Source organism: Panicum virgatum, chromosome 8N, assembly GCF_016808335.1.
Source record: "Panicum virgatum strain AP13 chromosome 8N, P.virgatum_v5, whole genome shotgun sequence".
NCBI classification, from domain to species: domain Eukaryota; kingdom Viridiplantae; phylum Streptophyta; class Magnoliopsida; order Poales; family Poaceae; genus Panicum; species Panicum virgatum.
In genome coordinates, this window is record NC_053152.1 from 3,523,184 (window position 1) to 3,595,272 (window position 72,089).

At 44.4% G+C, this 72,089-nt stretch overlaps 2 protein-coding genes, 1 long non-coding RNA gene and 2 pseudogenes across 4 annotated transcripts; 2 read left to right on the forward strand and 3 right to left on the reverse strand.

Moving 5' to 3' along the window:
* Window positions 1-27,348: 27,348 nt before the first annotated feature.
* On the reverse strand, window positions 27,349-30,569 carry LOC120686190. Of its 2 annotated transcripts, XM_039968366.1 has the most exons (6): window positions 30,362-30,569; window positions 30,076-30,283; window positions 29,568-29,987; window positions 28,928-29,122; window positions 28,216-28,419; window positions 27,349-27,945 (listed from the first exon to the last, which is right to left on the reverse strand). In XM_039968366.1, the coding sequence occupies exons 2-6, from the start codon at window positions 30,253-30,255 to the stop codon at window positions 27,613-27,615; spliced, it is 1,332 nt and encodes a 443-aa protein (XP_039824300.1). In that variant the 5' UTR covers window positions 30,256-30,283; window positions 30,362-30,569; the 3' UTR covers window positions 27,349-27,612. The 2 variants fall into 2 exon arrangements, with proteins under 2 accessions (XP_039824300.1, XP_039824301.1); XM_039968367.1 differs by lacking the exon at window positions 28,216-28,419.
* Window positions 30,570-31,936: 1,367 nt separating this feature from the next.
* On the reverse strand, window positions 31,937-38,553 carry LOC120686191 (annotated as a pseudogene).
* Window positions 38,554-39,488: 935 nt separating this feature from the next.
* On the forward strand, window positions 39,489-41,220 carry LOC120686067. Its single transcript, XR_005679948.1, has 2 exons — window positions 39,489-39,930; window positions 40,562-41,220. It is a non-coding gene; the product is annotated as an uncharacterized LOC120686067 (long non-coding RNA).
* A 24,297-nt stretch (window positions 41,221-65,517) lies between these two features.
* LOC120686610 (B3 domain-containing protein Os06g0112300-like) lies at window positions 65,518-66,658 on the reverse strand. The gene is made up of 3 exons (XM_039968818.1): window positions 66,440-66,658; window positions 65,912-66,001; window positions 65,518-65,847 (listed from the first exon to the last, which is right to left on the reverse strand). The coding sequence occupies exons 1-3, from the start codon at window positions 66,656-66,658 to the stop codon at window positions 65,518-65,520; spliced, it is 639 nt and encodes a 212-aa protein (XP_039824752.1).
* A 2,129-nt stretch (window positions 66,659-68,787) lies between these two features.
* On the forward strand, window positions 68,788-71,607 carry LOC120686612 (annotated as a pseudogene).
* The last annotated feature ends 482 nt before the right edge of the window (window positions 71,608-72,089 follow it).

The following is a 72,089-nucleotide window of genomic DNA, read 5'->3' on the forward strand; positions in this document are numbered from 1 at the left end:
GTGCAGCTGCAAAGATAGTATCCGAACAGGAGCGAAGCTTGGCTAGCGAGGGCACATATGAAAGGATTCAATATTTGGTTGAGAGACCGAATACAAAAGTCAGACACATGCACGGGAGATGCTCTTAGAAGTTTGGTGGTCGGTCCTCTGTTCACAATAACTAGCTACCAGGCTTATGATATAAATGGTTACACATTCTATACCACCGCCCAAGACAAGAAAAGCACATACCAAAATAGCAGTGTGCGTATAGAGGCTGTTGACAACGAGGAAGAGAAGACATCATACTATGGACAGATAGAGGATATATGGGAGCTTAATTATTTGGCCTTTAAAGTGTCAGTTTTTAGGTGCCGTTGGGTTAAGGGTGAAAAGGGTGTCATGAAAGACCTGTATGGTTTCACAACTGTCGACCTGGAGAATGTTCGGTACAAGGAAGAACCATTTGTTCTTGCGGGTCAAGTTTCCCAAGTCTTTTATGTGCCCGACACGAGAAACAAGAAACGACATGTGGTGCTCCCGGGAAAAAGACGGGTAGTGGGTGTCGAAAATGTTGTAGATGAGGAGGATTACAATCAATTTGATGAAGTACCTCCATTTGGTTCTTGCAACCTCCTTGTGATCCTGGAAAGCAAGACAACTCCTTACTTGCGAAGCGGACACAATGTTAAAGGGGTCACCAAGGCAAAAGGATGCAAAACAAGGCGAAAACGTCAAAGCTGAAAGAGGATGATGCATGTATTTGTGAAATTTGTAAGATATGTGTAGGTATGATATTTGTAAGATATGTGTGGGTCTGGAATTTGTAAGATATGTGTAGGTCGATCTGAGATTTGTAAGATAATTTATGAATAAATTATATGTAAGACAATTTATGTATAAACAATATGATGCATGTGTGAATTATGTCTCAATTCTTTGTGGAATATATGTTATAGTGATTTGAAGATCACATAAGATGCACAGATTAGGTTCAGAGTAAATTCTGTAATTCAGACATAGGAGATGCGGTTTTGTTGACCCGCGTCTCCTAAGTTTCAAAGGAGACGCGGTTTTGTTGACCCGCATCTCCTAAGGGGTTCAGATAACATTCAGACATAACTTATTCAGATACATTCAAATATAACACATGTGAATAACATTCAGATAAAACCAAGGTGGCAGATCCATAGGTTCAGATAAAACCAAGGTGATAGATACATAGGTTCAGATAAAACCAAGGTGACATATACATAAGTTCACTGATTACATAACACATATATATATATACATAAGTTCATAAATGAGCACACAAACATGGACAAAATTTGTGTGCCCTGTCAGCTGTCAACCTCCTTCCCCACAAACCAAAAGCTTCAAGTGCACTCCCTAAATTCTTGGTGCTGCCCTCTCGGCTGCACGCTCGAGTGCAAGCTTAAGTGCCATCCGCTTTTTAGTCTCTTTGGACAGCGCTTCTTCAAGTTCCTCCTCTCCCTTCTATGATGCTGCCAGATTGTTGTGCAGTTCCCAGAAGCTCATTCTGTCAATTGGGACCTGCAAGTTTAAAAAAAGCAACTTAAATATCAGCTACTAGAAGGTACTGTGAAAACTCCAGCTTTTAACAGCAAGGCATCTAAGCATGAAAATTTATGTATGCATAACACAGGGCATCTAAAATTGACAAAGTTAACATGCCTTTACCAAAATTAATTTGTACAGACAGTTCTGCAAAATTTTTGAACCTCAAATTTTTAGCAGAGACTAGATCTACCAGCATGTACCTACTCCTATGATTGTTTTCTGAACAACACAATGGAGATATCTGAACAACACAATGTAAGTCAAGCATGTTATTTTGTCACTGCATCAATAAAATATCAAATTATCTGAAATTATAGAGACTGGCTAATCCAAGTGCTCTACTGGCTAATATCTGAAAAAATATCAAATTACTAAGTAGAGACTGCATAATCCAGAGGCTACTAACAGTACTAGGAACCATCAATACTGAGTAAATCCAGCAATATAATTCACTCCAGCAATATAATTCACTACTGCCTAAATGCAGCAATAAATCCAAGTGCTCTAGAATATACTCCAGCAATATAATACAGAGTAAGCATTCAAGTGCTCTACTGAAGAATTATACTCTATTCATACTGAGTAAATCACTACTGCCTAATCCAAGTGCCCTACTGAAGCATTATAATCTATTCACTACTGCCTAATCCAAGTGCTCTATTGGCTAAATCACTATTGCCTAATTGAAGTGCTCTAGTCATACTGAGTAAGCAAGCATGCACGATTTACCTCCTTCTCCTTGTTCGCCCTCCTCTCCTTCTTGTTCACGGGCTGAAGGCAGGTCACGTAGGGCATCGTCTCCACCTCCTCCTGCTCAGGGGCTGCTGGCAGGTCGATGATGGTGAAGTGCGGTGGTAGGGGAGAAGAGGGCGCCGCTTGGCTACTTGGCGCAATAGGGCCGCAACCTCGAACCCTGGCAAGTAGGGGAGAAGGGAAGCACCGCCGGCTGTCGAGGAGGGGGAAGCGCCGCCGGCCTTCTTCTTGAACCGCTTGGCGCCGGCATCGCCGCTCGTGGAGGAGGGGGAAGCGCTGCCGGCCTTCTTCTTGGCGAGGAGGGGCGCCGTCCCCACCGCCGTCTTCTTGGCGGCGTCGCCGCCACTTGTTGGGGAGGATGAGAGTGCGGCGAGGCGGGCGCTGCGGCACAGTGTTGGAGTAGCGCCGCTGCGGCCTGTTGGGGACGAGGGTGGAGCGCGGTGGGCGTTTGGACGCCACGATGCTCCGCCCATGACACTAGTAGAAATCTGCTTATCTATGACGATTACCTCGTGATGTTCACATATTTTGTCAGGAAACATAGTCTATCAATGTCGAAATTTTAGAGTTTTTCATAAATCATTGGTGACGGAGCTCAGGCACTAAAAAATTATGATGAAAGGCAATGCATCATCACAAAACAACGAATTCATTCGTCATAGATCATACGAGCCATTTAGCTTGTGAACAAAAGCATGAGTACGTGGACCCTAACATCACAACAACTGATCTTTTTTTATTGCAGTACAGCATCATCATAGTGACGCATATCAGTCAGACACGTCTCTGATGATGATTTAGAAAACAAAAAAAAAGAGAAACAGGTCATGTAACACCACTGCTCTACTCAAGATGACATGAATTTCTTCTTCTGATCAAATTACATAGTGACAGACACTTAATCCGGTAAACCAATCTGGAAAGACAAAAAAAATAGAGAAATGTAAAGAACACAGATATTCATTGCAGAGATCCATGTGGAAGCGGTTCAGTGACCACTAACTCCAGGTAGCAGCAAGCGGATGCTCACTCCTTTTGCCGTCAGGGAGATCAAAAGCAGCTTGCTTCATTTCATTTCCCCATCCTTCCCTTCTTACATTTGTTCATGTCAATGTGTGTCTGCAAGCTGTAAAAGTTGATTTTGTAATTTATCTTTGTATCCAATCAAAGTCAGATAAAAGATTACTTTGTCTTTGTTTTGCATCTTAATTTTTTTAATATTCTGCCTTCTTGAACTTGCTACCTAGAGTAGCCTGAACAAGTAGCTCCTTGCTAGCTAGAAATATTCATAAACAAAATGGTTCTTCTGGCAGGGTAATATTCTTAAACAACTACTGTATTTCAGGATAATCCCTTGCCATTAATTACAGAAACCAAGCTGAACTTATGCTCTGCAATTCAGTTCTGTTTCAACTTAAACAAAATCTTACTGCAGCAAGATCTTTCTTAAATGGCAGAAGATAGTTAGTAGTACAGTTTGAGATCTCTCCTGCAGCGCAGTCATTAACTGAGAAGAAAATGAGGAAACTATGTGTATTGTGCATACAACATATGGACAATGGGATGAAATTCATCAATATTAATCTAACAGCAAGAATGATTCTGAACAATTTAGAAGCCATTCGCCATTATACCTCAGGGCACCAGTTGCAGAGGTCCTTTTTTGTTGTGAATGAGCGATCTGCCATGATCAACTTGACTGTCTCCCAATGAGCTGGACATCCAGCAACATACAATCTGACGATAGCCAACAAAGAAAATGATCAACCTGCAATCTTTTTTCTTTCTAATACACGGGCTGCAACAAATCAATTTGCAGCATCACACTCCAATCCACGGCAGCATGAACAGAGGGCTGCATGGCTACGTGTCTGGAGTGCGGAGACGGCAAACTTAAAGTCGTCCTGGCCCGAGGGAGGTGGCGGCGAGGCACGGCGTGGACGTGCACTCTAAGATCGCCTCTGCCTAGCCTAGACCGTCGCCCATGGACGGGGTGGCCCGTTGGACGGAGGAGGTGGATGACCTGGCCGACACCGGCAACATTGACGGCGCCATCTCCCTGGCGTTGAAGGAGGGCAGGTACGGCATGCGGCGTCGTGGGAGGGTCCGGCCAGGCCGGACCTAGGCGACGGCGGGGGGCGAGGGCCAGGCCTGGCTGGATCGAGGCAGCACCAGTGGGGAACATGCCGGATCTGGAGAGGCCGAGGTCGGCGCCTGCGGAGCAGTCCCCGGCTGGTGCGTGGCGTCCGTGGAGCTGTGTCCTGAAGCGGCGGAGCGGGGAGGAGGCGGGGGTGGAGCCATCCACGGCGATCTCGACAGCGACCTCGAGGAACAACTTGCAACCTTGAAGAAGAAGACTGAGGTTACCGAGGAAAATCTTGCCAAGCCCCAAAGGCAATTGGATGAAACCACAAAGACAGCAGAAGAGACCCAAAAGTATTTGGAGCAAACCGAAAAGACAGCACAAGAGAACAATATCATCCTCGGCCGTTTCTTGAGCTTCAATGGCAACTCATCCTAGACTTATGAGCTATTCCCTTGTCCCAATCTAATGTTAGTCAAGTTCTGTGTTGAACTTGTGTCAGTCCATGGTGTGTTGAACTTATGCCAGTCCAGTGATCATGGTGTGTTGAACTTGTGTCAGTCCATGGTGTGTTGAATTTATGTCAGTCCAGTGATCGTGTGGTGAACTTATGTCAGTCCAGTGGTCTGTGTTGAACTTATGTTGGTCTGTGTTGAACTTATGCCAGTTCAGAGATAATGTGGTGAACTTGTTGAATTTATGTGTGGTGAACTAAGATGTAAGTTCTATGACCTGCTATGTGATCTGAGCTGTGTGTGATCTGAGCTATTGTACTTCTGTGATGAAAGAAGACAAAATACAGTGACATTTTTTGGTGCCTTTTGTGATGATAAGGATGTTTTCCATGATGAAAATGGACATGTTTTGTGACAAAAAAACATTTCAGTGGCAGACACATGGCGCGATTTGAAATGATCCACGTGGTAGGGCCAGTGAAGGACACGTGGCAGACGCCACATCATCGGCCAGTGTGGCAGATGCCACGTCATCCACTACGTGGCAAAAGCCACATCATCTGCCAGAGTGGCCGACGACACTTCACCTGCCACCTGGCACACGCCATGTCACCTGCCACGTCATCTGCCAGCGTGTCACCCCAAGCCACGTCAGCCGCCGGCATGGTCCACGCCACGTGGCATTTCCTTTAGTGACGAATTTGGCGATGTCCTGTGACGTATATACTTTTGTCACTGAAGATTGTCTGTTCCATGACAAAGGCCGTTTCGTCATTGAAAAGTTCACTTCTATGACGAATTTGTTGATTTCGTCACGGTGGGATAAATGTGACGGCATATGCATGACGAATGAGTTTTCGTCACTAATTCGTCACAAAACATCTTCAGTGACATTTTGATGGCCTACTGTGACAAAAATGAATCGTCATCTTTGTGAGATTCCCTACTAGTGTGGAGACGAACCTCCCGTCCTTGCTGCGCGTCTGCAGCCGCGTGTAGGTCTGGTGCAGGGACACCATCGCCATCGAGGAATGTGGGAAGGGGCGGGTCTGTCGTCAGCGAAGGGGTGGGAAGGGGTGGGAATGGCCAGGCCGGAGTTTCTTTATGTAGATGGGGAAGGGGAAGGGGTGGACCTGGCGAGGGGAAGGGGACACGGTTTCTTTAAGTAAATAGAAAGATCCATCCAAATCGAACTTTCTTAACTGATGCAATGGTATGGGCTCTGCGCTTTCGATATAGCGGCCGCAGTTCGAGTCCTGGGGGCTGTTGGTGTTGCCCTATTTTTGGTTTTTTTGCCCCACCCAAAACATATATTCTGATAATATGTACAGAAAAATATGGCTTCATCACTGAAATTCTAGAGTAGTGCAATGGTAAGGGCGCCTGTTGGCCAGAGCGAGGTCGCGAGTTCGACTCTGGCTCGCGCAAGTTTTTTGCGTTTTCCTTGGGCGGGTGTTTTTTTTTGGGCTGGTGAGAGATCAGGCCCAAAAGGCCCACCAATCCCCGCCGCTCCCTATTCCTCCATTCCCTTAGGGTTCGATGCGCTCCTCCCCTGCCACTCCCCGCCCCCCTAGGGTTCGCGGCGCTCCTCCCCCCGCCGCTCCCCAACGGCGACCCTTGCTCGTCCGCTCCTCCTCCAGCGAAGGCGACGGCCCGGCCTGTGAAGGGCCTGGTCCCGCCGACACCCAGTTTCCTCAGCCACGCCGAGGAGGAGCCCCCAAGCGGCTCCTGGCATGACGACGGTGACCCGGCGACCCCGAAGAAGACGGTGACCCAGCCTCCCTCGCGCCTTCCAGCCCCGCGTCCAGGTCCTGGTGACCCCGTCCCCCTGTCTTGCTCGTCCACGCCGAGTTGGAGTAGCCTCGCTCGTCCACATGCCATACGAGTCAGTTCCCTTCATCCCCCCTGTCTCGTAGTGCTTTGATTAGTTGCTACAATTTATATTTACTGATTTGAATTAGTTGGTACAATTCATATAGTAGTCATGGTTTAGATGCTTGTAGTGTATCTGTATCCGGATATAGATATCTTCCCTTTAGATGCAGTAACTTCCAGTTGTGTTTAGATGCTTGTAGTATTTAATTGGCATAAGAAAGTTGTGTTTCTTCTTGTTCTTGACCTGTAACTGTTTTGCCATTTACATACTAGACAATTTATTTGACGATTGAGTAGATAGTTGTGTTTCTTCATGTTCTTCCCTTTAGATGCAGTAACTACCACAATTTTGCTATTTAATTGTTGATGATTGAACCTAAGTTAGCTAGACATATGTGGTGGGTGCTAGGTTGCGTAGGTCTTTAATTGGAGCCGACAAAAAACCAACAGAGCAGCTTGTGGTATTGTGATGTATACCCTGTAATTCCCGGTGTGGTGGGCCCCCTCGATGCACACAAGCTTAGCACCTACCATTTTATATTTTCTGCTGTCATAATCTTTATTCTGCTATCAGTTTGCATGATTGTCAAAGTGAAACTAGAGCATAATTGGTATACTATTATTCAGTTATCATGATATCAATTTTATACTACTATTTGGGTAAGCAACATTTGGTCTACTCATTGATTGGGCAGGTATGTCAACAATCACTATTGAACCTACTTTGGTTAGCTAAGCATAGTTGTTCTTCTTTACATATGTGGTGGGTGCTAGGCTGCATAAGTCTTTATTTGGGGCCGACAAAAAACCAACGGAGTGGCTTGTGGTATTGTGGTGTATACCTTGTAATTCCCAGTGTGGTGGCCCCCTCGATGCATGCAAGCTTAGCACCTACCATTTTTTATTACCTTTTCTAAGGTTTAGTTTTTGTGATTGATAGTACCTTTTCTAGGTAATTTGTACTTATCTGCTCATTTCTGGTGCTTGAGCTTCAAAGATTCGAACAGCTTTTGCATTGACGGCCAAACCTGTCAAAATGGTAAGATCACATAGCAATATTACTGGAGTTTCTTATGTTGCTGGTCTGCTCATTTCCATAATGTTAATTATCAAGCCTCATCCGATGAATGGACACATTCTGGTGAAGACGGTTCTGAATCAGAGGAAGAAGCTGGTGATGACTGCTCCAATGAAGAAGAGTTCCTGCAGGATGGCGGGACTGAGGCCCGACAGAAGACACCTAGGACATCAACAAAATGGCCAAAGGACATGATTATAGTAACTGAGATTGATCGAGGGGGGCTACCCACAGAAAGGAGGCAGAAGTTGAGGTTACGGGCACTAGCTGGTCTCATTGCAAGACAAAAGCTATCTCTAGTTATGCCAGGATGCAAATCCCTAAGTGTCCAACAAAAGTGGTCATTGTTCGATACATATGTGCAGCCTTTCTTGGAGTTCCCGCCAGAGATGAAGCCATTTGGGTTTAGGCAGGTCATGAAGACAACAGCCAAGGCATGGAGAACTCACAAAAGCAAACTTAAGACAAATTATATCAAGAAAGGACTGACTCCATTTGGGAAGCACCCCTATATCGAACGAAAGATTGGAAAGAGTTTGTACAGATGTGTGAATCTGAAGAAGCCGTAATAGAGAGTGAAAGATACAAGCTGCTTCGAGAACAGTACAAGCATGAGCACTGCATGGGTCCATCCGGTTATGAAGGGATTCAAGCACAATGGGATGAAGAGGACAGGAAGTTGGCTTCTCTAGTGATTGCCAATCCATATGAAGAATTCCCTGAAGGCCGGACAAGGAGTTGGCTGCAAGCAAGGATTAAGCTGGTGATATCAGAAGGTGCTGCTCATATTAAGTGGAAGACAGAGGACCTTGAGAGGTTGTCCAAAGAAATCCAAGAAAAGCAAGCACATGTTGAATCTTCCGGTGTCACTTGGACCAGGGAGAATGATGTGCTAACTCAATGCATGGGCCCCGAGCAACCCGGCCGCATGCGGGGTGTCTCCAGCTACAATGGCTGGAAGGAAGCATGGCTTGGGCACTTGGGTAATTACATGAAGAGGAGAAAAATCAGCTCAGCAGACTTGCAGACAATAAAGGATGAACAAGAGCTGAGGTGACCCAGGACATCTTATCAATGCTTGCAAAACAGGGATTGCAGATTGTGCCACTTTCTAGGAACACAAGCCCTGCACCTGGTCGGAGGAGCAGTTGTGCGTCCGTCTCTGAGGCAGCTAAAGGGTAAAATGATGGTCCCTTAGTAAACAGTGAAGATGAAGATCTAGATCCAAAGCGGATGGGTCCGGATGAGAATCATGATACTATAAGTGGCTTGAGTGAGCCCACACCATGTGCCCTCATTCACAGTGTCGGTGGTCACCGAGCAGAGGTTGCATGGGGTACAATTTATCCAAGACAATTTGAGCTACATACAGTTCCCATTCAACCAGAATGTGTAGTGGTCAAAGTGGAGCTTGTAGCTGAGTGGCCTGATATTGTGCTTCCATTCCCTCCGAATGATGAGATCTCAAAACTTGGAGAGGCTGTCTTGCAAAGGATACAGTGGCCGAGGCTTGATATTGTTGTTAGGTCAAAGCAAGTTTCTTCACAACCTGTGGCCAAGGCAATCACAAAAAATGCATCAGATGCATCCAAGCTCCCTACAAAGGAATCTGAATCTGCTGGTGCTCCCAAGAGTGCTACCAAGAGTGCCCAAATCACCGTTGCAGCCAAGAGTGCCCAAATCACCGCTGCAGCCAAGAGTGTTACAAACACCGCTGCTGCACCCAATGATTCTCCCATCACTGTTGCACCCAAGAGTGGACCCAAGAGTGTTGAAAAAGTTGTAGCTAGCGCAGACAAGATTGGAGCTGCCAACAGTGGGACACAAAAGGGTTCAAAGAAGTAGGAGGCCATGAAAAGGTATAAGGAGGCTGCCGGTAGGAAGCAGCCTATGAAGAAAGGCGCTGCATCAACATGGACTCAGGAGAACCCAAAATACATATATGGACGACCATTGTTGACAGCTACTGAACTTGAGAATGCTGGACCTGCAACCACTTCACTCCATAATTACTACATACAATGTTGTGCAGAAAAAATAAAATATATAGTGGCCTCATACAAGCATGTGCATTTTCTGCGAAAAGCTAAAGAGGAGTGTTACCTTTTGTGTTTCAATGACTTATATGACCTCTTCAATCTTGATGCGCTGGATGTGTCTTTTACTCCGCAGCTTCACACTGTAAGTTCCTCTAATCATCTCCTCACTAATCATTTGTTGGATATAGCTTCATAAATGTGCTTTATTTAGTTCATTTGTTGTCTTGATGCTATTTTAATTCTTAACTAAGGTGCATGATCAAGGAAACAAAGGCAAAGTCTGTGCCCGTGGGCTTCCTTGATCCAGAGATGATGTCCTTGAGTACCATGAATCAAGATAGATCTTATGTGATGGATTATATGTCAAAGGCTATGCAAAAAATGGCTAGGAAGAAACTTATCATGTTTGCTCACAGCACAGTTGGCCACTGGATTTTAGTGGTTATCATTCCAAAGTGGAGAAAGGCACTGTACTTTGATTCTCTAAGGTCCAAGGCCCTTGATGAGTGAGTTCTTTCATGACCTTCTACTAATTCTCAAAATATTTTATATTTCATGAACTAGCTAAAGATGGTCCATGGTTGTGTGACTGTATTGATGTAGGGCTTTTCTTTCATACTGCAAAATGAAGAAGATGGGCACCAGCACGAGCTTGCAACATGTCACAAAGTTCCCGGTATGGTACATTCCTGTGAAAGATGGCCATGACGCATAATATCAGTTTTCACCTAGATCCATGTTAATTAGCTTGAAGCTTGTCATTTCAATTCCTATGGCCTGCAGCATGCCGTTCTTATGTTCTATCATGAATTTGTGTGTAGTTTCTTTCCTTTTACTATTTTTGTTCTTTTTTTTGCAGTGCCACCAGCAACCTGCTGGCCATGCATGTGGGTTCTATGTCTGCCAACACATGGTGAAAGCAATGGAATTACTAAGTATGCAAACTGATCCAGAGGTATAACTCCCAATTTATGACACATGTGATGTCACTTTCTTGCATGCCTTGCAACTGAATTTTAGTTTTGGGATTTCTCCTTGCTAAATTTTTTGGTTCTTCCAAATCAGGAGTTCGAAGTGATGACCAATGCCCTCAGCATCGATGATCTACAAGCCATTCGAGAGAAGCTCTGATCCTTCATCTTGGATCAGGTGATCTCGCCAAAGGGAGAGTTCCACTGCAGGAACCCAGGGCCTAATCTGATTTAGATGTACTTCCTGTCATTTCTGTTCTTGAGGAACAATGTTAAACTGGATGCATGTTATGTGATGTTGAATGTTGAACTAGATGCAGTTGTGAACTGGATGTTATTTGTGATGTATAAATTGATGTATATATTGACTGTTGAAGATCTTCTGCCTGTGTCGTGTGATGTATCGGCTTTAATTTCTGTGCTGTGTGGCAAAAGTCATAGGAGACGCGGAAGGGTAGCAATAAGCGTCTCCTATGGCAACAATCAAAGGAGACGCGTGCTCACAAACGAGTCTCCTTTCAGAACCAATATGGGAGACACGTGTTTAAAAAACGCGTCTCCTACAACTATAAACATGGGAGACGCGTGTTCAAAACAGGCGTCTCCTATAACAACCAACAATGGAGACGTGCGTTTAAAAAACGCATCTCCTATAATAATCTACATATGAGATGCGTGTTTAGAAAACGCGTCTCCTATAGTAATCAACATAGGAGACGCGTCTCCTATGACTTGCACAATACGAGACGCAGGTTATTTTCAGCATCTCTGGTACCAATCTCTAGAGACATTTTCTAGACAACATAGGAGACGCGGTTACACGCGTCTCCTATGTAGTGTATAAGAGACTCCTGTTAACCCGTTTTGGAGACGCGGTCTACACACGTCTCTTATCTTCTTTGTTATAGGAGACGCGGATGAAACGCGTCTCCTATGACCTCACATCGGACACGCAAATTCTGAGACGAAAAAAACCGCGTCCCCTATGTATGTCTACCCGTGTCTCCTATAAGCTTTTCTTACATAGTGACAACTCCCTCCCTGGGCGAAAGACTTGTGGCCTCCTATTAGAGCATTGAAACAGAGAAATCATGTAACGTGGAGCATGCGCATGTGGAGATCACGGTGGATTGAGGTGGATTGTAGAGAGGTTGGATGGGGCCCTGCCGTTCCATGAAATTACATCAAAGACTCAATCACGGTGGAGATCCAATAAAGAACACACAATTCATTTGAATTTAAATTTGGAGAAATTTAAATTCAACTGAACTCAAACATTAAAACAATGCAATGCAGCATGTATGCAACACAAATAGAATAAAGCCATTTAATTTAGAAGACAATCAATAAATATTTATATATTTAATTTCCTGTAAAGAGAATAAATGTTGAATTTTTTTTAAAATTATGATAAAATTGTTGTTTTATTTTTATTTTTAATCACATCCTAAAATTCAAAAACTTCAGGGTGTGACACATGGTGTCATGTGCTTAACGCCATGACCTAGAGGTTGAAAAAAAAAAGAATATTTTCTCTACAAATAAACTTGGATAGTGTGCCAGAAATTTGTACAAATATGTATGATCTCGTGTTTATAATAACAAAGCGCACATTAAATCGTAGTTGGCATGTATGCACGGATGCGCCTCATCAGTTCCAGCTGTCTTGCAGTAATATTTGCATGTCAGAGACGTGATTTATTACCATCTTTAACCAACTTACCAGTGTGTACTTTTTCTCTCACAGTTGTAAGAATTTTCCATACTAACTGGGTAGAAGTAACAGCTTTCTATGGATGCAACTGCAGCTGTAGCTGCACAGCTCCTGCTCTGCAATCAAAAATAGAGAGCGCTTGACTGCTGCAGCTGCAGCTGCAGCTGAAGCCACAGCCAGCACTTCCTAACACTGCTGATCATTTTTCTGGCGGACCCACAAGCAGATGAACTTTCTTTTTTGAGAAATGATTAAAGCCAAAACATAGGCAAGCATCCAAATATTACAGCACTTTTTCTTCATCATAGTGACATAACAAGCAAAGAACTAAGATAAAAAACATAGATGTCATGTAAAACAGAGCTTTCCAGAACCCATAATTTCAAAGCATTTGTTGCACTATATACCAAATCACACGTATATAGACAAATTCATATCAAGACCTGACCCAAGACTTGAACATCATCTTGATGACCTAATTAAGTCTAAAAAACCTTGAGTGACAAAGGGGTCACCAAAGTTCTAGTGGCATCACCTACTACCAATTGATGTGATTATGCCTGGCCCCATTCAAGTCATGGGAGTACAACGAACACCGATGGAAAAAAACAGGGTTTGGCATTTGTGTCTGGGTAAGACCCAGCAAAGACCTATCGTGATGTATTACCCTGAGCTCCCCTCTTCGACCGATCAAAAGTTTGACTTTATTGAAACCGAAGTCAGTATTGCACCAGCTTGGTAGATTGCTGTCAGGGTCAAAACGCGCTTCTATTCTCATTTCCATCACTGCATTTCATAGTTTTCCCCATCTATGCATCAACTCCCACCCTGCAACTTACAGCGGACTGTGTGTGTGCTCAGCTGGCTTCTGACCACCATGGAGTACCGACTGAAACCTTCATGCTTCGCATGCAGAAGGTTACAATGGCCCTCGCACAAGCTTTCTTCATAGAATTATCCACAACATGTACACCTTGCTTCTCAGCCTTTCTGTCTTCTTGGTGAGTAGCGAAGGTATAGAACATGTTATTTTGAGCATGATAACTTTGTGAGTCCACACCACATCCGACAATGCGTCCAGACAGCAACCTGATGCAAAATTGCAATGTTCAGGGACGGGTAAGCTCCTTCCTTCTGTTGCGTACTTTCCCATTGCCTCTTATTCCTATTGCATCTTGACCAGTAGCTCCTATCTCTTTAATCTTCCTATCTTCTTCCTCTGTTTCTCCTCTGTTGTCTATACACTATATACTTTACTAGTACTAGCACTCTTTTGTGTTTCGCTGCGGGTTAGTGGAGTTTATAAAGTAGGTGCATTATATTGATGTGCATTCACTTCTGTAAGTGATCATATCTTTCATGGAAGATCAGATCAGCAGCACTGGAAATACATCTGGTAGAAGGTGGTTGATCCCAAAAGGTAATGACTGATAATTAATATATGTCGTGCTGACATGTGCTTGAGATATGTTGAGAAAAGGAGAATAACTCTCTAGGAATATACTTGCATCGTTTGGCAGAAATTTGTACAAATTTGAATCAGCTCGTGTTGCTAATAACAAAGTGCACATTCAATCTGGGTTGACATGTCTGTGCCTAAGTTCAAGCTAAGTGTTAATCTTCGTCAGAGATGTGGACATGTGGTATGTGACCATCTTTAAACATGTGTCTAGGTTTTTTTTCACACTTGTACATGATTTTCTTACTAGCGGGTAAAAGATGACAGCATCATAACAGCAATGAGGGCATTGGTTTCTATCTTTGCTCCTGTTTCTATCACCACTGGAACATACAACCGGGTGGCAAGCTCCTTTGCAAATAGAGAATATAATAATCGCCTCTGCCTTCACTTATTCTTGCTTATAAAAATAAATAAATTAGTGAATAGTTAATAAAGCGCTCGTAGCAGATTTCTGTTAGGTTATTAGTTTTAGTTCTGAATAATGGCCTATCATGGCTTTTCTGGATGACATGATATGGCTTGGAGTTCACCAAATTCAGCTAACTATCATATCATGATGGGGACTACACGAGAATTTTTTTTAACAAGAATACATTTGAGACATGCAGGGAAGTGAATTTAGCCCCCGTCATGGATAGAAGGTTCACATTCATGGAGTTATTCAGTTGAGCGAATTATTGAGAACAACACCGTATTTTGGAGCATATTGTCACACTCACCTCTTTTAAGAACTTTTAGCCTATCACCAGGATTTAGCCTAAGAATTGCATCCTTCCAATTTCCATCATCTGTTAGCAATGGATAACATGGGTTGACATTGGTCAACATGCATCTAGAATGCCGGAAGATCTAATGAGGTCATGAGTTCAAGCAAAGCAAACTGCAGTTCCTCTAGGACTCTCTAGCTGAAAATGCTTGATGTATTATGTGTACTTTCCAACTGCCTCCTATTCCTGTTGCATCTCGGCCAGCAGCTCCTTCCCGACTCTTTAATCCTTTTAGCTTCTTCCTCTGTTTCTCCTCTGTTCTCTAAACTATATGCATCTTGCACCCTATAGTGTTTCCCAGTGGGTAGTGAAATTTATAAACAAGAAGCATTATATTGCTGTGCATTCACTTCTTTAAATGGTCATATGTTTCATGGTAGAAGGTTGTTGATCCCAAAAGGTAATGACTGATAAGTGCATGCAACAAGAACATATTTGACACTATCTCCAAGAACCAGTACAAAACTTACTCGAAATAATTGTATTTTGGGTTTAACCTTTCTTGGAGTGGTACGATTTTTGCATAATTATTAATAAGTATATGGGTAGTTTGGTATAATTATTTTATAATGGAAGCAGTGTAATTACTAAGATTAATATAAACTAGCCATTCGCAATAATAATGGCTCTCTATCCTCCTGATGGTGTGGCTTTATTCTCCAAATTATACTTACCAATCTATGGTGAAGGGGACGCCATGAACACTTGTAAAGAAGAATTATTTGAGACATGGCAAGTGTAATCTAGCTTATGCTATGGAAAATAACAAGTTCATACTGGCAATCTTAAGTAGGGATATCATCATAAGCAGTCCAGGAGCTTTGCACTATAGACTGGCAACGCATTTCATCAAATACAGGGTGACTACTGCACAGCACCCCTGACCATGTGTCCAGAGAGCAACCTAACGCAAAATTGGGATCTTGACCCACCCCATGCTTCAATCGGCCTGATGTGATATTTCCCGTTGCCTCCTATTCCAACTCTTTGATCATCACCATATCTTCTTCCTCTGTTTCTTTCCCAGATTTCTATACACTATGCTATTGTGATTTGCCATAGAGAAACCATGATATAGGAGGCCAGCAGGTAGTGAAGTTAATCTGGTAGTGTTAGGTGCATATTTTTAATGCTTTCACTAGTGATAATAGCTTGCACACAGCAGCATTACAAAACCATGTACCTCAGTACCTGCTATAAGGTGGTAGATCCCAAAAACTAATGACTGATAAGTGCATGCAACTTGTGGCACTTACAACAAGTCTCGATAATTTATTACAATGTATCAGGGCATGCTCGATCATTATGTGAAGTTATTGGAAGTGTGATGTGTGAACAAGTTGTTTGAGTTCTATCTACCTTTAATGGGATAAGATAGAGATGCTTTTCGGTGTCAAAATAGCGTACTTGCGCTCCTAAAACTGAACATGTGTCACGTTACTGGGTCAACATGAGAATTAAAAGAGAATAACTTATGTTAGAGACATTAGACTCTTAGTTTATAATTTGTTTCCACTCTACCACCAGCTAGTGCATATAACAATACTCTCTCTCTCTCTCTCTCTCTCTCTCTCTCTCTCTCTCTCTCTCTCTCTCTCTCTCTCTCTCTATCTATCTATCTATCTATCTATCTATCTATCTACACACACTGGTTGGAGATCGGATCATCCTTCACCCTTTACTGACGTAATTTTACAGAGTATATAACCTTCATCACTGTAAATTGTTGTTCTAGTCCTTTGATATACCATCACCTCCATATGGAACTACGGTGATGTCCGAGCTTCTATTGCCATCCCAAAAGAAGACTATTGGACCACAAGTGGCTGGTGTATTCTTCCCTTCTGCCTCCTATTTCTATCACACGTATCCCATGGAAAGGTTTCCAACTCTCCAGACATTCTTTGTCACTTTCCTCTATACTACTCCACTTTACTAGTGATTTTTGTGCTATTATATTGCGAAAGGAGCCAGTATATATACAAGAAACAAGAAATTACTGCTTGTGCACAAGAGGATCTGTCTGTTCTTGGGTGATCTTGCCATGGACATGTACGGATAACCTAGACAATTGCAATGATTTGGGAGATTGAAAGTGATCGGATCGTGTGCTCTAGCCTAAGAGGGGGAAGGGGTGAATTAGGCAACTTAAAATCTTAACCTATGGCTCCAACTAATTTGCACAAAACATAAACTAAAACATGCTATCTAAATGTGCAACTACGGTTCTTCTAGTGTGAAACTCTCATCCCAAAAGAGTTTAGCAACATATAGCCAATCCTATCAAGAAACTACTCTATGAAAGTAAAGGCACACAAAGATTGCAATACGTAAATGCGGAAGCTTAAAGCAGGGATGAGAGGAAACAAATTCTTTGACACGAGGATTTATCCCGTAGTTCGATTAGCCACAAAGGCACACCTATATCCACGTTGTTAAAGCACTCACAAAGAGTATTGCTTCTCGGCAATCAAGTCTCTCCCGGGGACACCGAGTCACCACGGTCACCTTGATCCCGATTTCCACTAAGGAGCTTCACTAAGAAGGGTGGGAGTCTCCACGTCCCCCGCACAAGGATGTCAACGCCGCTCCACACCAAGTCGGAGGGTCGTTAATGTGCCGGCGAGCCACCAATTCTCCAAGGGGCCGGTGCACCGAGATACAATGTTGGTTCACTCAAGAACCAGCCGCAAGGCACAACACCTTGCTTGCTCACTCACTCAACAGTTAATCTAGCACTTACACTCTTAAAGCTAGTGCTAAACCTAAGGATTTGATCAATATGCACTTGGGTTGGCTTGGAGGGTTTCCTGGGTGTGTATGAGGCTTGTAGCAACTCCAGCAACCTTGAAATGCCCGGAGGATGGCATATATATAGCACACCAAGTCCATAGAGCCATTTGTAGCCGTTGGGGCTTTTCTGCGCAGGGCACCGGTTAGACCGGTGGTAGTTCACCGGTGTATCCGGTCACGCAAAGCTCTGCACTATCCGTTGGCCTTCTGACAGCTGACGTGGCTGTCACCGGTTAGACCGGTCCATTGCATCGGTGTTCACCGGTTCAACCGGTCCTGAAGGAATCTCCAGCCTCAGACGGAAATTACACCGGTGCCTTGCACTGGTGCAGTACCGGTTCATCCGGTGCTGAAGAAATTTCTTCTCGGCTACTTGACATGCTCTCTGAAGGATAGCATGGTGCTTGCACCGGTGCCACAATCTTGTCATCACCAGTGTATCCGGTGCCACTTGATTTCTCCACATGGCCTGGGCATTGCATGTCCCATTGCACCAGTGATATGGCACCGGTGTATCCGGAGCCTACCGGTTAGACCGGTGCATGGTCACCGGTTCATCCGGTGCTACTGTCCGTTGCATTCTTTGTCCAACTCGTCGCTGCGGTCATTTGGACACTCCAAATATATTCGATCTCTGCTTTTTCACTGCGACTTGATATCTCTATGGTGGGTTGAACACCTCGTCTCGACGGGGCATTGGACATCTCGTCTCGACGTTGCATTAGACATCTTGTCTCGACGGTGCATTTGACGTCTCGGATATTGCTTAGACTCTATCCAAGGGACCTAAAGAATCCTATAAATAAGATCTTGCAAACTTGTTAGTCCCATTGATTATGTTGTCGCACAATCACTAAAATCACAAACAAATGGCCCCATTGGCCATGTTCCTTATAGAGATGCATGAGATGCCTGCCCACCTTAGCGTTAGAAAGAAAAAGGCTTGGTCACCTCAGTGGCGTGGCAGTCTGGCAGAAGGACAAGTTGGAAGGACGCACAAAAGTCTCCAGAGCTTACCTGTGTTACATGTAACTTTTTATTTTTAAAGCTTTGACCAATATTATTTTCTCAAATATTCAGCTAAGTGAAGATAAAAATATTGTTAGATTTTTTTTCAGGTAAATAGTTTATGCATGCCGTTTATTTATGGCTAGTTATGGAAAGGACAAACATTCAAACATTGGAACTGTAAGCTCAAAAGTGACAAGTATTTTTAGTACGAAATCACTCACCGTCCGTGGCATAACTAAGGTAGACACATCCATCAAAATTTTAAAATAGTTATTAATGATCATCAGTCCGACTAGTTATCTCCACCATATATACCCCATACATGGTAGAAAGTTGTAGTGACCTCTTGATGACCACAAATGTTTTCACTTTCTAATAAAAAGACAAACTGTTGAAAACTCTTATCTTAGACGGTATTTGAATCTTGAGAGATTCTATATTAGAGATTTAGCATCTCCTTTCAGATGCCTTCATTTCTATCCGGATGACATGACCATATCTAATGGCCAGACCAAAATTTATATCCCCACAACTGCTCAAGTTTGCTCAAGACCACGCTAGAGTCTCCATGTACTGGAAGTGTGTTGTCATACATATATCCACAAAGCCACATATATGATGCATCTAAACACACTAACTGAACTCCAGCTCAAATTTGCTGCTTGGCATCACAAAGATCGATTCCTATAATCTATAAGGAATTGTCCTCCTCCAATAACAAACATGTTCACGCATGTTGATGTTTGTGAATAATCAGCTCACATATAGGTTCTCCAACTGGTACAACCAAGGATGTTCTATCTGAATATGGGTCCTCGTAAGAATTGATAGAATCTATTTACACATATAGGAGTAGATCGAGTGGGAGAGACCTTTATGGAGAGGGAAATCTTGCCGACTTGCTCTGTCGTGGAGGTCCGAGTTCGCCGGAGTAGTGGAAGCAGTGGCGGCGGCGATGGTTGGTGTAGTGATGGCCGCAGGACGCTGGAGTCATCGAGGGTGACGGCGGTGTGACGCAGGGGCGCCGGCATCGTGGTACAGTGGCGGCGACGGCGGTGGGGCTTCTCATCGCTAACAGCCTCCCTCAGTAGATCGGATTAGGGTTTTGAGGTGGGGAACAGTGGCGGCGGTGAACCTCGTGTCTTGAGCTGCCAGTCCCCACCTCCTCTTTATAGGGCTGTGCAACGGGGGCCCACCAGCCTCATCTTGGGCTGGGCCCCCGATCAGGGCGTGAGGTCAAGGGATTAGTTGGCCGTTGGGCCAACTGATGGAGATCAATTCTAACATTCTCCCCCTTGATCTCATCTTATACTTTCAACTTTATTTCTTTTCATATTTCATCACAGATAATGCATAGAGCAGCTTCATCGTCACGGTCAGTTGCCGATAGATTCAACAGCTACAATATATGTCTCTGTTCTGAAATAGATCCTTCAACTTTGGGCCCTTTAATGTCCGGAACGTATAGGCTATACCATAGACCCATGTCAACTGTGTATTCTCTGTACACACTGGGCAGTAAGCCTTTAATAAGTGGATCCGCAAACATTTGTCTACCATTCATATTGACAATGCATTTCAATTATGATTCCGGACTTTCTCCTTTACAATGTATAACTTTGTGTCAATGTGTTTGGCACCACACTCGACTCGTCATAATAGCGAATTACTTAAATAGTGATTGTTGTTGTCAACCATTATCAACTCCGGGTATAGTTTCCCTTAACCATTTTGTCTATCCCTCGGCCTCGTATCATGCTATACTATATCTTTGCATCACATTGATCATAATTGCTTTATTTTGGAGCTTTTCCACACAAAACCTCCAAATGTGAAAGTTAGCGACAATTGTGGATTTCACTACATATTTCACAAGTTCTACTTTTGTACTCACAACCTTTTGAGAGTACTTGACCTTTACAACTTAGCATGAGGCCAACATTCTCAATTTCAATTCCAGTGATCTATCTCTGTATTTTACTTTTGCCAAAATAACCTGGATACACAAACTATGTCAGGGTAAGTTCTTTACTTGCGCACTTATAAAGCTTCCAACAGCTGAAGCATATGGGACTATTTCTGTTTCACATTGGTTCCTGGAACACTAAGGTTCCCAAAACTATTACCCTTGACGATAGGAACAGGCATATGTTTACTCATTCGCATACTTCATTTCTTTAGAAGCTTTTCTGAGTATGCCTTTGCAGTAACCATAATACCCCTTTCTTTTATCTCGATGAGTCTCAATTCGTAGAATGAAAAACTCATCACCGAGATCAAAACTTGAGGACAAGAATTCTTTATCTATCAGTATATCAACACCACCACTAGAAAGTAGGATGTTATCTTCATTTAAAAAGTGGAAATCAGATTTTTCCCATTTTTTTACTTTGCTTAAAAGCTATTGTCCTCCTCGATCCTTTTTAAACCCCCAAAATTTCATACTGTTTCATTTAAACTTTAGATACCAGCATCTCATGGCTTACTTCAATCCATAAATGGATTTACTATTGTGGTATCCCACATGTTCTTTCTTCTCTTTGACCAAAAACTTTTGTCACAAATTTTGCTTTATACCTTTCAACATCCCCTCTGGAGTCACATTTCGCTTTATAGGTCCATTATAACCTACTGTGATGGCTCTTTTAGGAATTATTTCTTTTTCCATAGACTTAACCCATGGATTTCTCGTGACTTCTTCAAATAATCAACATCTATTTGATTTTCTTTACTTAGTATAGGGATGATGTTGCTCTTTTTTTGCCAAATGGCAATGGATTAACAAAGTCCTGCATAACAGGATCCTTCTTTATATTATTCATTTTCTTTCACAGCTAACAACAGGTGTTGTATGCAACATCAATAGGCATGAGAAACTTTTGTTCTTGAATCATTGAAGTTGACACGCATTCCTACTTGTCTTCAAGTCTTAGGTCTCTACATACCACACTCCCCCAGATTTTGCCATCTTTTGTAAATATGATGTATCAATAAATCTCTTTATTTGGGTTCTATCTGTTAAAAACTTTATACGTGCTCCGTAAGCACCATCTTACTATCTTTGAGGGTCGTCCAGCATAAATACTGGAATTTAGCTATTTCTTTACATAGGGTATCAGTATAGTGACCGTTGTACTCTCCCTGATGGTCACATTCATTCTTTAATAGATCACCTCTTGTTTTTCAATGCAGATTACAGGGGAGTATGTTTCTAACTGTCTCACATTTCTCCGCCTTGAAATGTGGCATGAACTTTTCTGCTACAATTTCGAAAACTATTCACAACTTCCGTGAATGAGGAAATTTTTATTACTTACTTCATCCACATGATTACGACATACAGAATCAAGTAATTTATTACTTCGCATGGGAGTACTTTTTATTCATCTTACTTTGAGAACTCAATAGAGTCTTTTATTTCATATGACAGTTCTTTTTCCTCATTTCACTTTAAGGACTCAACATAGTCCTTTATTTTAGACCTTTTTGCAAGTTATCAACATAGTCCTTTATTTCAGACCTTTTTGCAAGTTACGCTCGCATATCATTTTTTTCTTCAGGTTCATATGTAACTTTTTGAACTTTTTATTCTTTTAAAACTCATTGAGTGCTTAATCACTGTGACACAAATAGAAGTGCCCGATCAATTCTAGAATAGCAAAGCTACTCCAAATTTTTCTCTCAGTGTGGGATAAACCAGCACATGAGTCATCACAACTTTCTCCCGCCATGTAGGATTAGCACTATGCCAACTTTACCCCATCATGTGGGTATTATTTCATACTTTTTCCAGACATAAATGTCAGGATTGGCTCTTATTGAATTCAAAAATAAATCTGAATATTGCATGACACGCATGCTTAATCCGACGTTGGTCAAATTAAACATGTGCCTTACACAACTTTGAATGAACTCAAAATGAATTCTACTTGATAGAGGATACATAAGAGACATTTCTCAAATTGAACTCTTATTGCTCTATCTTCTTTTCTTGGATCAATATCCATAAGTGCTTTTCTTTTCAAGCCATTCTTTAAAGCAAATATTCTTTCTCATGCGATAACCTTCTTTCTTTCTAAGTCACAAGTACCCAGTTTTTTTTCTCTCTTGTCCCTTCAAGAAGGACTACGTGAAAATCTTTGTCTGAGAAGACAACAATTAAAACTTTAACTTCTATTCTATATCACCGTTGGGCAGAAATAGAATAAAACATCTTCATTTTATGTTAATTCCACATCACCGTTGGGCAGAAACGGAATTAACGTATAGAAAACTTAATCACTTTAAAACCATATATCTGCTCCTCAAAATTAAATTCTCCCGTTGGTTTGAATTTAATTAGAGGGTAATTAACTTTTTCGCAGCAAAAACTAGAAATACATTTCTCTAGTTCAGGAGCAGTGCTTTATCTATTCTATAAAAAATGGTACTTTGAGGCAATATTTACTAGAGACTTTAAACTTTAAGGTATGATTCATAAAAATTATAATATTGTTATCATCAACGTTGGTCAGAAAATAATAATATCATAATTAACTTTAAATTTCTCTTCCTTGAGAAATATCTTTGTCATTCCAGTAATGCTCAACTTTGAGACTTCAAATGGTAAAATAATGCCAAAGCTCAACTTTTACTTTAAACAACGGAAGCTTTTCTGTCTTTTATCCACAGGAAAAAAACTCATTTAAGACTTTTTAACTATTCTTCTAATTAAATCTTTTTGTTGGTTCCGACTTAATTGAAAGATAGCAATAGTATAACAGCAGAAATCTTTTCCTATCTTTTATGGCAGCGGAAATCTCTCTTTCTTTTCAGAAACGTACTTTGTACTCATTTTCTCTCTAAACAATTTATCTCGTTGGTTAAAAATTGAATAGAGATAAAACTGTACAAAACTTACTCAAGGTAAGCTCTTTAATCATGCTCTTAAAATTAATTCTTCCATTGGTTTGAATTAAAATTAAGAGCAACAACTTTAAGACTTTGCTGCGGAAACATGTTAAACATTTATTCAGAAGCAATATCACTGTAAAACTTTACTATTCTCTTCCACAAATTATCCTGTTGATTCAAATTTGCATAGAGAATCAAAACTGTACAAAAGTCTATAAAGAAATGCTTCTGAAAAATAAAGAAACATGGAGGCTCCTTTACTGTGCTTGAGGCCCAACCTCAGATTTGGCCCAAAAAGCCCACTCGCACGTGGCGCGCTCCCTGACCCAGGCCATAACCTGGGCCTAGACTGGAAAACCGGCCGCCGCTCGGCACCCGCCTGGGCTGAATCCGGCCCAAAAGGCGACGGGGCGGCGCTGGCCGTCGGATCCGATCCGACAGCTCTCCATGGATGTCGGCCGATCAAAAGGACCGGCGGCCGCCGCCCTCTGTTGTAACCCTAGCTCATTCTGTTCCTTCCCATTCCAAGCCGACAGCGGCGCCGCCAGTGGCTTTCGCCGGCGTTGAGAGCTTCGGCCGCCGTCCCCATGACCAGCGACTCCGAGCTTCCTTTCCCCTTTCTCTCTAGCAGCGACTTGAGGCAACTCTTGCCGCCGCCGCAGTGTGTGCCCTTGCGGGCGTGATCGCCGGCACGCCGCGGGTCAAGCCGCTGCGCCTAGGCCGCGTGAGCCTTCCCTCTACTCCTCCGACCCTCCTCTGTAGCAACACGGCGGCTGCCGCATGCTCTTGGCCGGAGAAGAGTGGCGGCGCCGATGCGAGTCCCCTCGCCGGCGAGCACGTTCCCCAAAGGGTGAGCGCGTCGCCGTCGAGTGGTCTCGCGACGGCGCCCTGAACGCCCGCACGTGGCGGGGCGCAAACGCCGTCAAGTCGGCGCGCCGGTTCTTCCGCTCGAACGGCGGTCAAGACGACGGCGAGAGGGGAAGGTAAGTCCCTTCTGTTTCTGTTCTTCCAGGATCTTTCATTTGATTCGGGATCGAAACTGTCACTTTATTTCTTTCCCATCTCAAACTGTTACGACTAGGGTTCGAACTTCTGATTCGAGATCGAAAAGTTCTTCTTTCTTTCTGTTCTCTGATTTCTTTCAATTCGCGAGCGAATCCTCATTTCCAATTCGATCTACACACTAGACTGGCTCTTGATACCAATGATAGAATCTATTTACACATCTAGGAGTAGATCGAGTGGGAGAGACCTTTATGGAGAGGGAAATCTTGCCGACTTGCTCTGTCGTGGAGGTCCGAGTTCGCCGGAGTAGTTGAAGCAGTGGCGGCGGCGATGGTCGTTGTAGTGATGGCCGCAGGACGCCGGAGTCGTCGAGGGTGACGGCGGCGTGACGCAGGGGCGCTGGCGTCGTGGTACAGTGGCGGCGACGGTGGTGGGGCTTCTCATCGCTGACAGCCTCCCTCAGTAGATCGGATTAGGGTTTTGAGGTGGGGAACAGTGGCGGCGGTGAACCTCGTGTCTTGAACTGCTAGTCCCCTCCTCCTCTTTATAGGGCATAGGGCTGCGCGACGGGGGCCCACCAGCCTCGTCTTGGGCTGGGCCCCCGATCAAGGCGCGAGGTCAAGGGATTAGTTGGCCGTTGGGCCAACTGATGGAGATCAATTCTAACAAGAACATGCATGATGGGTAATAATCATTGTGATGAATAACTCAACCTATATGTTGTAGTTCTATTGTTGGAGCAAAATGTTGTGTTGACTCTCTCGACGCACCAATTCTAACATTGCTTGTTTCCATGTGCATCCTATTCCCATTTCCCATCACGCCACTCGCGGAGGGATTGAGATTCAGTGAAGGAGTCACTTAGCACTGTTCCGGTAACTTACCATTCCCTTGAGAGCCGTCCATTACGTGATCGACGGGCAGATCTGTGTGAATCCGAATCTGCGTCCCTCGCGAGGACTTCCGATTCTAGCCATTCCCTTCCATTCTCCTCCGCATTGGATTTTAGGTTGCTGTTTATAGTTTACCGGAAGTTTGCTGGGGCTTGGTGTACAACGTAGGCAATGGCAGATTATATGTGGAGGGCGTAGGAGGGCCACACATGAATGTTAAATGATGGCGTGTGATGGTGTGCATTACTCCATTTACACTAGTGATCACACATATCCTGCCTTGTACATTGTCCAAGTGGTGGATATGATCCATCTCCCGCTCCATATAAAAACACATATTACAATGTTTTAAAGCTCACGGCGGCATTCTCCCTTTCTCTCCTTTCCCCTTCCTTCTACGGCTCACGGCGGCAGACGCCATGGCCGGCGGCAGACGAGGCACGGCACATGGCGCTAGGCCATGCTGGAGTTCGCCGTCGACGACTAGTGGCTCTGAAAGCACACCTGCGACACTCTGAAGCTTCTTGACTACTACTAGTTTTCACCCCACGCAGTCGCCCTCCAACGCGGCGGACACCATCGCCGGCGGGTAACCGCACTTCCGTTCGCGGCAACCCACCACAACAGCTTCTCCCGAATCCAACACCGGAATCCTATAGCTGCTCCACTGTCTCCTGAGCACCCTGCGCCCCCTTGCCGGGCCCCTGGGCGGCCGGAGCAGGGAGCTCCACGGCGGTGCCCTTGGCCGCGGCGGCGCTCGCGTTCCGGCCATGCCGGGTGCGGAACCCCAACAATCGCTCCCTCATCTAGAACCCCTGGTGACCCTCCTAGTTCAACCAGCAAGAACTTTCTTGCTGGTTGAACTAGGAAAAGAACCCACAACGCCGGGAAGGCATCGCGCCCGGGGAAGGGGACGACGGCGGAACGGGGGATGCGGCTGATGGCTTGTCTCGGGAAGGGCTCAAATGGGTTGCTGAGTGTGTGGTGGCGCTGCTGGGGCGAGGAATTGGAGGGAGACTGAGCGACGACGATGAATTTCTGGCGGCAATGGTGAGCTCGGCCGGAGGGATGAACTACCGAAAGGGGAGATGAATCGGCCAGGGAGGGGCTCCTGTCTGCTTGCTTGGAAGTGGTCAAGTGGATGAGGTGCGAAATCGACGCGTCGAGTACCTTGAATTTGGCCGCGAATTTGCCTGCCTGCAGCCTGCTCGAGGAAGAAAATAAGGAAGCGAGGTACTGTATCATTCTGAATTTATTCAATTTGCGTTTACACTCTCTGAAACAGAAACTTGCAGCCCTCGACTCTCCAGATTCTATTACCAAACATTGTAATCTTCCAAGAGAAAAATTGTATCTCTGACATTTATCTACAATGTTTCCTTCAGGAGCCACCTCAAATTCGGCCTCTACGTCATTCAATTTCTGTCTTGAACATTGTTGTTTCCTGAATTCAGGCCTAAAATGCAGTTTCAGTCAATGTGCTCAAACCTGCCACATTCAGGTCTAGGTATCTCCAGATTTCATTAATGAACAATGAAATCGGCCAAAATAAAAGTTGTAGGATTCATCCAGCTACACTTTTCATGTTTTAAAATTTCCCTGATTCGAGCTCTATCTTGATCAAAAAAGGCTCTGAACATTGCTGTTGGCATTGAGTCAAAACTGAATGTTTCTGAACCCGAACTTGCAGTGCATTTTTCTCCAAATTCTTCCATTAAACTTTAAAATCTCCAAAAATCAAAGTTGTAGATTTGATAATTCTCCACAACTTTTGTTTCAGACACCTTTGAGGATTTGGGCTCTAACCTTTTGAAAAATTGCTTTGAACAGATAATGTTCAGGCTGTTTTTTTTAATATTCAGCTGAGTTCAGGCTGTCAATTGCTTCAAGCATGCTTCAAGCATACTAAAACAGCACATACACTTCATGAACAAAAAAAAAGATGTTGAACTTGCCAACATATACTAGATATGGCAGCAGAAAAGGAGGACCTTAGTGTTTGTTAAGCCTCAATTTGACATTAAGCGAATGGATTTCAGTACTTCACACATAAAACACATTGTGCTATCTAACCAATAGATGCCGATGTCGTCCCCAGAGGCCAGAACACATTTCGAACTATTTAGTTTTCCAACTAAGAGGATTATCCGGAATCATGCATGAATTGGGCTAAGCTAAAAAAAAGACTATTTCGAATCTATACCTTAATATGTACAAAAAACATACTCCAGTTTGTATAATTGGCCTTGTATTACCTCACCTAGAACGGCAGCAGCATAATGATCAAGTTTAGCACCACACCAACAAGTGCAGTGAGAGCGACGTAGATACGTGAAGAGAGCTGAGACGCGACGCAGAACGTCAGGACAGCGATAGCCGAAAACGAGACCAGGCGGATGGCCAGCCCGCGGCGAGCCACAGAGTTGGACAGGATCCCGACGAACAGGCCCAGGTTGGTGAAGGCCAGACCTCCAAAAATTATGAACTTGATGTAGTCAGGAGCATCCTTTAACAGAGGGTACGCCGTCACGCACACGGGTATGAACGCGGCATAAGCTTGCACCATAACAGCATCAAGCCTTTGGGAAACCTCCTGTAATTAAGGAAAACGAGGCAGTTTATTTGAGCCGTGAAAGGAGATTTTTTTATGAACTGTAGGATATAGGAGGAGAATTTGAATGTACTGTAAAAAAGTTCATCAGGAAGCCGCACAATGCAAGTTTTAGGATGACGATATGAACAGGTTATTAAAAACAATAATGAGATGTTACCTTTACAATGATGCTTCAGTGTGTGTGTGTGTATATGCGCGCGCCAAATTAAAGGATAATAAAGGCGACGGAAGTTGGAGCAAGAATTTTACCGATGGTTGTTGAACTGGAGCGGCAGCACCACCGCCAATCCGATGAGCTTGTCCTCCTGCCTCCAAGTCATAGTCGGCCGACGATCTGAGACGCCGCACGTCATATTCAGACCGCCAAAACAGGACCAAAAACAAATGCCAGACCAACGATTCAATCAAATAACGGGGGGTGCGTCCGACTGCAGCCCATGGACGGTAGCCCACCTGTCAATGACACGAGACAGATCAAATCAAAAATTTAGGTGGAACTCTTAATCGCTTTAGAAATAGGTATATAATAGATTAGTTGGTTTGATCCATAAATAGATCCCAGCTACAGAAAATCAGAGCCTGGTCTATAGCTGATTTAACCATATAAACTACCAAATCGAGGATGGCATAATTAAACTTTTCTGATCTGTAAAAAAATTAGACAAATCAATGGGTGTCAAAGATGGCTTCCTATTTTTATAAACAAAAATATATAAACAAGACTGGTCTGATCTGTACAAAGTCATAATTACTTTGTTTTAAATCAGATAGACACGAAAATAGTTTTCGAGGATTCTTCTGAAAATGCTGTATAAAAAAAAGAGAATTTTTTTGGATTTGAAGAAAAAAGAAAAGGAATTGTATCAATTTTGATTTTCCATTTATTTAGTTTGTTTTTCTTAATGAAATTGAAATTATTAACTAACAGAGCAAACACAAATAAAGAAACAACCAATTTTACCGATGGTTGTTGAACTGGAGCGGCAGCACCACCGCCAATCCGATGAGCTTGTCCTGCTGCCTCCAAGTCATAGTCGGCCGACGATCTGAGACGCCACACAGACCGCCAAAACAGGACCAAAAACAAAGGCCAGACCAACGATTCAATCAAATAACGGGGGGTGCATCCGACTGCAGCCCATGGACGGTAGCCCACCTGTCAATGACACGAGACAGATCAAATCAAAAATTTAGGTGGAAATCTTAATCGCTTTAGAAATAGGTATATAATAGATTAGTTGGTTTGATCCATAAATAGATCCCAGCTACAGAAAATCAGAGCCTGGTCTATAGCTGATTTAACCATATAAACTACCAAATCGAGGATGGCATAATTAAACTTTTCTGATCTGTAAAAAAATTAGACAAATCAATGGGTGTCAAAGATGGCTTCCTATTTTTATAAACAAAAATATATAAACAAGACTGGTCTGATCTGTACAAAGTCATAATTACTTTGTTTTAAATCAGATAGACACGAAAATAGTTTTCGAGGATTCTTCTGAAAATGCTGTTACTACCCGGTTTCATATATGATTGAGAGTTGGATTTCAAATCGTACTGAAGAATGTACTTTGCGCTTGGTGATTTGCCGTACGTACCCAAGGAGCAGAGGAAGATGCAACTGTGCCGAGGGGGCCTTGAGCTATCATTAACCGCGAGGCCGCGGCAAGTACACTCGGCGGCTCAAGAACTCGCGATAGCATCTGCATCTCCGACCCCAAACTCTGCATTTCCAAACCCAGCAACGGTGGAACCAAACGCATAGGACGACGCAAGCCGAAGATGTCGGTAACTAGATCGTAAATGAGAAGGCCGTGGAAGGCACATTTCTGCACGATATCTGAATCATTTGCTTCGTTTCTTTTCTTCCTCATCATGATTTTGTGAACCACGCGTGCTAGATCTTTTGCCCCGAGCCAATAAACTGTGTACCAATCGGAGTCCACGTTTCCAGCAGCAACAAGCTTGAATTCATCGTTGGGCATCTGATCAGCAAACCTACACCCTTGAAGGATGACCTAACAATCAAATCTGTCAGTTAAACAATTCACCGGTGAATGGAGAGTTATGCATGTACATGCTGTATCTTACTACTAGATATCTTACAAATCTGTCTGTGGACGACTCAGCGAGAAGCATCCAGTAGCAATCGCGCATTTTTAGCTCGAAGGGATTTCGGGGGATCAGAGATGACAAACGCTCACGCGTCTCCTCAAATCTGGATCCATGACGATGTCCTGTCTGGCTGGTCCGCGGTTGTGCCATTTCCCTCTCCCAAGAGCTCATCTATCTTCCCTCCACCTACCTAGCTTAGCTGCAAGAAAGCAAATCTTGAGAATTGAGATGCTGCTGGTTGTGACTTGTGAGGAACAAGGAAGAAGGTAGAGCTTACCAGGAACACCAGATCTCTCAGTATCCTCACCCCGTGCGCGCCCGTCCACCAGGAACTAGGAAGCTCCAGATCTATCAGGAACAAGTGAAAGGCAGGAGAAGCAGAACACGCAACAGAGCTTGGCGTGGTGCGCTGCTTTCCACGGCCGCTACAAGCTACACGGTTTTACTACTACTGATACCACGGCCGTCAATGACTTGTGGTCCCGACCCCACACGTCAGTGAGCACGCACTTTCCGACCACAGGCTACACGGTTTTTTAGCAGCAATGGCTGCTTTCCGGCTGCCCTCCTTTGTTGACTGCCGAGGCGCGTCTCCACTGACAGGTTAGCGCACCGCACTACCCCGTGTTTCCTCCCTTCTTCCTCGCCGGAGGGCAGCACTGCCCCGGCGACGCTACGCTTCTTTTCTTTTCTTTTCTAGAAAGCAAAAAAGGAGAGAGGTTCCTTACAAACTTAGCCCTGCTCAGACAGATCTATCGGGGGAGTTCAACACCACCTCACCGGCGATGGAAGGCGGCTTGCTAGACAGAGGCGAAGGAAAGGAGCACACGACGGCGGCAGCGGCAGCGGCGACAGGAGCACATCGCACTCGCTACTTGGTCGAGGTAACTTGGCCCGCACCAGATCTATCTTCGTCTATCCTCCTTCCTCCCCATCATCACGGTTGCAAGGTTCTATCGACTTGAGCTTGGGTTCGATCAATAATATGATAATAAATAGAAACAAACTTGAATAGCCACAACGCGAATCCCTTGCCAACCCATGATTTCAGGTTCAGTTTCAGTTTCTTGATGAGTGCTGCTTCAATTGTTTGGGCCCTCCTTCCTTAGTAACTAGCCGATCTAATTCCATGCACTTGCAGGCAATTCTACTTCTCTTGGCACTTGCTTATGCTGCCTTCGTTCTCTACGAGACCGACAAATACACTCATAGCTGGATTGAAAAGCTACAGGTGCTGCCGCTGTGCATCGTTGCTGTCGCAGCACCGATGCTTTGGGCGATCATGTTCGGAAAAAAAATTCAAGATGCAGAGAGGTAAACAAAAGCTGCTCATTATTTCGCGAAATTTTTTTGCTAATCCGTTATATACTATTTATAGATTTGGAATGTCATCGTGTTCCAGCACAAGTTAGCACCAATTACCTCGTATGATTGTGCGCACCTGTTGATCCATCAGTTATATCTTTTCCACAGGAAGGGAGGGAGGACGCGGTCGTGAATTGTGCTCCATCTTGTGCTGCAGAGTAGTAGGAGACAGTAATAATGAGTTCATATTGCTATATGTTTGTAATCTCTGTGGGTCTCTTGCCCTCTGTCCAACTCCACCAATTTTATTGACAAAAGTACGGATCATATTGCTACTACAAACACCAAGACAGTTTTCTTTGTATGTGAAGAATGCCGCAGATACAGCTAATTTCTCGATGTGCGAATCCGTACTTTGTGATGTGGAACTGTTCTCGATTGGCATACAACAATGAAAAAAAATGTATATATCTTCAATGGACATTTTAGCTTCCAAAAATAAGTTTATTTAGGTTCAGACGAATGTCTTTTTATACGTCAGGGCTGAATAATGTGATTTCACCGAGATTCATTTTAACTCAATCCACAATGCACCCAGTCACCTGGGTACATATTGCGATGATGCATACATATCTCACAAGGTTCACTTAACATAAACGAGTGGTTCACGTTACAACATCAGCTGCTCATTACACTTAGTTCACATCAGACTTCAACAGCACAAACTACAATACGATAATTTCAAGATACACGCCCTGTGCGCCAAAGCCACACCCCACGAGTTACACCACTGCTCATAGGCCAAACCCATCGCTCCCAATCCACCGAAGAAGGCTCGGGAGTGCAGCAATAACCATAAACCAGGCCCGTCTCTCTTGCAAAAACTTACCTAATATAACAAAGGATAATGCATTTAATTGTAGCAAGATATACAAGTTGGGTTGCCTAAAAGCAGTTGTGCAACAACTACGAGGTTGTCTATCCTACTCTAAGCATAGCAAGGTTTAACAAACATGAACATTAGGCGCAAAAGGTGAAGCTTGATATTACAAGAGCCCTTTCATCGACAGCACTACTCTGAAGCTAGAAGTCATAAATATGCTAGTAACCAATAGTGCGCCATTACGAATGATATGCAGCGGGGTACAAGTTCTACCCACCAAAGACCGAGGCTACTGCCCATACGACCCCATCGATCTGCGAGGAGTAACTCACCGCCTCAACATTTCTCACACCCAACCCAGTGGCCTATGAACAGTTTGAGATGTGCCAGTATACTAGCAATCCTAACTAGCCCATGCCCCAAGTTGCGTCGAATCCACGGAGCTACCAGATTGTGACATAATACTAGACTTACCATTCTCATACATGGCAAATGGTCTGTTCAAGGGTGTTCAAGACACACTACGACAATGTGACGGTTCTTAAAGGACCCAAGCGAGTTATACCATCCAAGACCCTGTCTCACTGAGTCTATAACCCTACCCATTGCCAGTCCTTGCATCAAGTTCATCAAGTTGACCATGTTTTAAATTATTCCTTACTAAGCAAGCAATTCCTATCTCGCGTTAACTGTGAGAAACCCATAACAAGTCCGAATTCTATAGTGTCTGAGCAATTAAGCAGGGATTACATGCTAGAAGGTAAAACAAGCAATACTTCAAGGTAAGGTTGTGAACTATAAGGATGATAGCTCAACTAGGTGCGCCACGGAGTCTAGTCATAGTATCCTATATATACATATGCATATAGGTATAGCATAGTCAGTTATGCAATTATAAAACGGAGAGATGCTTAGGAGCCTACCTTGGTGCTCCATGGGTTCAACAGGTTTGGGTTCATTAACGTACTCGGATTTAGACTCAATGGTCACGTCCTCAGTCGTCTCAGCTCTTATATGAATAAAATGCCATACGTAAGTAACATGTTGCTCATGAGTTGCTATGTTATGCATGAAACAAACATAAACAGTTAGGATAACACTACTAGTAGGTCATGAGCTAATAGGCTGTCAGCTATTACATGCAGATTGTCCGAGTGTAGGGTCGGACTGTCCGTGTGGACTACCTCGGACCGTCCGTGAACAAATCAAGACATGTGTAGAATTGTGACTTGGTTGTGCTCTCATGGACTGTCCAACTGCTGTGGTGGACTGTCTGTTTGAGAAAATGTAACCTCTCTGTAATGGAGATAGACATATATGGACTGTCCATACATGTGTGTGACTTCAAAACATACGGATGAAAAAATCCATCCTGACCGGCACCGTATACAGCATATACTGATTGTGTACTGTATTTTCTGGAAAAACAGAAAAAGTAAAAAAAATCCAGAATCTGGTGAAATCGGGACCGAAAAGATTTGGAGCTGTTTCCTGACCGTATTTAGGATTCATTTGGCACAAAGGGGGCCTAACCCACATGAGATATCATCCAAGCAGGGTTTGGGTTGATCCCCTTCCCTTCACCCAATCCCCACCCACCTGGTGATTTTAATCACCAAAATCCCATGGCTCATTTGGAATAGAGCTTGATTTGCTTTGGATTCGCTGGTTGCTGCAGTGCAACAATTATATGTGCATGCATTGACTTCAGCATAGAAATTACTCTAGCATAAGATGTGCATACTGCTACGTCTCTCCAACATCATTAAACATGCAGAAAATTTTAAAACATGTACAAAACTCTAAAAAAAGAAAGGAAAAATAATATATGTAGCCCCGGAAGTTTGGGACTGTACAAGTGTACATTCACTAAATATTACTCACTTCAGTCCAAATTATGACTTTTCCAGATATGTAGCTATGCTAAAAACTAAGAAGATACATGCAGAAGATATACATGCGATGAGCCGCAAAAATTCAAACTTACCAACAAGCAATGAGTTGTACAACAAAAAATTAAGCCTTTTTAGCTGGTATGAGCCTGGTACATATTAGTACAAAGAAAATGGTACCTGAATAAGGAGCAGCACGGCTATTCAGATTTTTAAATACATACATAGATTTCTATTGGAAACACAGTAGCTCCTTAGCACGGTTTTTAAATGAGAAGACACAGTAGCTCTAGATTTAAATGCATAGGAATGCCAAAGGTTTTTAACTGCATAAAGAGGTATGCAATCTTTCCAATTGAAATGCATAAGGCTACCACATTACTCCTAACATGATCTAAATTACTAAGCTAGCTAGTCAAGCAGAACTGAGCAAGGTAGTGCAGAACTAAATAGAGAACTGGACGAGGTGCTTACAGATGACACCATGAACCAAGATGTTTACAGATGACAAATAAAAGAAAAAATAGAGTATTCTGCTTCTATGCACAAATTATGCAGTAAAATAAAGCCATTTTGGTCTATTATTTTTGTCACTATCTGAACATAAAAAGCATGTGGAGATGTAATTAATGTCGTAACTGGTGAGTGGAGATGTAACTACCTCTTAAGTCGTCTCTGGCCTGCATTCGACATTGCTTATATCACGCTCTGATTCTGTATATGAAAAGGATTAGGAAGAATGTCAGAGTATGCTGAAAATGAAAAATAAGAAAAGAGGCAAAGAGCTAAGAAAACAAGTAAATATTAAACAGTTGACTTAGTGGCTAGCTGGCTGACTGATGGCTCTGTTCAATTGGCAAGCCCAATTAAAAAACTAATTGCAATTCTTGCTAGTGAGCATGTTTTAAACAATAATTGAGGTAGATATAACCTCACTACCCTCCTTCTGCCCAATGGAAACATGAACATCATAGAAAAATAGTAGTCTCAAGCCTACTTCTGTTTGAGCAGAAGCAATTGAAAATGGGAAGATAGCATCTTGAACCCATTTTTTATGTAAAATTGGGAAAAAAACAGAATAAATCCAAAAAAAATTGTAGGGTCCTATGCAAATAGGTTACAAAAATAGTGCTACACATTCCCAACTAATCAAATATCTGTTACAAATCGGTATCCATTTGTAATGAACAATAAGGATTGAACTGGTGATCTTCAACAATAAGGATTGAACAAATCGGTAGCCATTTTGGTCCTTCAACTTTGCTCCAAAGGTCAAGTTGGTCCCTCAACTTTCAAAAAGACCAATTTGATCCCTCAACTTTTGTTTTTAGGTCAAATTAGTCCCTATACTGTTGTGATGCTCCATAATACCATGAGATAGATGCGAAAAGTCGTTTTTACCCTTAGCTCATTCTCATACTCAATTTCCATTATCGTACTGTTGTAATTAATCAATAATAGGCAAGGTTTTAAAAAACGCTAGATGCTAGGCGAACGCTTGCCTATGGTTTAGAGTTTTTTGTGATTAAACGTACATTGAACAAAATTAAACGTGCGTTGTGATTAAACGACACTGTGATTAAACGCAACGCTAGGCCACCGTTCAGCGTTTAATCAAGATTAAACGAAATTTAAAAACGTTTTTTAAAACAGGGATAATAGGTCACAATAGATCTATTATTCTGTTCACTGGTTTGATGTCTCTCGTATTTGTTGAAATGCCCTTTCGTATTTAATTTAGTCTACATCATATAAGAATATCATGCACGTGTTTGATTAACTTGTTGCACCACTGCTAAACATGCAAATTGTGAAGGAGAGAAAATAACTAAGGGTAAAGATGACTTTTGAGCATTAGTCTCATGGTATTATGGATCATTACATCAGTATAAGGACAAATTTGACCTACAAACAAAAGTTGAGGGACCAAATTGGTCTTTTTGAAAGTTGAGGGATCAACTTGACCTTTGAAGTAAAGTTGAAGGACTAAAGTGCCTATTTTGCCTTTTCTAAAATAAGAGGCACCCTTGTTCCAGCATGCAACAGTATCAAAATACCACAGGCCAATCTGAGATGGATGTTACCAACATATGATGCCTTTTTTAAAAAAAAAATACTTGTTTCTTTGATATGTGAGTTGAGAAATAAGATCATCTAAACAAATGTAAGGAGCAATGGTTTCTGTACAAGAACTAAAAATGCATATATGCAGAAAAGGTACAAGTAAAAGGGCATGATAGAAAAAAAAAACATGAGAAGAATATTCAAGATTCTCAAGGGGAAACATGGCTTCACTAAAGAATCAGATATTCAGATATTTATTTGTGTGAGCAAGAACTGATGGCACCAATTCAATCAAAATGGACTGCTTATGGGACGATATTTACTGACATGAATTCTTGCATAAACACAAGCAGGAGAGCATTCACAGAGTCGATAGTCTGATTATTGATAAATGATAATACTTTGTTTTGTAACAGATATTGACAACTGGGCAAAGAATCATGACTGTTCATAGATAACTTACCGGCTGAACATTGGACTCTGATTTTCTCTTGTGGTATGCCAATGCCATTCAAGACCTTCAAAATTTTGAGTAATATCTCATCAACACCTTTACATATGATTTCAACAATCTGAAGATGGCTAGCTGCAATGGATTGTTCCAATGACTTGTAACTTCTCACTGTTTTCACTAATTTTCTGCGTACCTGAAGCAAACAAATTCTTAATAAATAAAACCAAAATAAAGAGTAGACATGTCTAAAGAACAATAACCGTACCTTTGAAGGTTTTAGAGTAAGTTCCTCCAGAAGAGGTGCATTGTGGAGGAACCAAATTAGTGCACTGAGCTCATCAGACACAAACCATTTGCTAAGAACCAAAGTCTTTAACTTGCTAAATGCAGGGCACCACTCCAAATCCCTGTTGTAGACATACTAGGAAAAGTGCAAAGGCACAAAGTCAAATGATGAAAACACTACAAAAAGGGATATTAAAATAGAAGACTGAATCAATCCGGGTTTAATACCTGACTTACGAATTTATGTCAACTATCAAGGAATTCCTAAGGTTTTGGGCGGAATGAAAAAGGTCTAGACTTCATAATTTCATATCTTTTATATAGGTGAATTGTACATTAAATCTAATCTATAAAACATCCCTATGCTTGATAAGCTGAATAAAGCCATTCAGAAACTAACATCACACATCAATGCAAGGCATCTAATTTTTAGACGAGTAAGGTCAGTAATTTCAGAAGAACAACACAGTTTCAATGCTGATATAGCCCGACGATGGTGAACAAACTAACTACAGGGGGATGTTTGATTGAAGTATGACGATTTGAAAGGAACAACTGGAATACAGCTATGTATGTCAATACAATTCCATAACTTAAAACAGGGGAGGCAGCTGCAACTGCAAGCATACCAGATCAGGATAAGCTGACAATGTCAAGTTTGTAACTTCTGTCAAGCCTTCAAGAAACACGCAGTTGTAATCATCAGGAGCATAATAGAAATAACAACCATAACAGGAAGCATCTCCACAATCATCCAAGTGACCATTTCTGCATCGATCATCTTAGAAGTGATCGAACCGAACCGTTGCAGTTTCCAAGGCCGGCATGCTTTCAAGCATTGGAACCCTTCCAGCGTTGGTAATGAACTCGAACGAGACGAGGCTCGGGAACGACATCCTAGTGCGGAAGTTGCCGTAGAAGAGGCAGTATCTGGTCCTCAGACGTTTCAAGGATGGGGAATGCATTTCCGTGGAGCCAACATCGCAATCCTCCATCCTGAGATCCTCCAGCGCGGGGCAGCACGAGAAATCAAGAACGCCGGCGTTGCCCTTGACGCCCACGAGCTCCAGCCTCGCGAGGTGGTCGGAGGCGAGGGGCCGGTCCTCCAGCGCGCAGGGGAGCCGGGGCGTGACGGAGACCCGGAACCGGAGGTCCCGGACCTGGCGCCGCAGCGCGCGGCGGATCCAGCCGTTGACGTGGCGCTCCATCTTGGGGACGTCGTACGGGCCCAGATCCAGATCGACGTCGAGGTCGAAGTCGCACGAGTCGAGGGGCGCCCCCCCGCGGCGAGCGCGCAGCAGGGCGTCGACGAAGGGGCCGAAGGTGTAGACGCCGCCGGCCCAGCCGGTGCAGCCGGCGAAGCGCACAGCGGGCGCGGACCGCCAGTGGTGGCGCCAGCTCTGGGCGAGCACGCACGTGCGCACCGCGTCCTGCGCCGGCAGGAGGGAGAGGATGTGGTGGAGGACGCCCTCCGGGAGGTCGCTGATGCGGTCCGCCCCGCTCGCCATCGGCGGCGCTCCGTCAATCAGGTGGGGAAGGTGAGAAATGGAGGTAGCGTGCGTGCTTGTCACGTGCTCCAGTCCATTGGTTAGACTAGTAAATTGTTTCAAAAAAAATAGACTTGTAGTAGTAAAATTTGATAAAAATGATCAAACAGTTTTAGCATTGGCCTAAAACTTTTTGCCGATCACTATCTTATACAAAATTTCCTACTACCAGCATCTATGGAAAGTATGACTGCAGATCCTATTCGAGCTTCAAAAGGTAGTCAGTTCTAAAAAGCGCTCATTCTTTCTCAAACGGCAAGTTCTCTGAGCAAGACTCCTATTTTCTTCCCTCCTGCCTCCCATGCCTAGAACCGCATTAAACCATTTCTAATAATTTGGGCACTTGTTTTATCTTTTTTGCTGCCCTTGATGTTCTGGGGCTGGTGTGCTATGGCTACTAAGAAGTTCAGTATGTTTGCGTGGATATATATCGTGTGCATTTGGTTCTTTAGGTTGCATAGCATTCCCTTTTACATCAGAATATTTGTAGGTGGGTAGATTTTCCATGCATTTATTTTCTATGGATTATACATATACATCGTACTATATTGGACCCATAAAGTTTCTCTCGTGGCATTCATGTCGGATGATATGTTTGGGTTGTAAAATGATATGTGCAAGAAAGCAGAGTTATTCCATTATTAATTTCGATGCTTGATTGCTCACGTTGTTGACTCATATGGAGATGACGCTGAGCTTTGCGTATACACAGAGGTTCATCAGTCATGAAAATTTAAGCAAATGCATTTGGATTGTTTTAATAATTGAGATGATTTTTGCATCTCCCCCTCCTACCTCTCATGCCTATCAAACCACAGCAAACCCTTTCCAAAAACTTAGTCACTCGCTTTTTCACTCTCCTCATGCTAATAAGTTGATGTGCTTGGGTTGGTGTGCTGTGGTGAGACCGTGAGAGAAGTTTGGGTAGCTCGAAACCATGTACTATTATTATGATATATTGTGTGCGCGCATTACATTGCATATCATGCCTTTCAAGTCTGAGTAACGTAATATAATTCTTTTACCTGTATACCCTTAAAAAGTTCACTCGCTCTTGTATACCTCATGTGAACTTTTGTTTACCCGTATACCTCCGTCCAGCTTCTGTTAGTATCTAACTGTTAAGTTGGCCTGACACATGGGGATCCACCAAGGCAAATTTCTATGTTGCCCTCGGACCGATAAGGCCCTCACGAGTGCTCTCATCCCCTCCTCCCAGCAGTCCCGTCGCCCTCCTCTTACCAGGCGCTGAAGCGCCGCCAGCCCGCGCCCAGGTGCAGCGCTCGGCGAAGTGGCGCGCCATGCCAACGAAGAGATCTCCTTTGGCATCACACTCTGCGTGCGGCCTGGCTTACATGGGCGGCTGACCCCTCTGGTCATCGATCTGCCTCGCAGTGAGGAGCCCATGGTCACCAGGTAAGAACTTTGCAGTTTTCTCTGTTGGCCAATAATGACTAGATATACTGATGGCTTACTGTGTACGGTGTACCATAGCTCATATGCCACCAGCAGTTCTGTACTTTTCAATTTGCATTGTTGCCGCATTTCAGTTGTTCATAATACCAATGATGACAGTAGGAACTGAAACTTGCTCACTGTGTAATGTAGCCCACATGTTCAGGTTCAGAGAACTTCAAAATTTTGCATTTTCTGCCTAAGGAGACCAATGAAATATTTGCTGCACGACTTGTGCTTGAGAATCATTATAGTTAGTTTGCTTAGGAACTTAGGATTAACACCGAAAGTACTGCTGATAAGCAGAAACAGTTGAATGAAATAAGCTCTGTACTATTATTGCATTTCAAGTATTTTCAGTGGCTGTCAAAATGGTCTGGGTTTGTTTCTTTCAGTGAATGTTTAGAGTCTTAAAATTTTCGAATACTCTGAAGTCTGAACCCAGTTGAGTTGTCTAACTTGGACATAGTACTAAAATCTGATGTTCAGAACATTAGACGTGTGAAAATGAACTGTTGCAAAAAGAAAAACTCACTATCCTAGACGTGCTTGCTAGCCTCCTAATTATCTTGCTTGTTATCTTTGAATTCAGCTAATAATGAGGAGTTGCGGTATCCGGATGTTGATTCACCTTAGAGCCACGTGCGAGTTGGACATCAGACAGCAGCTTCGCAACCCATTTCTTCAGAAATTTAAAGTATCCCTCCTTGGATACAGACTTTAGAACTCACTGTCCTTTTTCTCGTTTGTATAGGCCCAAAAAACTGAACAAACAGCAAAGTGCTTCAAATATGATGTGAAAGTAATGCTAGAACAAATTTTGCACGGTGAACAAACAGCAGTTATAGTACTATCGTCGTCTCTATTGGATGATAACAAGACCGTATGTTGCTAGTTCTTGTGCCGTTGTACTGTGTAGTAGTATCTTCACTCTGGCAATGCATTGCCGTATCAAGCTTTTGGGTGTCTTCCTCTCGGCACTGCCGCTGCTGCCGCCGCCGGGGATCTGAAAAACTCTGGACTTCCTCGGCAGTCGGCACCATGTTTGAGTTTGACCAAGCTGGTGGATCCCGCACTCGCGAAGCGACACCGATCCGCTCCGCTGCGGGATGCATGCTCCGAGCCTCTCACGCGTCAGTCATCATGGGAACAAGTATTTGGTGCTGTTAATTGTTTCTGTTAATTGTAAATTCTATATGCTTAGAACATGTTGCTGAATTTTTAATTGTCAGATCAAATGTATTTTCTTCATTTTCATTGCCTATTTTTATTAATTTTTATGCGCTCTCATATGCTTTATTTATTTATTTTTATCATTTTCCTTATTTATCATGCGCAAGAAAGGGATCTGATTTTTTTTAAAAAAAGAAAATTGGAATGTGACCCTCACACGGTGGTGACGGTCCTCCCAGATCACTCCTGGTCTCCTCCGTGGCTCCCGGTGCTCCTCTCCTCCCCTCTGTGCAGCAGCTAACCAGGTAAAGGTAAAAACATCTTTCTCCACCTGGTAAAAACATCTTTCTCCACCTCCGTTAGCCACCATTGGCCTCTATTCCGTCTAGAAGGGCATACGGATAAACAAGTTCACGTAAGAGTATACATGTGCGACTGAATTTTTTAAGGACATGGAGATAACCATCAACTTTTTCAAGGATAAACTTGAGAAATGGAGGTAGCGTGCATGCTTGTCACGTGCCTAGTGCCTGGAGTACTTGCTATCGTATTGGTTAGACTTGTACTAATAAATTTGATAAAAATGGCTGCTAGCTATACAAGTTTTAGCATTGGCCTAAAACTTTTTACCGATTATTATCTTGATACACAAAATTTTCTACCACCAGGACCTAGGTCCTGCTCGAGCTTCAAAAGTCCAACCTTAGGATCTATTTGGGAGCATTGCAACTGCAAAAAAAATCAGCTCCACTCCATCAATAAGCTCGATTTCTAATAAAAAGCTTGCCATCTTGGTCGGACTGCTAGTTTTTTCTTTTAGACTCGAGGGTCCGATTGGTTCACTTCTTGAATGAACCGCTCAGATGCATTGTGAGATAAGCTAGTTTGGTTGGCCATTTTTTTATAGCCAGGCTGAGAGGAGAAAGTGATTGGATGGGTGGACGTGCCTATGTTAGACACATTTTTCTAAGCGCCTGAACTTTTGCTGCACCCGCACGAGCGAGTCTGCGGGGAAATGCTGGTTTCCGTCGCATCTGCTGGTTGCTGGACCAGGCTGCCACAGGCTTTTGGCATCGCGAGAGCCAAGTCCAAGCATCGGTCTGGGCAACCAATCATGAGCAAGTCGCATGCAGGGGGGCCTAATTGCGCTGCATCTGGCCAACCAATCAGCCTCTTATCTTCTTCCCTCATGCCTCCCATGCCTAGCAAACCCAATTAATCCCTTTCAATTAATTTATTAGGCACCTATTTTATTTTTTTCTGCCCTTGTTGTTCTTGGGCTGGTGTGCTATGCCAAGGAAGAAGTTTAGAAAGTTTGCATGCATATATATAGCGTGCATTGTCACCTCAATGTAACCCTACTTTGTATTAATAAAATTTCCCTTTTCAAAAAATATAGAAAATCCAAGCTCGTGGTGGCCAGCGAGGCTGCGGGCGGGCGGGCGGGCAGGGACGCCGCGCGGCGCAGGCGCTGGGAGCAGCGTGCGAGGGCAGGGTCACTGGTGGGGGGCACGGGCGCACAGCGCACGCGAGGCGCTGGCGTCCAGCAGCGTGCGGCCATCCACGGCAACATCCATGTGCGAGCACGACCTCCCCGTCGGGAGAGCTAATAAGGCAGCCATTGGAGATCTGGACGCCATGGAGAGAGATGAGGGGTGAAGGAGAGAGGGAACTAGAGGACGAAGAAGATTGAGGGTGTTTTGGTCCAAAATTTATTAGAAACACAGCAAAGGGGTAAGTAGTGGTGTGTTTGGAGTTGTAAAATTGTAATGGCATGAATCCAATATGACGAATTGTAATGGTTGATCAGTGAACTCAGATAATTGTAATGGCATGGATCCGATTAACCCCATTCAGAATCCACGTTCTACTTTTCAAAAGATGCCTAGGAATCCTCCCCCGCGACCCGCTACTCATGGTGGAGGTGGACAGGCGGCGGGGAGCAGGCCGCGATGGTGAGCTGTGGGTGGCGAGGGCCATGGCAGCGAGTGCACGTGCGAGCAGTGGTTAGCTCTGCCACCGCACACCGCAAGCTCTGACTGCAATGCCAATTGAAAGAAAAAAAGTAAAAAATTGTGTTAGATAATCCAAGCTCAGTTTGGTTAGTTGCTAGAATAAAGGAGCTCATGTTGAGCCCGTCAATGTACTGGCCATTGTTGCATGTGTTCATGCCCGGCTATTCTTTGTTTTCGCGGAGTCGTAGGCTAGGTGGAGGTGATGGCCAAGTCTCTGGTCGTGGGATGGCGTGACTGAATCGGAGGCGTGGAGATCGCAGCGTCGTGGCCCTGTTTAGCCACTCATTTTGCTTTGTAATTGATAGTATAAGTTGTTATCTATACACAGAAAACGCCAGTTGGTTACGGCACCAAACACTATGTGTTTTCCTCGTGTTCTCGCGTGTGTGCGTGCATTTTTGGGTGCTTCCAGGGGTTCTTCTTCGTCTCCGGCGACGGGCACTGGGAGTTGAGGGCAACACGTGGTACCAGAGCAAAGGTTACGAAACCAGGGCTCGAGGATGCCGTCGGGCGGGAGCCGTCGGCAATCGCCATCGCCACCGCGGCGGCGGCCGCGCCCACGGTACCGCGACGGCACTGTCGTGATAGAGCGCACGGTGGAGCGTCGCATCAAGGACATCGGGGGAGCCGGATGGCCGATGCTCACCAAAACCATCTACGGCTCGTGGGCGGTGCTGATGCGGCTCATGCTCAAGGCCCGGCATCTCTGGGACGGCGTCGACCACGGCTACGTCGACGAGGACGACGACTTGATGGCACTTGAGGCCATCTACAAGTCTATACCGCCAGAGCTCCAGGAGATCATGGCGAACAAGTCCAGTGCAAGGGCGGCCTGGGAAGACCTCAAGACAGCCAATCTTGTTGTCGAGAGGGTGCGCCGGGCCATGGCGGACACACTGTGCAGGGAGTTCGACTCCCTGGCGTTCAAGGATGGCGAGTCGATCGACGATTTCTCTGTGCGCATCAATGGGGTGGTGCAGCAGCGGAGGACCCTCAGTGACGAGGTCGACGAGGTGACAGTCGTCCGCAAGTTTCTCCAGGCGCTGCCGCCGAGGTATCATCAGATTGTCATGTTGACCGAGACACTCCTCGATGTTGAGGATGTCCCAGTTAAGGAATTGGTCGGTCACCTCAAGGCCGCGGAGGAGCGGCACGGACTCACCGGCGGTGGTGCCGGTCTCGCGCAGCTGAACCTCACCGAGGACGAGCTGGTGGCGCGGCTGTCGAAGTGGCTGCACATCAACACCGACAAGGGGTCGGGAAGCTCGAGCGGTGCTTGGGGAGGCCCGCAGCGCGGGCGTGGTGGAGGTCGCGGCAAGTCTGGCCGCGGCAGAGGCCAGAAGAAGGGAGGTGCACGCGACGGCCACAACGACGGGGCGCGCAGCAGCAACGGCAACGGCGTGCGCGGCGGCCACAACGACGGGGCGCGCGGCGGTAACGGCGATGTCGCCAGAGACGAGTGCAGCTACTGTGGCAAGAAGGGGCATTGGCCCCGTGAGTGCCCAAAGCGGAAACGTGATGGGCAGGCCCATGCGGCCCAAGTCAAGGAGGAAGGGGAGCCCAGTCTGTTGGTTGCTGCCGCGATGGCCCAGGTGGATCCGGCTTCTTCCTCCCAGGTCACGCCGACGGCTGCTGCCGTGCACCTCGACGAACTGAAGCTCTTTGTCCAGCTCGGGGAGAGGAGCGACGGCGGCACCGCCCAATGGATCCTCGACACGGGCGCGACGAGCCACATGACGGGCGCCAAATTTGCCTTCGCCGAGCTCGACTCCGGGGTCTGCGGATCTGTTTGTTTCGGGGACGGATCCACCGTGGACATCGAAGGGCGCGGCACGGTGCTCTTCAAGTGCAAGACCAGGGAGCACCTGCGGCTCACCGGAGTGTACCACATCCCCAGGCTGACGGCGAACATCATCAGCCTGGGCTAGCTGGAGGAAGAAGGCTTCAAGAACCTGCTGGAAAATGGCGTGCTGATGATCTGGGATCAGCCGTGGCGGCTTGTGGCGGCGGTGCCCCGTGGGCTGAGCCGGCTCTACATCCTGAAGCTCATCGTTGACAAGCCGGTGTGCCTGGCTGCGCGCACCGAGGAGGCATCGTGGCGGTGGCACGCCCGGTTCGTGTACCTCGGGTTCCAGGTGCTGCAGAAGCTGTCGAAGGGGGAGATGGCGCGCGGCCTCCCGCGGATTGATCAGGTCGATCAAGTCTGCGATGGGTGTCTAGTGGGGAAGCAGCGGCGCGCTCCATTCCCGGCGGCAAGCAAATTCCGAGCGGCGCGGCAGCTGGAGCTGGTCCACGCAGACCTGTGCGGGTGTAAGGATCAACGGGGTGTCCGACCATAGAGGGGGAGGGGGTGAATAGGGTCGTTAATTCGTTTTCTAACCTAGGGCTCAATCTACTTGCATAAGATAAACCTAACACGTCCTACACATGCTAGTTATGACTAAGGTTTATCTATGCTACTCTCTACTTATCCCAAAAGACTTGCAACCTATAGCCAATTCTAATCAAACTAACTAGGAAAGTAAATGCGAAAACGTAATATGGTAAGTAAAGAGGTAAGGGAGAGAATATGCAAACTCCCGTGAAGACACCAAGACACACGATTTAACGTGGTTCGGTTAGGACAACAAGTCCCTCCCTATGTCCACGGCCACTTGTCCACCAAGAACAAGTGTGATGCCGAGTCTCTTCGCTTGATCACCGTCTTGTGTTCGCCACCAAGGCTTCCGGGAAACAAAGGCTAAGTAATGCCAAGTCACCAAGACAAGGCCACCGCCACCGTCTCTCTCGAAGCGTCACCAACGGCACCATCTTCACTATCGGAGCTTCTCACCAAGAGGGGTCTCCTTCCCCGCACAAAGTGTCGTTGCATCTCCACACCAAGTCGGAGGGTCACACGATGAGAACACTTGCTTAGCCTCGGCTAAGACTTCTCTTAGGCTTGCTCTCTCAAGAACTAAACCTATACAAGTGCACAAAGCACTCTCTCAAAGCTTCTCACAAGCTAGATACAGCACTAAGCACTTCTAGGAAGGTTGGTGATGGATCTTTGCTTGGGCAGCACTTTCTTCAGTTCTTGAGGCTTCCAACAATTTGCTGCAACCGGCCTTGGGGGGTATATATAGCCCACACACCCCAAAAGAGCCGTTGGAAAAGTGGCTGACAAAAAGCGCAAACACCGGTTAATCCGATTATTCACTTTGTGTCATCACCGGTTTAACCGGTGAACACATTTTTCCAACTAGCCGTTATACTTCAACGGCTACCTTAATCAACCGACGTAATTGACCGATGAATGTAACTTCATCGCCGGTTTAACCGGTGAATGTAGCTATCCCAGAATTCCCGTAAAACCAACTCTCTAGACAACTACACCGATGTAATTGACCGGTGATTTATCGGTTCAACCGGTGTATGTTTTTCCTTGTTCTTCATCTGCCAATGCACCGACGTATGTATTTTCTTTAGCGTCGGTTTAACCGGTGTATAGAAATGTTAATGTTTATCTCTTGATGGCTTCTTGCATTGAGTCTTCATCGGTTTCTTCAACTTTTTCTTCATGTTTTCATCCCTTGGACCTAAGGGCTGTATATAATCGTCTTTAACACACACGTTAGTCCAAATGTTGGGTTGTCATCAAATCACCAAAACACATATTGAGGAAATATGGCAACCATGGCATGAGAGGCCATTTCCCTAAAAGGGGCCATTTTTCTTACAATCACCCCCTTTTTGGTGATTGGTGACAACACAACAAAAGCAAGCAATATATGTAGATATTGAAAGAATTTAGACACTTGAGTTGAGAAAAAATCTTAGCTTACTTGGATGACTACTCAATGTCCAATGCTTATTTAGAGAATGTGTTGAGTTGATATTAAGCATTGGCATTATGGTATAACACTATGGTTCAAAGGATCATTGATATTTCACTTCTCCCCCAAATATGAACCATAGATACATACCTCCCCCTATCACCATGCCTTTCATTTGCCATTGCACTTCTTCTTGGTCTTCTCCTCCTTAATTATGGCCTTCTAGGATCTCTTCTTCTTAGATGCTTGAAGACATGAGGTCTTTCAATCATATGCTTGCTTTGAGACATCTCTCCCCCTTTGTCATCAAACACCCAAAAAGCGACCTAGAGGTCTACAACGGCCACTCACAAGGAAATAGCATTAGTAGCAAAATGAATTAACTTGGTGAGAGGTGTTTTACCTAGCCATGCCTCCCTGATAACATTTTATCTCTTCAATCTTTTGGAGTTATGGCTTGTTCTCCTTCCCTTGTCCAATCTTGTGTGTACCATCATTTGGACTTGGGAGTGTGACTACAACAAATATCACTTTGAAAACATGTTAGTCACAAAAACACAAGTTATAGAGTTAGCTCCCCCTAAATGTGTGCAATAGTGTTTGAATCACATAGCCAAATGTATGCACTTGTATTTCACATAATGGGGACCAAACTCTACAACTTGAAAACATGGCACCAATTGAAACAACATTCCTAATTGAAGTGCATGTGCCATGTAAGAGTGGTGCATTTCACACCAAAATTAAGCTCATGTAGAATGCTTCAAGAATAAACATTAGTACAAGCAAACTACCATATGCAAACTAAGAGGCACAAGTTTGAACAAAAAGATACCGACTTTAAAGAAATTATGCTTGTGCAAACCTAGAGAGGTATTGAGCTACAATGATGTATGATATCAAAAAAATTGGAATTTTGACATTTTTACCTTGCTCATTACCTCATTTGTAGGGTGGGGAATTTGGGTCACTAATCTTTGATTGCATACTTGGTTCCAATCCAATTGCATGATGCATCCCTACTTATGCACACCAAACTTGCCAAGTCTCCAAATTCCCCGTTACCGCTCTCATCTTCTAAGTCTTTGGAACCCAAACCCTTTGGGAGCCATCCATGGTATTGATTATTTTCTTAGGCACCCAAATAGGCTGGTTCCATCCTTGATGTCTCCACCCCATGGCATGAGCAACCACCTTGCCATTTTCCTTCTTCTTGAGAATATAGCGGTCGCTCTTTTGCTTGAATTTGTGGGTGGGCTTGGTGTACACCAATGAGGCCTTCAGGTATGGAGATGTGTTTTTCTTGATCTCCTTAGCCTTCTTGTGGCCCTTCTTGCTCTTGTTCAAGTTCTTGGGCTTGCCGTTTTCTTTGCCCTTTGCTTGGCCCTCTTTTTCCTTGCATTGGTAGGACTTGTGGCCTTCTTTATGACACTTGAAGCAAGTCACAGTTTCTCCCTTCTCAAGCTTGTTCACGCCCTTGAGGGGGTTATCTTGAGAAGGTTGGGCTTGCTCTTGAGTGTACTTTCCTTTGAGCCGTCTCAAATCCGCCATTAGCCTTTCTACCTTTTGTTTGAGCTCATCATTTTCCTTAGTAATGAGATCATCACATGTTTCTACAATCACATCCTCATTGCAAGGGGTTAGATCACAAGAGGTAGACGCATCTACCTTGACAATAGGAATTGCACAAGGAATATTGCAAGAGAAAGATTCATCCGATGATGATCTTCTTTTAGATTCAAGGCTCTCATATTTCTTTTTAAGATCTTCATGCTCATTGTCTAACAAATTGAATTTGTTTAGCAAGTTCTCATATCTTGAGACAAATGAGGCATGAAGCTTTTCTTTAGCTTTGAGAGCTTTGATTTCTCTATTTTGTTTAGTGAGATGTTCTTGTTGATTATGGAGTAGTGTCATCATCTCACTAGTTTCATCGGTTTCAACATCGGATTCATCATTTGAGGAGGAGTCATCACCTACATATTTATTACCTTGTGCCATAAGACACATTGGTGGTGGTGATAATCTCCAAGGGCGACAAGTGGTGGCGCTCTTGGAATCTTTGTTGTTGCTACTTGAGCTTTCACCACTTTTCTTGGGCTTGTGGATGGCGGAGAGAGCTTGAGATCTTGACTTGCTCTTTTTCTTCTTTGCCATCTTCTCCATCCCCACCGCATTCTCTCTAATGAGAGTTTTGTACCCAAGCTCATAGAGCTCATGTACATGCTTGGCTATCTTGCGGTGGTGATATAGCACGGCTTTTGGGTATTCTTCATCCTCACTTGAACTTGATTCATCATCACTTTCTTCCTCATCCTCTTCTTCTTGTTCACTTGAGCTTGATGAGTCTTGCCGCCTAGGTTGATACTTGCATGAGTGCTTGGCGGCGAGACTCTTGCGGCTTGAAGAAGAGGTGGACTCTTGCTCCTTCTTCTTTATCATCCCCATAATATATTCATGGGCGATGATTTGATTGATGACTTGGTTTGGTGTAAGCTTGACCAAGTTTTCTTTTTGCAAGAGTGAGTTGATGATGTCATAGTCGGGCTTGCGAAGGCTTCGGAGGATCTTCCAGTTAATCTCCCAATCCTCAACTTAATTGAGACCTAAGGCATTAATTTCATTGACAAGAATATTTAATCGTGAGTACATGTCATGAGCATTTTCATTTGGAAGTTGTTTAAATCTACTAAGCTTCTCACCGAGAATATGATATTTTTTATTGGCAACATCCTTTGTGCCCTCATGATTCTCGATGATTTGCGTCCATAGCTTATGAGCATCTTCACAAACATAAACACGATTAAACACACTATCACATAAAGCGGACAATAGAGAAGATTTTGCAATAGCATCATATTGTCGCTCGGCCTTAGTCTCATTTTTCTTGCCAACCTCGGTGACACCCCAAACATCAAGTCCCCGGGCTTGAAGGTGTGCTTGCATAAGCACTTTCCATCGTGGAAAACCCGTGCCATCAAAAAATGGAGCCCTATCGGTACTCATCCCTTCCGTCGGACACACACGCTCACTAGGCGGTGAAGCCTATTGATCTAATGAGCAACAAGGCTCTGATACCAATTGTAAGGATCACTGGGGTGTCCAACCATAGAGGGAGAGGGGGTGAATAGGGTCGTTAATTCGCTTTCTAACCTAGGGCTCAATCTACTTGCATAAGATAAACCTAACACGTCCTACACATGCTAGTTATGACTAAGGTTTATCTATGTTACTCTCTACTTATCCCAATAGACTTGTAACCTATAGCCAATCCTAATCAAACTAACTAAGAAAGTAAAGCCACGCAAGATAGAGTAAATACGGAAACGTAATACGGTAAGTAAAGAGGTAAGGGAGAGAATATGCAAACTCCCATGAAGACACTAAGACACATGATTTAACGTGATTCGGTTAGGACAACAAGTCCCTCCCTACATCCACGGCCACTTGTCCACCAAGAACAAGTGTGATGCCGAGTCTCTTCGCTTGATCACCGTCTTGCGTTCGCCACCAGGGCTTCCGGCAAGCAAAGGCTAAGTGACTCCAAGTCACCAAGACAAGGCCACCGCCACCCTCTCTCGAAGCGTCACCAACGACACCGTCTTCACTATCGGAGCTTCTCACCAAGAGGGGTCTCCTTCCCCGCACAAAGTGTCGTTGCCTCTCCATACCAAGTCGGAGGGTCACACGATAAGTACACTTGCTTAGCCTTGGCTAAGACTTCTCTTAGGCTTGCTCTCTCAAGAACTAAACCTATACAAGTGCACAAAGTACTCTCTCAAAGCTTCTCACAAGCTAGATATAGCACTAAGCACTTCTAGGATGGTTGGTGATGGATCTTTGCTTGGGCAGCACTTTCTTCAGCTCTTGAGGCTTCCAATAATTTGCTGCAACCGGCCTTGGGGGTATATATAGCCCACACACCCCAAAAGAGCCGTTGGAAAAGTGGCTGACAAAAAGCGCAAACACTGGTTAATCCGATGATTCACTTTGTGTCATCACCGGTTTAACCGGTGAACACCTTTTTCCAACTAGCCGTTGTACTTCAACGGCTACCTTAATCAACCGACGTAATTGACCGGTGAATGTAACTTCATCGCCAGTTTAACCGGTGAATGTAGCTATCCCAGAATTCCCGAAAAACCAACTCTCTGGACAACTACACCTATGTAATTGACCGGTGATTTATCGGTTCAACCAGTGTGTGTTTTTCCTTGGTCTTCATCTGCCAATGCACCGACGTATGTATTTTCTTTAGCGTCGGTTTAACCGGTGTATAGAAATGTTTCTTTTATCTCTTGATGGCTTCTTGCATTGAGTCTTCGTCGGTTTCTTCAACTTTTTCTTCATGTTTTCATCCCTTGGACCTAAGGGCTGTATATAATCGTCTTTAACACACACGTTAGTCCAAGTGTTGGGTTGTCATCAAATCACCAAAACACATATTGAGGAAATATGGCAACCATGGCATGAGAGGCCATTTCCCTAAAAGGGGCCATTTTCCTTACAGCGGGCCGATCACGCCACAGACGCTAGGCGGGAAGAAGCTGTTCCTGCTCGTCGTCGACGACATGAGCAGGTACATGTGGCTGGTCTTGCTGGCCACCAAGGACGAGGCGGCCGCGGCGTTCATCCACCTGCAGGCAAGGGCGGAGGCGGAGGTCGGGCACAAGCTGGGGATGCTGCGGACCGACCGCGGCGGTGAGTTCACGGCGCGGGAGTTCGGCGAGTACTGCTCCGGCTAGGGAATCCAGCGCCACCTCACCGAGCCGTACACACAACAACAGAATGGCATGGTGGAGCGGCGGAACCAAACCGTGCTGGGGATGGCACGGTGCATGCTCAAGTCCATGGGCTTTCCAGGGCGGTTCTGGGGAGAAGTCATGACAATGGCGGTGTTCGTCCTCAATCGGGCGCCGATGAGAGCTCTGGAGGACAAGACGTCGTATGAAGCCTGGTATGGTCACAAGCCCGCCGTTCATTTCTTTCGCAATTATGGCTGTGTCGCGCATGTAAAGGCGGCAGGCAGCCATCTGCGGAAGCTTGATGACAGGAGCACGCCAATGGTTCTCATCGGGTATGAGCCGGGCATGAAAGCCTACCGGCTTTACAACCCGGTGACGGATCGCGTGCACGTCTCAAGGGACGTCGTGTTCGAGGAAGGGCGCGCCTGGAACTGGGAGGAGGATGGCGCGGGGAGCAGCGCGGGCGGCGACGACGATCCGTTCGCCATCGAGTACGAGTACGTCTACACGCCTGGCGCGACACTGCCGACACCTGAAGCTGAGGCTGCGCCACGTGCGGCATCAAGGACGCCGAGTGCGACATCGAGCGGGCCGGGCACACCCCGAAACACGTCGTGCGTGCCAACGACGCCAGGCGTGTCCAGCGGCGCGCGCACGCCAGTGCAGCTGGAACAGGGCGGCGAACCTGAACCGGCTATGCCAAGAGTGGAGTTCGCGTCTCCGCCAAGCGGAAGCCTCGACCTCGAGGACATTGGACAACATCTTGAGCAGAGGGGCTGCTCTGCTGGGTGAAGCTGAACCAGGGGCGGTTGGTGGTGAACTGCTAGTGGCCGTAGGCGATGGGGAGCTGACAACATTTGAGGAGGCTAAGCGCAGTCAGTCCTGGCTCAAAGCCATGAAGGATGAGATTGCGTCAATTGAGGAGAACAACACATGGAAGCTAGTGGACCTCCCACGCGGGCACAGGGCAATTGGCTTGAAGTGGGTGTTCAAGATCAAGCGCGACGAGGAGGGTGCCATTGTCAAGCACAAAGCCTATCTCGTCGCAAAGGGCTATGTCCAACAGCAAGGAGTTGATTTTGATGAGGTTTTTGCCCCTGTTGCTAGGATGGAGTCGATCCGGATGCTTCTTGCAGTTGTAGCACAGGAGGGGTGGCTTGTGCATCCTATGGATGTCAAGTCTGCTTTCCTCAATGGTGAGCTCAAGGAGGAGGTGTATGTTCAGCAGCCACCGGGGTTAATTGCAGCAGGACACGAGGGGAAGGTGTTGAAGCTGATCAAGGCTTTGTATGGACTGCGACAGGCACCGCGTGCTTGGAATGTGAAGCTTGATGGCAGTCTGCAGGACATGGGGTTCAGTCGGAGTGTTAGTGAGCATGGCATGTATACCAGAGGTGCAGGCATGGCTCGAGTGGTGGTGGGCGTTTATGTCGATGACCTCATTATCATTGGTGAAAATCCAGTGGTGATTGAGGCATTCAAAGGGGAAATGCGGAAGGCTTTTCACATGAGTGACCTTGGCCTTCTCTCTTTTTATCTGGGGATTGAGGTGAAGCAAGGAAGAGGAGCCATCACACTTGGGCAAGCTGCATATGTCAGGAAGCTGCTAGCAAAGGCTGGAATGGAGAATTGCAACCCCTACAGCACACCGATGGAAGTCAGACTTCGGTTGTCAGCCAGAGGCACAACAGAGGAGGTTATGTATCGCAGCTTGGTGGGGGAGTCTGCGCTACTTGGTTCATACACGGCCAGATCTTTCTTTTGTTGTGGGTTATGTCAGCAGATTCATGGAGAAGCCACGACAGGAGCACCTTGCTGCTGTCAAACATCTGTTGCGCTATGTAGCAGGTACTGTGGACTATGGAGTTGTTTTCCCCAAGCTCTCAAGGAGTGACAACAGGCTTATAGGCTACAATGACAGTGATTTGGGGGGAGATGTGGATGAGACTACAGGTGTATTTTTTTTCCTGGGTGAGATGCCGATCTCTTGGCAATCCTAGAAGCAGAAGACAGTAGCTCTCTCCACGTGCGAAGCTGAGTACATGGCTGGTGCTGCAGGTGCCTGCCAGGCCGTGTGGCTCACCAGGCTGCTGGGAGACATTGTTGGTGTCCAAGTTCAGCCGCCCGTAATGAAGATGGATAATCAGTCAGCGATCGCTCTAAGCTAGAACCCTGTACTCCACGACCGAAGTAAGCATATGGACACTAAGTTTCATATCATTCGTGAATGCGTGGAGGATGGGAGGATCTGCCTGGACTACGTGAGCACTCAAGATCAGCTCGCGGATGTTCTGACGAAGTCATTGGGGGCGAGCGAGGTTCTGTGAACTTCGTGACAAGATTGGCGTCGCCAAGCTGAGGTGAAGAACCGAGCATGTATTAGGGGGAGATTGTTAGATAATCCAAGCTCGGTTTGGTTAGTTGCTAGAATAAAGGAGCTCATGTTGAGCCCGTCAATGTACTGGCCGTTGTTGCATGTGTTCATGCCCGGCTATCCTTTGTTTTCGCGGAGTCGTAGGCTAGGTGGAGGTGATGGCCAAGTCTCTGGTCGTGGGATGGCGCGACTGAATCGGAGGTGTGGAGATCGCAGCATTGTGGCCCTGTTTAGCCACTCGTTTTGCTTTGTAATTGATAGTATAAGTTGTTATCTATACACAGAAAATGCCGGTTGGTTACGGCACCAAACACTGTGTGTTTTCCTCGTGTTCTCATGTGTGTGCGTGCATTCTTGGGTGCTTCCAGGCGTTCTTCTTCGTCTCCGGCGACGGGCGCCGGGAGTTGAGGGCAACAAATTGAAGTCGTGGAGTTCAAATCAAAGCACAAAACACTAATGCTGCTTCCGTTTGCTTGCATCTCGCAAGCACTCGAATTGAAAGCGCGGCTTGGAGCATTGGATAGGTGGAGAAAGGAGATAACATGAGATGGATGGCATGCTGCAGCAATTGCCATGCACCTGAAGCGGCCCTGGTAGTATATTTGGGGGCACGCTACGGCGAGCAGCCCGAACAAGTCCATGGCCACCGTCAGGGACATCTCCTGCGGGACCCCGAGGAGAGTTGGAGGAGGATGAGGATGAGGAAGTGGGTACCTGCGCTGGTGATGAAAGCAGATGGACCTGTTGGGTCAGGAGCTACTGTGCAGCCTAGACCGCAGGCGGCATGGCGACGGGAGGCTTCTTGCCCCGACCACACCGCATGCACCCGAAGGTGATGAGAGATGGAGAAAGGGGATTAGAGGAAGAAGAAGGTCAAGGGCATTTTGGTCCAAAATTTTTCAGAAACACAGCGAAGGGCAAGTAGTGGTGTATTTGGAGGAGTTGTAAAATTGTAATGGCATGAATCCAATATGATGAATTGTAATGACAGATCAGTGAACTCGGATAATTGTAATGGTATAGATCCAATTAACCCTTCTGAATGCCATACAATAGTAACATTATAAGTTTATGACAATCAAGATGGCAATTAGTGCCTTACCAAACCAAATGGCCTCCTTTATCCAAGGTGCGGGAAGTTATGAAGGCGATCTCAGAGAGCAGCAGACCAGATATGGAGCTTATTCTCTGTAGCACCACCCTTCTCATTCCAGATGACATGTTTGACTTGATGTTGGGCTCGTAGGCCCAACCTTCATGCTTGAGGGGCCTAATGCCATTGGGCTGACATCAAGGATTTGTGCACAAGGCATCTGGATAACAGTGCCTAATAAACCAAATTATTGACCCAGCTGTTTTTTCAGAAATTTTAATGTCTGATGGAGCAGAATGTTCACACTACGAAAGCAAGCAGTTAGCAATTCATAAGCATCCTTGGGGACCGACCCTCTGTGATAAGCTGCAAGATATACTAACAGTTTGTCATAGGGTTTCCAGCACCAACAATACTGGACTTTGCAGTAATCTTCAGAAAATGCACATATTGCTGGAAGCTATGCATCTTATAGAGTCAGCGGCCAGCAGGTTTCTACATTGGAATGTCCAAACGTAGCAAACAAAAGATAAGTACGAATAAACCTGCTAACTATACAATCAGAACTATAATGCTAATGAGCTTTTTTTTTTGCTTGCTTCCAAAGAATTGCTTGACTTCCAAGTTTGCTTTGAATACAGGAGAACAAATGTCCATCCCTGTACAGTGTACCAAGGCATCATTTCATTGCAACATACATCTTGGATCGGTTGTTCTTGGACAGTTAGTTTCTGGAGAATCTTGGGGCCACGACTTTGTCAATTATCATCCCCAATACATAATACATGGATGCATTGGACCCTCCAATTATTGCTATGTGAAGAACCGAGACGCACGGACGATCACACGTGCTGCTGCTAGAAAAACGAAAGGTATGAGCCTGCCATCGATGCTCAAGGTTCTCCGGCAGATCTGACATGAAGGTGTTTCTGTTGCTTCATCACCCTGCATATCTGCTTAATTGTGCTTAGCAGCTGATGACCACTGGACTAAGTCATGTTTTTGTGTGTCCTTGCCTGCCTGATTGGTGCGGAATGGCAGGCATGCCAGGACCTGAATGATTCATGGTCCTACAGGAGTGTAACCAAGTAATTGGACAAATTAACTTTAGGTCCCTAACCACCTTTCCCCTTATGCCTCCTATTCCCAACAAGCCAAGCAATAATCCAAAAACACTTTCTAGCTCTCCCATTCCCTCTCCCTTCTGCAAATGTCAAGATGGCATGGGGCATTGAGAAAGAAGCATTATATATAGCGGCATGTTGTGTTGATGCTAACAATAATGAATTAATATTGGTAGGTGTGCATGTTTTATGGAGGCTCTTACCTTTTTCTTAAAAAAAAGGTGTAAATGTTTGCCATGCATTTACCTTTTTTTTTGGACTACTACTATTTTTTTGGCATTGACGTGGGATGCTATTCAATGTGTGACATGATATGTGCAAGAAAGTAGACATGCGGTGTTATCGATTGCAATATTTGGTTGCTCACATTATATTGTCAACTCGTATGGAGATGACTAGAGCACTAGGCACGAGCTAGGAGTCTATGCACAGGTTAAGTCATGAAAATTGAAACAAATGCATTTAGATACTTTTGTTTTTCATTTAGAGGCTCTGATACAAGTTTTGTTTCCTTGATGTCCATACGAACAGGCCCAAGGATGGCCCAATCCTCTTTTCCATATCGGAACACGGCCCACAGCTCATCTCATCTTTCTCTCTTCTTGTCCGTGCGGGCCCATTGTTTCGTCTGCGCGCTCTCCGATTCGTCGCCGACAATGCCATGCCCAGCCACCTCCCAGCGCATCAACACCGACGAGCCCGAGGGCGAAGACCGAGTCACAGCTCAGGCGGCGGCCGGAACCGAGGGAGAAGCGGGGGTAGTGAGATCCCAACATGAGCGCGGAAAACAGCCCGACCTTCTTCACTGGCCATCACACCCTCCCTGCCCCTGGCAGCTTCTGGCTGCAGAATGGTGCCAAGGAAAAGGGATATTGGAGACGAACTGCAGTGCGTTGATGACCTTTTTAACCAAAGGAGCTAAGGGAGGCCAGGACCAGGCTTCAGGAGTGGAAAAGTTGTCCACACAATGAGAGCGCGAAATAGTGCTCTGCCCATGTACTCGCACAGCTAGCAAAAAAATCCAAACACTCTGCGGTTTGGAGGTTCTTGATGCCAGCATATGCAGAGCAAATTATTTCTGAGTAATAAAATGCTCTCTTTTCCTCTCAAATTTTCCAAGCATCAAAAGGTAGTCAATTCTAAAAAGCTCTTGTTCTTTGTTGGATGGCTTGTTTTTTTCTTTAAGGCTCTTACCTTCTTCCCTTCTGCCTCCCATGCCTAGCAAACCGTATGTTTTTTTTCTATGCCCTTGATGTTCTTGAGCTTGTAAGCTATGGCAAAGAAGAAGTCTTGTAGTAGGTTCGCATACATATATATAGTGTGCATTAGGTTCTTTATTAGATCACATTTCATGCCTTGTACATTGGAAATTATTGTACATGAGCCTTCTATTTTCTACACAGGGCAACATAATAAATTATGATAGACAAAGTAGGTAGAGCTTGCTTGGAATATTACAACGGCTTAATTTGTGGAGAGTCCTATAATATTGGTTCTAATATTGAATATTGTATATACTAATTAACTAATTGTTGCACAGCCGCCATAGGAAAAGTATCCAAAGTTCATCTTGAGACATGGTTGCAGACTTGCAGTGCCGCAATCGTATTTTTATTGACCTGAGCATATTCGTACCATACCAAAACTAGCTATGATTACAAAACAACTCACATTGTGTGCAGGAAAAATACAGATAGTAGAAAATCTCTCAAGGAAACTCATGGGTTTCAATTCTCTGCGAGCACACCAGGAGCACAACAATATGCTCCGCATGCATCTACCTTTGGATGTGACGCTAGACCGTCATGGAGCCTAAGGACTAAGGAGAACGTTGAGAAGGTGAGGTGTTCGCAACAAAGTCATCAAACTGGCTCGCGCCACCGCCGGCTTTGGCACCACCAACGCTCAAGGGCAACAACAGTACAGTCCAGCAATGAACGTTGTTCATGATTGAGTGAACTTGTTTCCTTTAGTACGATGGAATCTTGTCTGATGCTTCCGATGGTCTACCACAGGGTAACTATTTGAGATACTAACAAATACCACGGATGATGAAGCTTCAGCAGCTTCGTTTAGCAATATTTATACGTTATTCTCAACAAAACTCAACAATATTTGCCCCAGAAATAATTAATTAACTGAATCACTAACAAACACTCGTAAAAACATAGTTGTACAATGGATCATTCACATCAAAACCTAATGGGGTCGTGAGCAACAGTCCATAATATTGATCGCGTTTGCCTTCATGCTGATTTCATAAGACAAGCTAGCCAAGTGTTATAATTTTAAGAACTTGATGACAAGTTTACATCTCTAGACAGCAGAACTTGACGGGATGTTTACCATTTCATTGATCTGATGCCCCTTTTGACTCAAGCCTTACTTGTACAAGATGTCATTACATGCTTTCATAGACAGCCTGATGTCATCTGGCAACAGGACTCCAACAAAGTGATTGGAGAAATTATTTTTAGATCCCTAGTCACCTTTTCCCTCCTACCTCCTATTCCCAAACAATCCAATGATCAAAACAATGTCTAGCTCTCCCATTCGATTTCCCTTCTGATCCTGCCAATGTCAAAATGGCATGAGGCGTTGAAACAGAAGCATTATATAGTGGCATATGTTGTATTGGTGCTAACAATAATGAATTAATGTTGGTAGGTGTATTTGTTTTCCGGACACTTATATTTTTTCTATAAAAGGCGTATGTATTTGCCATGCGTTTACCTTGTTTTCTGGACTACTATTATTTTTTGGCATTGACATGGGATGGTATTCACTGTGTCACATGATATGTGCAAGAAAAGTAAACTTGTTGTATGTGCTATCAATTTCAATGTTTGGTTGCTCACATTGTCGACTCATACACAGCTCAAGTCATGAAAATTCAAGCAAGTGCATTTGGATTCTTTTGTTTTTCATTTAGAGGATTTGAAGTTTTGTTTCCTGGATGTTCATACAAAGAGGCCCAAGGATGGCCGAATCCTTTTTTCCATATCGAAATACGACCCACAGCACATCTCATCTCTCTCTTTTCTTGTATGTGCTGCCTTGCCCAACACTTCTTCTCCGCGCTCTCCGATTTGTCGCCGACGACACCATGCCCAGCCTCCTCCGACGAGCCCGGGGACGATGACCACAGTGCAGCTAAGTTGGCAACCAGAACCGAGGGAGAAGCTGCGACAGTGAGGTCCCAGTGCGAGCGCAAAAAACAAGCCCTTCTCTATTCTCTGCCACTGTGGTTGCCGCTCCCCGATTGTGTTCACTAGCCTTGTCACCCTCCCCGCCTCATCCCTGTCCGGTTTAGGATGTCGCCTCCTCATCTCCCCCCTCCTAGGACGGCGCCATCGAGTCCGTGGATCTGATAGCCATCTTAAAGTTCCGTCCCACACGCATCGGCAGCCGAGCTTCAGTCCGGCGGGGCAGGGGGATCCGGCGCGCGGGGCTATAGCAACTTAGCAAGGCGACGAGCGTAGGCGGAGGGCGCGTGGGAACGGATGGCGAGCGGGAGTGGATCGGTACATTTGGCTAGCGAAGGGGAGTATACCTAGCGGGATAGCAAGGAGAGGAAAATAGAGAGGTTGTTCGATCCGGTTTTTACCCTATTTTTGCTATTTTTAGCTATTCAATTTGTTTACAGAGACTCTTGGAGATGCTCTATGGTTATTAGACTCGGAGTAAAAAATGATAAAATGACTACTATACAGTTTTAGCATTGGCCAAAAACTTTTTTTCGATTATCTTGATACAAAATTTCCTACCACCACAGTCTCTAAGTAGGACTGCACGCCGATAAGCACTCCTTACAAAGCACACACACTACAAGAAATGTGGTGATCTATCACGAAAATTTTATGACATTTTAATGGAGCGTCACAATTGCACACAATCTATGACGAATTTGAAGGTATGGACCCTAGGCCCAGAACTTTATGACGTTTTATTGAATTCGTCATAATTGAGCACACAAAATATGACGTTTTATTGAATTCGTCATAATTTAGCCCACAAAACATGACGTTTTAACATTAATGTCATAAAAATCGTCATAGCTATTTTAACTATATGTTTTGACATTTTCATTTTTAATTCAAGTTTTTTCTTCTCTTATTTGATGCTTACGTGGCAGCCTAGTCAGCGCACACGTGGTCTGTTGAATGGGGCCCACTTAAAATCCGCCTTGCGCGCAAGGCCTGGGAGTCGATCCCGCGACTTGCGGCCAGGCAGTGAAGATGCTTACCACCACGCCACTTGATTGCTTGTGGTTGTGTTTAGAACAATATTTTCTTTGTAGTGTTGTTGCATAACAGCCAAATGAAAAAGTGACATCCCATGAGTCATCCCGCGAGTCCGGCCAGGCGCAGCGCTGCATCCCGCGGCACCTGCGCCGCCGCTGCATCCTGCGTGATCGGCGCCGCCGCCGAGGCTCCTCCCCTCCGGCGCGCACTCCCCTCCGGCGCGGCCTCCTCTCCGCGGCTCTTCCCCTCCGGCGCGCCCTCCCCTCCGCGGCTGGAGGCCCTCCGCTGCGTCTCCTCCCCTTCGGCGCGGCTCGCCGCCACAGCTCGTCCCCTCCGGCACGGCGGCCTTCAATAGCTTGGACACGCTGGAATCATCGATTGGTGGGCACCCATCTCATCTTTCCCCTTCTTCCTCGCGTGAGCACCGGCCGGCATCCAAAGGTATATCAATTTTTTTCTTGGCTGTGTTGATAGTAGCTTATGGAATCAAGCAGATTTGTTAATTGGGGTTTTTTATGCAATGCTTGTCTAGATGGATCGAAGTTGGGTGCGTGGTAAATTATTTTCTCCAGAATACATGGATGGTGTCAAACAATTTATGAGCTTTGTTAAAGGGAAATTCAGTGACAATGTTGAAATTCTATGCCCCTGCAGTAGATGTCTTAATCAGAAGTACCTAGCTCAGGCTCTTGTGAAGAAACACATACTAATGAATGGCATGGACAATAGCTATACTCGATGGATTCATCACGGAGAGGATTTAAATATGGAAGTTATTGAGCATGTTCCTGCTAGTGTTGTGCATGATAGTCATAATTGGTCCACAGATGGAATAGGTGTGACAGAGGAGGACATCAATGATATTGATCCTTTGGAAGCATTTTTAGGAGACCTACATACTGCTGCAGCACAGGAAGATAGAGAGGTTGGAGAAAATGAGGATGGTGATACAGAACCTTGTGAGCAAGACACATTTTTTAGAATTGCCATGAAAGAGGCAAAGCGTATGCTCTATCCCGGTTGTACCAAATTTTCGAGGTTCTCGTTTGTGGTAAAGCTGCTTCATATGAAGTCACTATATAGGATAAGCAATTCTGCTTTTACTGCAATATTGAAGCTATTGGCTGAAGCATTCCCAGAATACAATACCCTTCCAAAATCATATAATGAAGCAAAGAGCATTTTAAAGAAATTAGGTCTTAGGTATGAATCCATACATGTGTGCCAGAACAATTGTGTGTTGTTCAGGAAGGAATTTGCCAAGTTTGACAATTGCTCCGTTTGTAGTCTCTCTAGGTGGAAAGACCCAGAAAGGAAGAAGATTCCAGTGAAAGTGTTGTGTCATTTTCCATTGGTACCGAGGCTGAAAAGGGTGTTTACAACCAAAGAAGTATCAGAACAAGCTCAATGGCACAAGATGAAGCGGCAACCCAGTGAGAAGGAAAGGAGCCACCCAGCTGATAGTGAGGCATGGCAGGATTTTGACCGAGAATATCCAGATTTTGCAGATGATGCAAGAAAACTTAGACTTGGCCTTACTACTGATGGTTTCAATCCCTTTTCAGAGAAGAACACAAAATACAGCATGCGACCTGTATTTGTTGTGCCATATAACCTTCCTCCTTGGGCATGCATGCATGAGTCAAATTTCACGATGGCTCTTCTTATTCCAGGTCCTACATGCCCCGGAAAGGTTTTTGATTTATTTCTTGAGCCTCTTATAGATGATTTACTTGAGCTTTGGAATGGGGTCCGTACATATGATGCTATTACTCGGAAAACATTTAAACTTTGTGCTGCAGTTTTGTGGTGCATCCATGATTATCCAGCTTTGAGCACTCTTTCTGGCCGTACCACAAAAGGATATTTTGCATGTATTCATTGTGACAAGAACCCTCTGTCATATGGCCTTAGGAGCAAAATTGGGTATGTTGGGCACTTTCGTTTCCTTCCAAAGGGACATCGTTTGCGGAGAAACAATGAGTATGCTGGACTTCATGAAAGCAGTGAGGCACCAGGTAAATTCTGTATAGATGAGTTGCTTGCCGAATTGGAGAAAGTTAAAGATATTAGGCCTGGGCAGCAACAGGAATGTGGGAAAAGGAAGCGTTCAGGCTTGGACAGGGTACGTGGGCCAAACATTTGGCAGCGGATGGTTAGTTTATGGAAGTTACCATATTGGAAAAAATTGAAGCTGAGACATAATCTTGATGTCATGCATATTGAGAAAAACATATGTGAGAATTTGATTGGGACAATTCTGAACATAATAGGGAAGACAAAGGACACTGTTAAAGCTAGGCTCGATCTAAAAGATTTGGGAATTAAAGAGGAGCTGCAATTAACAGAGGATGGAGATTCATGTGAGATGCCTAATGCTCGATATACCTTGTCCAAAGAAAAAAAGAAGGTATTTTGTGATTTTTTAAGGGAGGTAAAGTTTCCAGATGGTTTCGCTTCCAACATCTCAAGATGTGTTAGTGATGATGGGACCAAGGTTCAAGGGCTAAAAACACATGACTGTCACATTCTGTTGCAAAGAATCTTACCAGCTGCCATGAGAGGGTTTTTGGACAATGATATCTATGAAGCAAAAGCAGAGTTAGGAAAGTTTTTCAGAGAGTTGTGCAGCAAAACCCTGAACAAGGATGTGTTGGCTAAAATGAAGGAAGTGATCCCAATAATTTTGGTGAAGCTTGAGAAAATTTTCCCCCGGCTTTCTTTGATGTGATGATGCACCTAGCTGTTCATTTACCTGATGAGGCATTGCTCCGAGGTCCTGTGCAATATGGGTAGATGTACCCAATTGAGAGACGGTTGTATACTTTGAAGCGCTATGTGAGGAATAGGGCACGACCAGAAGGTTCAATTGCCGAGGCATATATTGCTGATGAATGCCTGACATTTTGCTCTAAATACATGGAAGGTGTTGAAACAAGATTTAATCGGGAACCAAGAAATATAGGTTTTTCTAATGAGGAGAACTATGGTGTGGATGTTTTTGTCCATGGAGTTCATTTTACTTCTGCACCTGAACTTGTATACGATGAGAATGGCTTTGATCGAATGGTGTGGTATGTGCTTCACAACTGTAGTCAATTTGGGCAATATGTGGAGTAAGTTCTAAACTTCTAACTATTGTATTCTATATACTTTTGTTTGACACTCATGTATTTAACATACGCTATATTTTTTCAGAATGTTCAGAGATGAACTAAATAGAGGAGTGCCTAACATTGAAAGAATTATTGGACAAGGATTTCAGAATTGGTTCAGGAACCATGTTAGTTTGATTTACATTCAAATTGTTTATGTTTATTTCAATGCCAATTTTGTAGTATACATTTTTATATATGTTTATTTCATGCATTTGATAGATCTTTAGGTTGCGGAATACTGATCAAGAGATAGACGAAGATCTCTTTTCCTTGGCTTATGGTCCTGATTTTATAGTCAAGAAATACTCTTCATGTGTTGTGAATGGTGTGCGGTTTAACACTGTTGATCGTGACAAGAACAAGAAAACACAGAACAGTGGAGTTATGGTACAAGGTGAACATAATGGTCATGTCATTGATTTCTTTGGAATCTTGAAAGAGATAATTCAGTTACTCTATATTGGCGATGAGAGGTCAGTAGTTCTGTTTAAATGTGACTGGTTTAAATTGGATGGAAAGAGGACTGAGATTAAATATGATGGCTTTTTTAAAAGCATCAATATTGGAAACCTATGGTACAAGGATGATTCTTTAATCTTGGCAACTCAGGCTAAAAAGGTTTTCTATTTGCCAGATACTAAGGAGGGGGCAAATTGGCACGTTGTCCAGACATTTGACCATAGGCATCTTTATAATGTAAAAGAAACTGAGGGCGGCAGCTTTAGTTCTCCTGCATATCAAGAGAATGAGTGCTTTGAAGAGGATGGTACACGACACCCAATTTCAGACAAAACATGTGATACACCTCTAAATAGAGATGATGAACAAGGCGCTAGGTTTGAAGCTGCTGAAACTTCTAGGTTGGTGATGGAAAGAAACCGAGAAGTGCATGAGATAGATGGCGAAGACGAAGACGACGACACACTGTTGGAGTACTGCAGCGATGATGAAGGAGGTGCTGCACTGGAGGTTGACAGTGATGATGAATAGCTACTTGTTCAGTTTGCAATTATCTAGTGTATGAACAATTTTAAATAATATGACCATGTATTTCTATGCACAAGACTATTTGAGATCATGTTCTGTGTATGCACAAGATTATTTTAATTAATTTGACCAGCTTATTCTGTTTTGTTGAAATTGCTGCCATGTGATACACCTTTTTTTATTTGAAACTCCATCACGTTCATCTTGCAGGTCTTTGTTCTGTTTTGTTGAAATTGCTGCCATGTGATACACCTTTTTTTATTTGAAACTCCATCACGTTCATCTTGCAGGTCTTGTCCTTCTTCAAGTCAAGGTTCTGATGATTATTAATTTTACTGAATGCGTTCTTTGCAGCCACCACTTGCATATGTTCACATTTGCAGATGAAAAAAAAAAACTTTAGCCAGCACCACCACTTGCAGCCGCAGGATGTCAGAACATATTACATTTGAGCAGCATTACTGGTTTGCTCAAATTTTTGGCAGCATCTCTGCTGCTTGAACATTTTTGGCAGCATCTGTGCTGCTTGAACAATTTGATAGATAGACAGCATAATACACAAATATATATTTCATGAAATTAACCTTTCAGTCATCACAGACAGCAGGATACACAAATTCAACTACAGTTGAGCATGCACCAACAACACGACACATAAACAGAGTCTGAAACAACAAACATGCAGCCAACAACACATGACACATAAACAGAGTCTGAAACAACAAACATGCAGCCATTTTTCATCTCCTACTAGCTACTAGCTTGCAGCCATTTGTCATCTCCTACTAGCTACTAGCTACTGCTAAACAGAGTGCGGTTCTTAGTTGTCAACGATGACAATGGGATCCTGAGAGGTGGCGCCCCTGGAGGTGATCTCCTCCGGCAAGTCCCCGCGCAGCACCTGCACCCGGAACACCACCTTCCCATCACCCTCACTCCCAGTTCCTCCAGCAGCTAGCGTGATGAGCTCGAAGACGCAGCCGTCCCCGATGCGCAGACGGTTGGCGACGACAAAGTCCCTCCACCCCGGACCGAGCTTCTTGCACTTGAGTTCACCACAGTAGGTCACCGCCCATGACTGGTTGCCGAACTGGAGCACTGCTGGGACGCGCGAGCCTGGCAGGTGGGAGTGGAGACGACTCGGGATCTCCTGAGCACAAGAATAAGCAACAGCATTCAGTTGAGTGAACTGCATGAATGAACAATAAAATTACCTCTATACAAACCAGCTGGACAGGCTTCTCTACATGGCCCTTAGACAAGACAATGGTGAAGAAGGGCTTGTCACCGGAGAGCGGGACGATCTGCATCACATGACAAGCAACAGATTCAGTTAATACATTCAGGGTTAAATTCTAGTCTGCAGGTACACGAGAATTGGAACACCAATGAGAAAACAATACACAAGTACCCATCACTAGATGCAAATGGCATGCAGCAAGTACCTAATGGAATCATAATCATGTGCCTATATTGAGCCTACAACAATAAGTACAGATGAGCTATGATATGATTTATTTCTTAACCCATCTTATTATACTTCAGATGAGCTCAAAAGAAGCCATCAGAGAGTACCAGATCACACAATTCCATTGTGAATGTCCAATCCAGATGTAAAAGACAAATGCACTAGAGGCATTATATCGTCAATTGGCACAAGATTTCAGTGACATAATTGAGTGATATAGCAGAAGAGGACCTAACCTCCAGGTCGTCTCCACCTGCGGCTAGGGGATCTCCGCCTGCGGCCAGGGGGTCGTCTCCTCCTGTGGCGATGGGATCATCTCCTCCTGCGGCGAGGGGGGCTCCTCCTGCGGCGAGGGGATCATCTCCTGCGGCGTGGGGATCATCTCCTGCGGCGAGGGGATCATCTCCTCCTGCGGCGAGGGGGTCTCCGCCTGCGGCCAAGGGGTCTTCTCCGCCTGCGGCGATGGAGTCTCCAACTGCGGCGAGGGGGTCATCTCTGCCTTCGGCGAGGGGGTCGTCGCCTGCGGCAAGGAGAACCGGGCCTGCGCATAACCGACCAAACTTGTCCAGGAGCTGCCGAATCGAGTGGTGCTCCATTGATCCGGCAGCAGAGAGGGCCGACGAATTGAACGAATACATATAATTACTTTTGTCCATTTATTTGGCTTAATGAATAAATTCTTCCATTTGTTCAAATTGAACGAATCCTAGTTCCATTTTACTTTTGTATATTTATTTGCCTTAAATATTCCATTTCTTGCATATCCCACAAATCAAATAGCTAGGCTTAAATCAACCACATTTGTTCAACTTAAGAATCTTAGTTCCAACATGGTATACAAACTCAAGATATCCACATTCAAATATACTCGCTCCGTCCCAAAATAAGTCAAACTTAAAATTTGTTGACTTCTCGAAATGTGAGATAAGCACTTATTTTGGGACGGAGGGAGTATATGTATCCTTCCTTTTGCTTATTTGATCCCTTTTTTACTTATTACCTAATGGGAGAGATAATTATTTGGCAGTTGATCGGGTATTTTGGGAAAACCCGCAACGCACCAAGATCCTAAAGGGCTAATTCTTGTTTCAAATCTTGAAGTAATGCCGAAGTTGCTGTCCGTCCCCAACAATTTAGTCTCGCTAGCCGCGCCCTAAGAGGATCATTGAATCGATAACATAGATAGCATAGATAGCCGAATTTTCCACTACCCGAATTCCCATTAGGCTAGCTACTATTCACGAACGAATCTTAGCTCCGACAAGATATATGAACTCAAGATATCAACTATCAAATATATATGTACCGCAATGATTCATGTCACAATGACTAATCTTATTGTTAGTACATTAAAAGTACCATTTATACACTCCCTCCATTCTAAATTTGTGCAAACATGATATAATTCGTTTGACTTTTACTAACAAAAAAAATTGTGCAAACTTAGTCACCAAAGTTGCAAAAAAAAAAACATACCATGATTTTTTTAAACAAAATTTGTGCCATGATTCATAGACAATTGCACAAAAACAGACCACGAACGGGCGACCGCGCGGGAAAAAGCCTGCCAGGCCAAAAACCTCCGACAACACAATTACTGTAATACCCATGTGGTCACCAAGTTTAGAATACCATGGGGGGTGGGCAAACTGGTAATTTCTCAACCGCAGTACCCCCACTATATATAGATTACAAGATGCGGCATCCACTCAGTTCGGCCAAACCCTAGCCCCAACCAAGCCGCCGCCGCCGCTTCACAAAACGCAAGGGAGACGCGGAGGGAGACGCGGCCGAGGGTGAACCCCGGCGGCGCCGTGCTCGCAGAGGGAGACGCGGCCGAGGGCGAACCCCGTCGGCGCCGTGCTCGCGAAGGGAGACGCGGCCGAGGGCGAACCCCGGCGGCGCTGTGCTCGCGGAGGGAGACGCGGCCGAGGGCGAACCCCGGCGGTGCCGTGCTTGCGAAGGGAGACGTAGCCGAGGGTGCATCTCGCGGAGGGAGGTCGTCCAGGGAGCTGCAGCCGTGTACGTGTGCCTCCTCGTCACCACCGCTTCAAGGGCTTCTCCACCACTACGCCATCGTCCTTGACTGCTAGGCTTCAACGGCTTCAAGTGCTAGCAGACGCAGCAATCTCTGAGAGGTAAACAAAATAGGCCCATGTTCTTGCCTTATGGTCTTGATTATTCTAGGGTTTGCTCTACTTATACTTGTTAATCTGCACAGAAATTTGTGAAGAATTAGATGCATATGTTCTTGCCTTATGCATATGTCCTGTTTTCAATTAGATTCAGATTGTTGTTTTACATAAATATTTATTTACGACTTCTCTGAAGCATTTCAATTTTGAATTAAATTTACTGGTGCATTGATACTTTGTTTATAAATGTTCTTATCATGTTAGCAAGGATTAAATGTCCAAGGACCCTAGCCCGATGATGACGGAGGGACAGAGGAGACCACATGGAGGTCAGATAACAACCATGTCCTTGTTTACTTTTGAATTCCAGTTGAATTTTTGTCTCCACATGTATTGCTACTACAAAAATAATAATCTGTTGTCCATGTTTTCTTTTATCCAAGGACATGCACTACATCCATATGAACAAGAGCGCCTCCGACAATGTATGGCCAACAGTGCTAGGCTTCGGGAACTTGGAGTTTCTGGTTTTTCCAGCATATTTCCAAACAATAGTGGCACTGCTGTAAACAAGAAAAATGCAAAGCATAGAGATAATGAAGACTCTGGATCTGAGTATGATCCTTCACAGGATGATATTGATCAAGGAGATTTGATTGGTGATGACAATGCTAAGGTGCTCATTCCTCCACCTTGTTAAGCCTTAACTTGTTTGCTTCCTAATGCAATATATCAGTCTCCCCAGTCTGTTCACTAATCAATGATTACATTGTACTAGGGAACTAAGGAGAAGGCTCCCAAGCAAACTACCAAAGAAAGATCAAATGTATTTCCTGGAGTGAGGTTTCGGTCTCGCAAGAGGGTTTTTGCAGATCAAGCACCTACTAGAGTTACAAGGTCAAAGTCAAGCATCACCCAACCTGATACAAATCTGACACCAAGTAATATCCATGTGCCACCTCCATCCGAGCCTAATGATAGCACCCAAGCTGCTTTGAAAGGCAAGTTCTGTTACCATGTTTCTTATTACTGTTCTTGCTTTAATTACATGAATGCAATCTGACTTGTCAATATTTTTAAGATGACGGGCCTGGTCAGCAAGCTGACAGCACCAACATCACCAATGGAGGCAATGCGATTCCACGTCATAATGGAAGCCCCAACCGGGAGAATGAAGGTGATGTTTTTTTACTATCATTCTGTTAGATTTGATCCACAAATTGAATGCATTCTTACTGCCTGCAATTTTTAGATGGATTTACCCGGCATGATGACAACACCATTGCTGGTGATGGAGTTGATTGCATTACTCATCTAGATGGACACGACCAGATGACCACCGAAGGTGAGCGTTTGTTCATTTATTTGCCATATAGCATATTTCCTTGTTACTTTGGTTGCTGATTGCAAATGGTTTGTTTGATGAATGACCATCTCACTAATTGCAACTTCTATGTGCATTTACATCACAGAGAAGAGCCATGGGACCGAGGAGTAAATATGGGACATGGTCTCCAGAGGTTGACCCGAGCTCATGGTGCCAAACTGCTAGTTGTCATAACTGAAGGGAATATAAGGCCCGTGGAACCTAAGATTGTTGCAATGTATGCCACTGAATGCAACATTGCAGTCAGAAATCATATTCCTGTGTTCAAGCACTGGAAGGAATACAAGAAGCACCCTGCGCTGTTTGAGCTGTTTTTGGGAAGACTACGTGTAAGTACCTTGCCCTAAATTAATTGCAATTGCCTTTCGGTACTACAATTATATTGGCATTATACTCCTAGATGTGGGCAAATGGTAATTGCACCTTATACAATTATTTTTCACTAGAATCTGGAAATGTAAATGTGACTGTACATTTTTAGCTGCTGGATTTTAGAAAAGAATTTTAGTTACTGTAATTTCTTATTGCAAGCTGTTCATTCCTTGTGTTAGTTGTAAAATTTCTTATACATGTTTCAACATATGGATAGGCAAAGTTTGACATCGACACAAGTAATGAAGTAGTCAGAAGGGGTTGCTTGGAGATGATGCAATCTGCAATTCGCCAACAGCGATACAAGCTGAAAAAATATTTCTTTGATTCTGTTCCTCTACATCTGGTTAGGAAAACTTCTCCTGTAAAAGTGATGAGTAATGAACAGTGGATTGACCTTGTGGACTCATGGATGACCCCCCAAAAAATGGTATTTTTCAGAAAACAGGACTCTATGCTTGTACATGCTAATCTTTCACGTTTCTTACATGTATTGTCTTTTGATGTAGGAGGCAAGTCGAAAGAACAAAGAGAATCGAGATGATGTAAAGTTCCACCAAACAACTGGCTCCTGTAGCTACCCAGTTTATGTAGAAAAAAATTGGTAAGTTAGCTATGTTAATATGCACTTTATTTATTATGCTGCTGTCTCATATATAGCTGCTGTACCAAGTCATGAGTAATTGTAGCTGCTGTACCAAGTCTACTTGTAGTTGCTGTACCAAGTCATGTCTACTTATAGCTGCTGTACCAATTCAGTTTAATATGCACTTTATTTATTATGCTGCTGTCTCATATAAAAAGTTAGTCATGTCTAAGCTTACAGATTTCTAGTTCCATAAGATGCTAGCACCATTAGTTCTTGCTGCACCAATATAAATGTCTACTTGTTGTTCTTCAATTTGTTGCTATATTGCTCCAAAATAATGTTCTAGGTGTGACCAAGTATACCACCATGTAAATGTTGTTTGCAGAGAGAAGATGAGTACAAGGATAAAGAACTTGATGCTGTTGATTTGTTTAAGATGTGCCACTACAGCAACAAAAAGAAAGGATACACGCCCACTGTACAATCTGCTATTGTAAGACAACATCTAATTGTGCTTTTCAGAGATGCTTATTTTCTAATATCTTGTGATCATAAACCAGTTTTCTATTGTTTGCTGCTTTCATCTTTGCTAAACTCAAATGGAAAATCAGTTGGCTGCACCAACAGAAGATGGACTACCCAAGTCTGCAACCCAAGTTGTAGGTGATGTGCTTCATCAAAACACAAAAACCAATCACTTCCTTCGGAATGTGGGCATCCAGGTTGCAAAGCGAAGGACTACACTACAAAATGTTCAAGCAGAATTGGAGGTGGAGAAAAGAACCAATTCTGAGCTTCAGTCGATCGTCAACAACCAGCGTGAAGAAATGGATGGTTTGAAAAATCAAGTCCAGGGAATAGAACAAGCAAGGATCAAAGACCAAGAGGAGAACCGGAAGAAGCAAGCTAAGTTGGAGAAGAAAATTGAGCTGCTGCTAAGCCAAAATGGACAAAGCTGAGCATATGGTGGTCTGATCTGGTAGCTTTTGGGTAGCCTTCATATTTTGCTGAGTTATCTTGATGAATACTATATTTTGTTGTTGCTGGTTAATTTTGTTGCCTTGGAAAACTGTATGGCTTAAACTCTAGATTCTGGACAAATGGAACTATCTTTTGCTGATCATGTGGATTCTGGAATGTTATTGTTTTGCTGAGTTGTCATGTGAATTCTGGATAAATCTTGTTATTATGGCTGTGATGTGAATTTTGGATTATTCTTGTTTTGATTAATAATTTTGGGCTGAAATCTTGTTAGTTGATTATTAATATTGGGCTGAAACTTTGTGAGTTGATAATTAATCTAGGCCTGAAATCAGGCCCAACTTGGTGGCCCACTTTGAATTCGGCCCATCAACTCATGGGTTGTGTTGCTGATGTCAGCAGCCACATCATCTGCCACGTCGATTGCCACATCAGCCTAACTTTCCATGTCAGCAGCCAT

Coding starts and splice junctions, on each gene's coding strand:
- LOC120686190 (XM_039968366.1), bottom strand. CDS start 30,255: ATGAGCTCTTGGGAGAGGGAAATGGCACAACCGCGGACCAGCCAGACA. Junction 29,988..30,075: donor AGTCGTCCACAGACAGATTT/GTAAGATATCTA, acceptor TTTGATTGTTAG/GTCATCCTTCAAGGGTGTAG. Junction 28,420..28,927: donor CTCCAGTTCAACAACCATCG/GTAAAATTGGTT, acceptor TGTCATTGACAG/GTGGGCTACCGTCCATGGGC.
- LOC120686610 (XM_039968818.1), bottom strand. CDS start 66,658: ATGACCCCCTCGCCGCAGTTGGAGACTCCATCGCCGCAGGCGGAGAAG. Junction 66,002..66,439: donor AGACGACCCCCTGGCCGCAG/GCGGAGATCCCC, acceptor CATGTGATGCAG/ATCGTCCCGCTCTCCGGTGA. Junction 65,848..65,911: donor TCCAGCTGGTTTGTATAGAG/GTAATTTTATTG, acceptor TCTTGTGCTCAG/GAGATCCCGAGTCGTCTCCA.